This window comes from Rhinolophus hipposideros (assembly GCF_964194185.1).
Source record: "Rhinolophus hipposideros genome assembly, chromosome: 9".
NCBI lineage: Eukaryota > Metazoa > Chordata > Mammalia > Chiroptera > Rhinolophidae > Rhinolophus > Rhinolophus hipposideros.
Window position 1 is genome coordinate 52,937,931 of NC_138055.1, and position 69,518 is coordinate 53,007,448.

A 69,518-nucleotide genomic window follows, 5' to 3' on the forward strand; every position below is an offset into this window, starting at 1 on the left:
AGAAGGCAGTTGGATCTCTGTGAAGCCTGGAAGGCCCCTTTAATCGGTCCAATATCACCTACCTCTGCAAGATGATGGGATAAGTGCCTGGAAGGAGGTAGGAATGAAAAATGACCTTGGATGAAGAAAGCATTTATGGGGTGGAGTTGGGGTTGCAGTAGGAGGGGGAAGAAATGAAGGAGAGTAGAAGAGTGTAGAAATGAAGAGCTCATTTCAAGCTTCTAGAGGGCACAGGAGAGCAGTGCCCATCCTCTCCCACCAGTCTTAGGTAATGATTAGAGTTCCTGGATGTTTACACGCTCCTTCTCTAACCCTGCCTCTTCATATGCTATTCCCCATGTCTAGAACACATCTCTTCCTCCTGGTTAACTCCTTGCTTATATTTATGTTTTGCTGTAAATGTAAGCTTCATGGAGGATAGGCATCTTTGACTATTTTCTTCACTTACATGAGCCCAAGTTTGTATAATAGTATTTGGTACCTATTAGGTGCTTAATAATTATTCGCTTGAATTAATAAACTTCTAGTCTTCCTTTAGGTCTCAGCTTCAATATTACTTTCTGTAGGAGGTAACCAGCTTTCCCTGGTTAATAATCCTCCAACTGTGCTTTTTCTTTCCTCCTAGTACCAAGGCCCAGGACTCTTTGCAGCCACACCTCTCCTTGCTGGAGACATGGCAGAGGAAGTGGGGCTCAGGGACTCAGGACGGGAGGCTCTAACAGATGGAGAGTATGCAATGTCAGTCTTGCCCGGTCCCTTGAACTGATAGGGTGGAAAGAAGGTGCATCAGCTTTAGAGGCATGGGGCCTTCCTGGGCTCCCCCAGGAGGCACCTGGATGACCTCCCAAGCCTGGCAATCCTTAGAGTATCGTCCTTAAGTCTCTGGGAAGGGAGTGTTACAATCTCAAAGCAGGACTCAGTCACTTCCCCAGAAGGTTACAACTGAAAGGCCCTTGCAGAGCCTCTGGTTCAAGTCCCATTTGACAGGTGTTCAGGGCACCCTGAGACAGAGCAGGGGAGGAAGGTGGGGGGCAGTGGGGGGTGCTGAGAGACACTGAGACATCAGTCAGAGCCAAGTATGCAGACCTAGAGTGCTATGTTCAAGACTCCGGAGTTCATCCTGAGGGCAACTAAAACCCACTGGAAGGTCAGACGTGGGTTTCATAAAGATCTCTGGCTGCTATGTACTGCGGATTGGAAGGGGAGAAGAGCAGGACTCCAAAAAAGAGCGTGGTAGCCAGACTGTGGGTGGTAGCAGCAGGGAGAGAAGAAAGAGATGGATTAGAGGGGTACTAGGAGGTGGAACAAGAAAGCACTGAGGATTAATTAGATTTGAGGGAGAGGGTGCAGGCACAGAGAGATCATAGGGTCAGATTTGGGCAGCTGTGCTGATGATCTTGATGGGAGATAGCTGGAGACTCAGGGGGAGCGGGTGGGAAATATTGAGTTCACCTCGAAGGTCTGTTGGATTGGAAGAGTCTCTAGAACTGCCAAGTGGAGATGTCTTGTAGGAACTGGGGTAGGTGAGTCTGAAGCTGAGGAATGAGGTCAGGAATGGAAGCAGGAGAGTCATTAAGACTCTGAAGCACAGTTGGACAATTTTAACCAGAGAGGACACTAACCATGGAGTTAACTGAAGGCAAGAAACAGATATGGCTCAGGGAGCATGTGCAGAGAGGCGAGAGAAGGGCTTGAGGCACTTCTATGTTTGAGGGCAAGGTTTTCTGGGTGAGGGATGTGAACCAGGGAGCAGGACTGCCTGGGAGGAGGCTGGCTTGTCCAACGAGGAAGTGAAAGGCCTGAGACTCTGGGCTCGGGAAGCCAGATGGAGAGAGGGTGACAGGGAGCACAGGGCGCGTGGGTGAGGAGCCACAGGGCCCTAGGGAGTGCAGGAGGGAGTGAGGGAAGGTGGTGGGTCCTCCGAGGACAGCATGGTGACATGAGTAGAAAAGTCGGGGCCTGGAGGGAAGGGCGATCACTGCTGGGGCTGGGGTAGGACTGGGCAAAGGCAGGAAAGAAGAGGGCCAGCAAGAAGGAAATGGGTGCATAGAGAGGGGGCTGGGACCTGAGGAGGGCTGTTCCAGGCCTGGTTCTTCCAGAGTGGGGTTAAGGGCTTCTCTAGTTCTTCCTCCTGGGAGCTCCCAGTCTCTTCCTGAGCAGAGGACAGGAGAGGTCAGGCCATACAGGACACAGAGGAGCCATCTTAGCCTTGGGATTGAAGCTCTGAGGAATCTGGGGATGAGGGCCGTGAGTGGGGCAGTCAAGAAAGCTCATAGATGTTATCCTCTTACGGATTAAATGCTTTTGAGGAGACTGTCCTCAGTGCTGAAGAAGTGTGTGTATGGGGGGAAAGATGGGCAAGGGTGGGTATGAAGGGTCTCATCTCCCCTTGTTTGATGGGCAACAATGGGAATGGAGTGGTGTGGGGTCCAGACTGATACAGGGTGGTCATCTGAGGTGGCTGTTGGCTCTTCTGGAAACTGCTGCTGTGATACATGTGTGTGGTGGTGGTGGGGTGTGCGTGGGCGGGGGGAGAAGGAGGCTAAAGCCACACACACACACACACACACACACACACACACACACACACAGCCTTCCAGCAGATTCCATGGCCTCCTCTGGCTTCTTTCAGAACCAGTTAGAGGAACAGGTCTCAAACTACCCCAGACTGACAGGTATGACTTAGGTGGAAAGTGCTGGGGGCACAGTCAGCACTGCCTGACCAGGGGAGAATGGCACTATTTGGGGATAAATTCTGTGGGTATCCAGGTTGAGGACAGGCCAGAGTGACCCCAGTCCTCAGGTCGTCTCACTGGGCTGGGTTTCTCACCAGTCGGTGGACAATGGGCTCACTTCGAGAAAGCAAGACAGCATAGCACAGAAGGCAGATCCCCCGGTTTATTAGCGAAACAGAGGGCAAGGGACCAGAGAGTCAGGGTAGGCAGTCCAGGAGTGCTCGCTCCAGGGAAGGAGAGTCCCCCTCCCTAGGAGGGGCCAGAGTAGACCATGGAAGGTCCGTTCTAGGCAGCAGGCCCTTGGGGTGGAACAAGATGGGCAGAGGAGTGGCTGATGGGAGTGCCGAGTAGTGGATTCTCAGAACACGTGGGGAAAAGCTACTGAGGTGCCGCTCTTCTTAGCTGGGCGCAGGGCAGAGGCACATCTGGCAGGCAGAAGACGTTTCTCTGGCTCTCTCTAACACCTCCCTAGGCCGCAGGAACCTCCTCCACAGGTGGTGTTGAGCTGGCAGCAGGGGGCACACATTCCCGTGCTCACCGCCAGGTTCCCACTGCAGGGGGCACTGCAGACGCTGCCTATTACCGGCTGAGAGCCTGATGCGCAGAGGTCCCCACAGACGACCCCGCCCCGGGAGCTGCTGACACCTGTGAGAACAAGGGCTGGGTCAGGAGGCCTGGCTGGTGGCCACTCCTCCCAGCCACCTTCCTTTGGCCTCTGCGATCTGTCCAGCCCTCCAGGGAAGGACTTAAAGGACCCTGAGTTCTAGTTCTAAAGGTGTGGAAGGTAACCTTAGTCTGGGAGTCAGGAGCCTTGGGTTCTGGCCCTGGTTCTGTTTTGTGGCCTTGGGAAACTCCCTTCCTCTCCCTGGGCTTCCGCATCTGTACAAGTCGGGGGTCGTATTGAGTGACATCTAAGGACCCTTCCTGCAGTGACATGTTATTATTCTTTCCCCGATTCCCCCAACCCCATTCATGCGGCGAGGTTCTTCCTGCAAGCTAACCTCAGTCTCTCCTGCTGCATGACTAACCCACTCCTATTTACTGGGGGAGTTATTGGAAACATGCTTCCCAGTGTCTCTCTCTATACACTCATATCCAGGAAATTCTTATTTTCCAATCTAAAAATTTCCTTTTCAGGGCTCAAGATACTTACAGACATTCACAGCTCCAACGCCTTCGCACAGCCTGAGTGTGGGGGGGGGGAGGGAAGGTAAGAAACGGGAAGAGAAAAGAGATCAGAATGAGATCCTCAGATTTCCCCCAGGTGCTGGAATGAGTCCTCTCAGGGCTATTTCTGGCCTATATTTATGCCTTTGTGGAACTTTAAAAAGTGCCTTTCTGGCAGATGTACCAATGCCAGGGCACATTATTTGGCAAGCTGAGTATAGGCTGGATTTCAGCTCTCATTTGCCTCTCAGCTGACTATTTTTTGTGCAGTGCACAACCTAAACAACCATACCTAGCATACATATGTGTGGCTTCAGTTTTAGGAAGGGAAAGGTTCTCTTGGGCAGTGACATGAAGCCAGGGTCAAATTTGGCCAGGAACTTCAATCTAGGGCAAGATGACTTCCTAGAAACCAGAGAGGGAGTGGATCTTGGAAGAGTTGAGGATGGAAAAGTAACTTGAGGATGTTCTGAACTGAGAGGTAGGATGCCTAGGTTCTAATTCAAGCAAGGCCTTGTGCTCTTTGGGATTCTAGACAGGGGAACTGGCCTTTGTTTTTCCTCCATATGCTATGTCCAAGCTCCAGTCCTTTTAGATCTAGGATCTAAAGATCCCAGAATGTAGCTTGGGGTGAGTTCTTGGGGCTGAGATGTGGATATGGAGGAAGCAAAGTGGGTGGATCTATGCAAGTGAAATTCTTAGGGCAGCTGAGTTGGACCCTACCTCTGCTCCTCGCCCTCCAGCAGGCGCCTGTAGGTGGCGATCTCAATGTCCAGGCCCAGCTTGGAGTTCATCACCTCCTGGTACTCCTTGAGCAGGCAGGCCATGTCCTGCTTGGCCTTCTGCAGGGCGGCCTCCAGCTCGGCCAGCTTGCAGCGGGCATCGCTGACGGCCGTCTCGCCCTGCTGCTCAGCCTGGGTCACTGCGGTCTCCAGCTTGGTGTTCTGGGGACACAGAAGACAACAAGGTAGGCTGTGATCCCCAGGTCTCTGTCCATTTCCTGAGTGTGTCCAGTCTCTCCACCCAGCTGGAACACCCCAGGAACAGGCCTCTCGCCTTCGTCAGCTGGGTCTCCCCGAGTGACCACAGCCTGCAACTCTAGTCGAGCAAATGGGCTGCAGAATGAGTGGTGCGATCCAGCCTGGCTCAGCCCCCAGCCTGTGTGCTGGGCTAGGGGACAGGTGGCCCGTACCTGGCACTTGGCGTTCTCGACCTCGGCGGTCAGCCTCTGGATCATGCGGTTCAGCTCGTTGATCTCCTCCTTGGTGCGGCGCAGGGTCTCCCCGTGACGAATCACCGTGGCCTTCATCTCCTCGCACTGGGGGGAAGCACACGTGCTCCTGAGGCTCAGGACGGGACACCCCACGGATTGCGGACACCACACAGGGTCGTGCAGGTTGTACAGTGCTCAGCCTGGGCCACCATCCGTGGCAGCCCTGCCCGGACGCCTCTACCCGAGAGCGGTCTGCCCTTCTGTTCCCATCCCTAGGAATCAGGATCCCAGACAGAAGAGGCCTTTTCTAACATGAGGCTCGCATGCCTCCCACAGCCATGGTAGGAGGCAGGTGTCCGGTGCCACTCACCTTGCTGCGGTACCAGGACTCGGCCTCGGCCCGGCTGCGGCTGGCGATGTCGTCGTACTGAGCCTTGATCTCGGCCACGACGCAGTCCATGTTGAGGTCCCGGCTGTTGTCCATCTTGACGATGACCGAGGTGTCTGAGATGTGGGCCTGGAGGACACGGATCTCCTGTGGGGGCACAGGAAGAAAAACCAAGTTATTTGAGATTTTTCTTACCCCCTGAGGCTAATGCCGGTCATCTTTGGCCTATTTGAAGCCAAAGTCTCTTATTGGGAGAGAAAAATCCCTGACGAAATTGCATAACTGTCTGTCCAAATAAGAAATTTCTTTTCAAAGAAAATGCAACTACTTCTCAAATGCTTGCTTCTGGGATTGTTTACACTCATGTGAGCCTAGATGGCGTCCCTCCAGCCAGCAGGCTGCAGATGCCTCCTCAGGGGCCAGATTCTTTGTTGGGACCATGTCACATTCTCCTGGACTGAGCACATAGAGGAAGGGTATTGGCTGCCAGAGAACCTGGGCCAGAGGGCATGGAGTCGAGGCTGTGTGATGCTTCACAGGGCCTTTGCTTTGGGTTCCCAAGGCATGACCATCTGTCCTAGAGACCAGACTCTTGCCACTTACTAATTCTGTCCCTTTTGGTTTTCCATTTCTCTGCCTCCCTTCTTCCCTCTTCCCGCTTCCCTCCAACCCTCCAGCCTTGAGCCTGGCTTCCTCCATTAGCTGGCTTGTGGGGTCTGGGCAGGGGCCGGGGTGCCCGCCATGGCTGAGAGCCCCTCACCTCCTCGTACAGCCGCCGCAGGAAGTCAATCTCCTGGGTCAGGGCCTCCGCATTGGCCTCCAAGTCTGACTTGCGAAGGTAGGCACAGTCCACGTCCTGTGTGGGGTTCAAGGGGTTGTGAGGGCCGCTGTCCTCAGGATGCTGAGTTGCCACATGGCAGAGCAGAGAGCACAGGGTGGCCAGGGGTCAGGGTGGGGCCTGGCTTCTGGCACTCACCTTTTTTAGGGCCACAAACTCGTTCTCTGCTGTGGCCCGAAGTGCAACTTCTTCTTCGTACCTAAGGTGGGTGGGGAGAATAGGACCCCGTCTCAGCAGCTTTCAACTTGGCCATGAAGCAGGCATGTAAACAGCCTGACTACTGGACCATTCTCTGCTTATCCCTCTGCTTCCAAAAGAAACGGGGTAGGACCAGGAAGAAATCAGGGTGCTGGTCCAGGCCTAGTGGGATACGCTGGAGAACTAAGGTACCCGCTGTCACATCATCTCTGAATTTTTCTTTGGAGGTGGGAGGACAGAATCTGGAAAGCGTGTGTGTGTGTGTGTGTGTGTGTGTGTGTGTTTGGGGTATGGGAGGTGGCTGTTTTCTCACTCAGGTCTCTATTTATCTTCCTCTGACCGACCCCCTCCTCTTGCCCCTGGCTTTGCTATAGGTAATGTTCTTCCCTCTCTGTCACTCCCCTCCTGGGCGTGGCCAAGACAGGCCAAGCCGGCCACTTCTTCCCGTTCTGTGGGTAGGCCAGCTCAGAGCCAGAGGCAAGGGGTATGGTAGCTTGGGAAGTCCATGGCAGATAGCCTTACTGAAGGAAGCTGGCCATCCCTCAAACCAGATTCCTTTAGAGTACCTGGTGTACATTCTTTGTATCACGTGTCACACTTGGTAATTGAAGGTCTGTCTGCGACTATGCGCCCCATGCCTGCCTCCCAGCAGGCTGTAAGCCCCACGAGGACAGGGACTGTGTTTACTGGGTGCCCCTGAATCTCAAAAACACAGTCTGGTGTCTGGCTGGCACCTGGTAGGTGCTCAGAAAATGTTAGTTGAGTAAAGGAATGACCTTAAGAAGAATGTCCATGGCTTTGGGAGCTAGATTCAAAGGGCCCGGGAACATTAATATTTTTGGCGTCCTAAGAGAAGGGTCTGGTGGATGGAGAAAGGAAGAGACCATCATTTCCCTGACCTGCTGGTAGGAAGGCAAGGTGCGCTCCATCCCCCAGGGGGCCATGACCCACCCATGAGACCCACGTGTCTTGAGGAAAGACAGAGTACAGGTTCTTCCCTCTCCTCAGACAAAGACCCAGCCACAGACCCGGACACTCCCCTGTGCTGAGAGCTTCTTTCAAGCCCTTTTCTGAGCCGACCCTTCCTGCACTCACTTCTTCTTGTAGCCCTCCATCACCTCCTGCACGTGGTTGAGCTCCGAGGCCAGCCTCCCGCTGTCAGCCTCCGCACACTCGGCCTCCCGCCTCAGCGTCTCGATGTAGCCCTCAAACAGCGGCTCCAGGTTGCTCTCACAGCACTTGCGGTTTTGGTAGAACTGCCACTTGGTCTCCAGCAGCTTGTTCTGCTGCTCCAGGAAGCGCACCTGCCACACAGAGGTAGAGCTTGAGAATCTTTTCTTGCAGGATTAGAGGGCAAGAGGGGGTCCTAGCACCAGGACCTGCGGGACCCCAACTTTCTGACCCAGAGCCATCCCTGGTGGGGGTGTTTCATCTTTATCAAAACCACATTGGGGTTTAACCAGCTCACCATTTGGAAGTCCTTCCTGTGAGCTAACTTTAATCTTTTTAAGGCAATTTACTTAGTGTTCTGGAAAGCACTGAACCATGCTAAGTTCAGACTTTGCTGTCACTTGTTAATAACGTGTCCTTGGGCACAGCACTTAACCCTTGTGCAGAGTGATCACCGCACTCTGAAGGTGTAATGAGTCCTGGTACCTAAAGGTACCCGCACCAAGTCAGCTGTGATCGTCAGCGTTAAATGAACAGGTCGACCTTTTTAGAAAGGCAAACTGTGAAAGTTGAAAGATAAAGTATGTGCCAATTACTGAACCCCTACAACAACAATGCAATTAGAATAATAGTCACCTGGGATATTAGTGCAGGAATGCTCTGTGCTCCAACCCCCTCATTTTATAGACAAGGGATCGAAGGCCCAGGGCAGTTACCTGACAGACTGAGATCTCACAATGGCAGAGGAAGAACTCAAACCCTCATCTGCTGCCCTGTGGTGGGGAGCTTCTCTCATTATAGTAATTTGACTATTGGGCCCAAGGAAAATTTCCCATCCATCTCCTTGGCCCACTACCTCATTCAGATTCTATCGTCTAACTGCCACACCGTTGGTCTTTCCTTATGCCGTCTTTGGTCTCTCTTGCTGTTAGGAGTTCCAGATTTGTTTTTGGTCCTTCCTGGTGGCTGTCTCTCTAGCATAATTTCTCTCAAGGTTGGCTCTGGAGTGCTCTCCTTGGCTCCAGAGCTGCTGCTTCTTTGGAACCTTCTCCCCTGACCCCTTATACCACTGCCACATGGTGGTTGTCTGGATTCAGTGGAGAAGACAGCTGCAGACGTGAGTGGACACCGACATATGCAGATGGTTTCAGCCGCGCCTAGGCCACAAACTGCCTGCCTCCCCATAGGGCTTGGGAGCGTGGGGACTGAGTCTATAGCTCATTCCTGGATCCTGAGCCCCAGGCACAGTGGCTTGGACAAACCACTCTGACCCCACTCAGCGGCTAAGTAACCACTGGTATGGAAACAGCTCTGTGTAATGCATGAGATTCCCTGCACGCAGTCTTCCAGTATTGCACTCACTAGCCCTGCCCGGGACATAGGGAGCATGTCCTTGCCATGTAAGCAGCAATTTGGCTTCAAATGCATTGAGCATCCACATGGCAGCCCTTTGCTCACAGGATATTATCACTCAGCCCTACAGGTTCTGCCCCTAATTCTGCTTATGTTTTCAGTTTGTCTCCCACATTGGACTGGCTGCTCTTGATCTTGTTCTTGTTTTTCTGTCTGTGACCTAGAGGTATAACTGCCTCTCCCTTTGTACTAGGAGCTTCTATGGGTAAATGCCTGCCTCTGAATCCCCCCTCAGCACCGAGCCTGAATCCTGAGCATGGGTGGGGTTCAGGAAGGGTGTGATCAAGGACACCCACCTTGTCGATGAAGGCCGCGAACCTGCTGTTGAGGCACTTGATCTGCTCCTTCTCCTCATGCTTCACGCACTGCGCGTTGGGGTCGATCTCCAGGTTGAGGGGCGTGAGCAGGCTCTCGTTGACAGACACGGTGGTGATGCTGGGCGGGCTGGGTCCGCACACGCCGCCCGAGCGGTATCCGAAGCTGCGGCCACAGGAGCCGGAGCGGAAGGCCCCACAGACACTCTGGCTGCCAAATTCCCCCGTGAGGCCGCGGTAGCAGGAGATGCCACGGTAGGGGGCGGCGGTGACGCAGCAGCGGCCGGGCCGGGGCCCGCAGGCCGAGGCACAGCTGAAGTTCCTGGGGCCAAATCCACAGCCCACGGAGCTGAAGCCACAGGTCATGCTGGAGATGGGGAGGTATCTGAACAGTGGAGAAACTGGCAGAGGATAGAGCCAAAGGCCTGTGCTCCCTGAGCTGTGGCAAGCCTTTTTATGCACCAGGGACAGCTGGCATTAAAAGGGACAGCAAAGAGACAATAGCTGCATTTTATTGGCTTGGCATAACCCTGGCCTCTTAAGAGCCAACCCCGCTTGCCTCTTCAGTGTAGCTGTGTCAACAATCCCTGGCTACAGGCTTATTTTATCTTCAAAGACCTTTACAAGCTTCCTCATGGCCTCTCCCCGCCCATTGCTACTGGAAGTGGACAAGGGAGAGGGGCTCCCAGAAGCATCAATTGGACTCCACGCTCCAGTGCAGGGAATGGGTGCAGTGACCTGGGGTGGAGCCTGCTCTCGGAATCCTTTTCTGGAAGGGGCACCGCTGGGCTATGGGCCTTGGCCCTATGACCTCGCCTTGAGTAGAGTGGCTGGCCTGTCCCAAGAAGGGGCTTTGTCTCAAATGTCCTCTTGTTCTAGGCTTCTTTGCCTCCATCTCTCTCACTAAAAGCATGTCCCTTTCTTCATTGTTAATATGAGCCTCTCCTAACCTGTTCCTACTCAGAGCCCAATCAGGGACGAGGGTGGCAGTAGAAATTTGAGAAGGAGTATGGTTCATGCACTTTGGTTATTTTTAGGAAGACAGAGGCCATGGGACACCAACTGGGAAGTAGGGAAACTGAATCAGAGAATTCAAGAAAGAACCAGGGCCTTTCTTCAGAGCTCTGGGCATTGTTGGTGGGATAGGTTCAGGCGTGGGAGTATGGAATCCCACAGAGCTACAGGGGTTAATCAGTGACGGCTTCTTAGAGGTGGGTTTCAGGGGGTCTGGGGTGGGTGGAGATAGGGTTGGGAGGAGACAAGAAAGGAGTCCAGCACTGATTTGGAGACTATACCATGTAATCATTCATTCTCTCATTCAGTAAATTCTTACCGAGTGCAAATGATGCACTAGACGCTTGCTGCGTCTGGGAATCCAGCAAAGACCTGAGGTGTTTGGAGGTAGGAGGGGGTGCCATGCACATGAAATGCCAACATTTGGCCAGTGCGGAAGGGGAGAAGCCACAGGTGGAGGGAAGGCCCTGTGATGCCCGGGCTGAGTTGGGGTCTGATGTGGGAATGTGGGAGTCCTTTGGGTTCCCAGCAGGGAAGTTGAGCAATGAATACTGGTATGTACACACTCATCAGGAAGGGAGACGGGGGGGTGCAAGTCACCAGGGTCCTAAAATGGCATCACTTACTCCTCTCAGAGGACCCACAGGGTGAGAGGATATGGGGGCTCCCGGGGCTGTCCTTCAGGCAAGCTCCCTTCATTTGCTCCTTTATCACTTTGAGTTAGGACTGGTGCTGGCTTTGATGGGTGGACAGAGGGACCAAGCCAGAATGTTCTCCTGACCTGAGGATCTGAGCCCATAAATCCTTCCAAGCACACGTCTCTTGACCGCCTTTGTACCTGAGGTTGACGCCCCTGATGGACCTGTTTCCTGACCAGCCACGACCAAATGCTGACCCAGTCTGGGCTAAAAATAGCCCTCCACGCATCCTCCCAGGGCTTCACTAGGGCCTCCCTACTCCACGTCAGGGTGGCTGGCCAGTGAAACCTCAGAGTGCGAGAGGGCCTATCTTTTCTGGGAGGGCAGGTGACGGCACTATGGAAATCTGTTAGGGAGCTGGACAGCATCTGCATGGTTCCTAACAAAAGGGTACTCCAACTCCTCCTCTTGGGCCTTGTGGATAGATTTCCACAGACTCTTGTGACTGGGCTGGGAACTGTGGGTGTGGGTGGTGGGACAGTGTGAGAGATACACAAGGAAGCAAAGCCTGGGGGCTGATTTCAGCTGACTAGCTGGTGGGGTTTTTGGAGCACTTCTGTGGGAGGTGTGGCTGGTGGGTACTTTCACGCTAAGCTTTTTCTGGGTCAAACATCTGCCAGACATTTAAGAAAGTACCAGATATTTCTCTCCTCTTGTCTCAATCCACACCGGAACTTGTGAGCACCTGGAAGATTCTCAATCAATGTCCAGTGACCATCTGAGATTTATTTCTTTGTAATGTGCTGAGGGATACAAGGTGGTGAATCCTTCGTAAAACATCTCTCTATCACAGTGCTGGCCATGGCTCCTCCGTCCTCTGACCCTGCTTACTTCTCAACCCAGTGGGTTCAGTTTTGTGTTGGACCCCTCATGGAGGTTCTCTGTGTAGACACACCCACCTCCTTGGTTCCAGGGAGCCATGAGTGTGCTCAGGCCCCTGTCCTCGTTGGAAATGATGAAAGCATGGACTCTGGAGACAAAAAGGCATGGTTTGAAGCCCAGCTCTGCCACTTACTAGCTTTGGGACCTGGGGCAACTGAAGTTTCTCTAATTTGCTTATCTGTGAAATATGAATGGCAACCCATGCCATGCTGGGCTGTTGGGAGGATTGATTGAGTGAGTGCCTAGTGGTGGGAGGTGCCACCTCCACCCCTCCCCCTACAAACAAGGTGACTGGTTTCGGTCACGTGCAGCCAGCAGGGCCTTGCAAAGGGATAGTGTGCACCGGCAGTGAGGTGCCATACTTGCGAGAGCACAAAACAGCCCAACAACTTTTACAAGGCGATCATTGCCACCTCAAAAAGCCGTAATTAAAGTACCTATTTGTAAATGGCCCAGAACAAAGAAAATTACAGACCAGGTAGCCCCTTGAAAACAGACTTAGACAGGAAGCTGACAAAGAGATAGCAGCATTCCAGCCCAACAGGCTGCTTCTTTCCACCTGAGCAACTGGCTGAGATGGGTTCCTGCCCTCATCATGGGCTATAAAGGCTCTGGCCGAGTCCCAGGCTGGTGGGACCTCTCCAACCTTCCCATCTCTAGTTCTGCCTTCCGGTCTTGAACTCACAACACACTGAAGCCTTACATACTGGGGTACTTACAGACAACACAGTGTTGGGTTAAATATGTCAAAGCCACACCATTTATGTAAATAAAACGTACACATCCTGAAAGCACTGCTACTTACTGCACAGGAAGGAGCACACATTTGGGATGATGTCACGTGTTACAGCAGCTGCCTTTGGTGAGGAGAGACAGAGGAATGACAGGAAATGAAGGAAACAGATGAATGAAACAGAGAGGGGGCTTCTGTGGGCTGATGAAGACACTGCCAAGAACTTGAGACTGATGGACTCAGCTTTCTGCTTAGGAGGCCCAAAGGCAAAAGCAAACATAAAACAAAGAAAGTGGGAAGGACTAGGAGATGAGCTAGAGGGCTTCATCGGGGGCCAGCCTGAGGACTGGCTGAGGACCCTTCAGATGTTTTCTGTTGAGCCTCTGGTGCCTGGGTGGATGTGTCTTGGAAGCAGACTTTTAGGGAGATAAACAAAGCTGTCAAGGCATAGGATGGACTGGAGGAGGGAAGCCTGGTACACAGATCTGATAGGAGGTTACGAAGTGGGGCTGGTGGTTGTGGGCCTTCCAGGAAGGGTACACCATGGGTTGCTGAGCACATGGAGGGAAGCTGCTGGGAGAGTGAACAATCCAGGCAGGGAAGAACCAAGAAAGGCACACTTTGTGTTGATCAACCTGGGAAGGCTTCCTGGAGGAAGAGGGCTTTCCCCCAGATAACATTGGGTACTTTCTGCAGCCAGGCTAGGGTGCCCTCTAGTGGGAGCAGCGTGGCAGTCCTGGTAGTCCAGGAGTGTCTCTGCAGAAGAGTGGTGACTCATACAGCCCCATGGACTTCTCTGAGCCACAGAGCTTAAGGTTTCGATCTGTGAAATGGGTTGCACATCATGCAGGTGTGATGCAATGGGTTGAGCTCCTGGAAGAAGACAGGAAATGGGTAATTATAAGTGTTTTGGAGCCAAGTTTTTTTCCTGTCTGTCTTCTGAAATTCCTCCTTCTCTGGCAAGCCTTCTGAGCTATTGGAGGTGGAGAACTCTGGAAGGCACTGTGTCCCACGACACCCTCCAGGCAGCTAGCTGCCTCCCTGTCTCATGGACCAGGTTGGACAGTCCTGGAAGTGCCCCTTAAGTACAGGCCCAAAGCTGAGTCCTCTGTCACCTCAGCCCGCTGGTTGTCATCCATCTCTTTGGACACCCCTGGCATCAGTCCTGTCCTGCAGCAGATGCTTCCTCAGGGGCCAGACTGCTGGAAGTTCAACCCCAAACTTCTGTGTGGATAGAAATATTTCTAAAGTCTACTACCGATGCTCCTACTGCAGTAAAGTGCATCAGGGTCACAGGGACCACAGTGTAGCTCAGAGAGAGGGTAAGTGGCTGTCGTCATGCCCCATGGCCAGCTCAAGGCTGAGATGGGCCCAGAAGCCCACGCTCCTTGCTGCCAGGTCAGCCCTCTCTCCTTGATGTGTCGCCACCTCATTTTTACGTCAGCAGCAGAACAGTGACTGTTGCCTTGGCGCAGCACTTCACTGAGTGTGACATTTCACATCCATGTGTAATGTGACCTGCACGATGGCCTAAGTTTGCGCTGTACACCAAAGAGAATGTGACGAGTGGGGTAATTTGTACCTGCACCGAAGGACCCCATTATCTGTGCTATTTTCTAGTACCCATAGGCTTGAAATGCCTGTGGGCATCTCAAGGAGGAAATAACAGCAAAAGTGACCATTTGTTGCACGTGCAGAATGTGCCACTCACTGTGCTAAGTACATTGCATGACTGTCTCATTTAATTTCCTCAACGAGCTCAGGCAGGGATGTGATCAGTGTGTCTTGATGCAGGGCCAGGTGGTGGCCGTATTGCTCAGGGAAGGGCCGTTAACTTGCTCTTTGCCACTCCGTCATCTGTTTTCCTTATTCCTGATGTAAAACTACATCGTGCATGGCAGGATGGCCTTAAGTTTGACCGGAAGCAGCATTCACTCAGACATCCAGCTGCTGTGTTGGAAAGCTTTTCTCAGAGGTGTTAAGTGCCATCCTCCTCCTTATGACTTAATGGGGGATGTGTTGAGTGCTTGCCGTTAAACAGGGAGCTGAGGACTCCTAATCTCTGCCTGGCTCCCTTGCTCGTACCAGCCTGCCCTGAACAGTGAGCCAGAGTGGCGTGGGGCTTAGGAGGCTGGTCTTGGGTCCAAGGCAGACCTGGCTTGTCTGTGACCTGCTGTTCCACCTTCACCATCCCATTTCGCTGAGCCTCAGTGGCCTCTCGAGTGACAACATTACATTTTCTGGCACTGTCACTAGTGATGGTCACCAGATAGTTCTAGGCTCTCCCATTCTGGGCAGGTGGCAGGATGATAGCCCTCCCGACCTCTCTGTCCCTCTGCTTCAGCAACTGGAGCTGTCCCAGGTAGGGGTTACTCCATCAGTCCTCAGGCTACTGTGGTGGACGTTTAGATGAGTCAGGAGTAAAACGCTGTCATTTTCAGCATGAGATTTTTGGGCTGTTTGTTGCCACCAAAAAGCGTAGCCCATCTTGGCTGACACCTCTCTCTGTGGGGGTGTTGGGAAGGTTAACACAGCTGATACAGAGAAAGCACTGAGCACATTCTGTCCATTGCGAACACTCAATACTAGGTGGTGTTTTCTCTTTTTTCCATCTTATTGTCCCACGGACATATCCACGTGGAGCTCAGGCCCCCACCCACCAAGGCCAAACCTACATTTCCTCCTGCTCCCCCTGCAGTGAGACTGGTACCACCTTGCAGTCTCTCGTATAAGCGCCAACCCGAGAATCATCATCTTGACTCCTTTCCTCTCCGCCCACATCCAATAAATTGACAAATCCTTCCCATACTTCATAGTTCTTTCCATTTCTTCGCCATTTCCTCCAACATCGTCGTAGGTCAGGCCCACGTTACTTTGCATTTCATTTCATGCAGTAGCTCACTCACTGGATTTTCTGCCCTGTTTCATGTTCCCATCATCTGTTCTTCACCCAAATAGGGCAGATATGATCAGATCATTATTTAGTTGATCTGATCAGACATCCAGTCACCTTTCTCCCACGCATTCATCATTCATCACCATCCATCCCACTCCACCCATACCTGTATGTGACTATCAGAGGAAAATTCTCCACAGCTGACAGGACAAAGTCTAAACTCCTGGGAGTAGCACACAGGTCTTCATGTCTCAGCCCTGTCGATGTTTCCGACCTCACTTCTTGGCACTCCACAGGTAACCCCACACTCCAGTCATTGTCAACTAGCTACACGTCCTTGAATAGGCCATCGTTGCTCATGCCTCTCTTCCTCTGTGCACACTATCCCCTGGGTTTGGAAGCTCAAGACTGGGTTCAGGGCGCATTTCCTTTTAACAGAGCCAGGTAGCTCTGCTCATGTGTATTATCACACTGTGCTGTAGATGTTTGATTTTCCATTGTGACCAGTAGGCTGTGAGCCTCCTGAAGGCAGGGACTGCCTCTTGCCCATCTTGGTGTCTCCAGCATCCAGCACAACGCATGACCCCCAGACACTTGCTAAGTCACTGTGGAATGGATGGATGGGTACATGGGGCCAGGCCAAGGACTCACGGACGAGGGAGGGAGGACGGGTACTCAGTGGCCACCATGCTTCCCTAAGACACAGAGCACCAGCTTGCGTGGCCACGATACCGTTCCAGACACACTCAGGTGCTTGGGAAAGGCTTGCTGCCAAAGACAAATGCCTGGCAAGGCTGCCTGGTGGGTATGAACAGGGCTCACTCGCAGCTGTGTTCTCTGTTGACAGGGTCTCCCATACTCCAGCCCTGGTGGTTTTCTGGCTGAAGAATCTGGCCAGGAATCGCCAACTTTCCTTCAGGAGCTGAGCACAGCAGAAGATGCAAGCTGATATCCTCCCTTCTGGGTTTTCATTTTGGGGGGATACCCTCATAATATTGGTGATGTCAGTAAGAAATCCAAGAACTCACTTGGAAAAGCAGAGGCTGTAAGGTGAGAGCTGGAGGTCAAGGCCGTTACAATGAGGCTGTATCTCAACGCTTTGAAGGCCTGGGGTTCAGATAGCGTGCATGCCAGGGGGACTCAAAGACCTTATAGAAATGACAGGGCACCATTGTCAGAAATCTTCGTACTTGGAGAACAAAAGGGGGTTCTGAGGTTGGAGAGATGGTGATCTCCTGATTGTCACAACTGGGAACAGGGCACTTTTGAGAATGACAACATGGCTCTATGGAGCAGGTCAATTATTAGAGCCTGGCCATCCCACCTGGTATCAGGACTGTGTGTAGACAGAAACATGTAACATAAGAGGTAACTAAACAGATTCGACGATTATGGCAAGAAACTGACACCTGGATAATTTATCTGCAGATCAGTGTTGATCCTAATACTTGCTGGCCACTCTCCAGGTCTCCCTGACCCCCTTCCAGGCCCCACCCCCACCCAATTAATTCACTTTCACCAGAGAGCCTTCCAAGAATGATGGTGTTCTTCTGCACAGAAATTTGCACACTGGGCTGCACCAAAACAAAACAAAACTGTTCTTACGCAGTCACACCTTCCCGCCAGGCTTTGCCATGTCTGAGCTGGCAGAGTGACTACACCAAGACTCCTAGAAAAGGAGATTAAAAGAGGTTTTATAGACCCATGTGTGGTGCTGAGAATTGATGAAGTGATATGTGTCTATGTATGTATGTATGTGTCTATTTATGTATCTGCCATCATTTATGTATCTATGCATTTGTCTGTCTAGCTATCCATCCATCCATCCATCCGTCCATCCGTCCGTCCATCCATCCATCCATCCATCCATCCATCCATCCATCCATCCATCCATCCACCCACCCATCCATCCACCTATCTATCAATCATCAATCATCTACTTAGTGTACCTAACGTGGGCCCAGTGGAATGATGGACTCTAAAGGATTCCCAACAAAAAGGAGCCCTCATGGCTTCCCTAGGAAATACTGATGATCATTGGGCCCAACCCTTGCAGGTACCACAGAGAACACTGAGAACGAGCGAGGGTAGGTGCCTTGTACCAGGTTGTAGAGTCAGCAAGTCAGGACAGCGTTTGGGCACAGCATTAATCTCAGCATTTTCCTCACTACACCACGGTTTTACTTTGTTGTGGAGACAAGTTCAACCCATGAGAAAGTGTGGAAGCCTCCTTAACTCCTCTCCTTCTCTCATATCCCAAATCCGATCAGTCAAGAAATCTAGTTGGCCCTTTCTTTTCAATTCCACCCAAAGTTGGATGGCCACTTCTCACACTGTCCAGGGCGGCCTTCCCGGCTGGCATGAGCTTCCGTCATCTCCCTGGGATTACTGCGAGACCCTCCTTGGCCCTTTCCTTTCCTTTCCTTTCACCGTTGCCTTCCTTACAGTCTATTTTCCAGGCAGGCATCACATCACTGATCATGTACCTGGTCAGGTCACGTCTCTCCTCTGCGCACAGCCCCCTGAATCTCCTCACTGCACTCAGCGGAGCCTGCATCCTCATATGGCCCGCTGGCCCTACCTGATCCGCAGTGACCCTGTCCCTCCCTGTATGTTCTGAACTCACTCCTTTGCTCTCACTACTCACACCACAGGGCCTTCCTGGCTCCTGGTGAGAACACACCAGGCCTGGTCCTCTGCTCACATGGCTCGTCCCTTTACTTCCTCGAAATCTTTGCTCACTGTCACCTTCTCAGTGCAACCCACGTGGACCACCCTGTTAAAGTTGGACCTTACCTTTCTTCTAGCTCTCTCGAGTTTCCTTATCCTGTTCCATTTGTTCTTCCCATAATACTTATCACCACCTAACACATAGCCTACTCATTTATTAAGTTTATTTGTTGACATCTCGCAGTGGAATGGAAACCCACAAAAGTATATAGCTTAGTTTTATTCACTGATGTATCCCAAGTTCATAGAAAGATACCTGGCACATAGTAGGTACTCCAGAAATACTTGTGGAATGATGGAAAGAAACAGATAGAGACCCGTGTGAGGCAGGCCCCTTGCAGAGCTTCAGTTTTCAATTCAGTTTCTATTTTGCTTGCCTTACTTTGCATATCCAGCATCGAGGAGCTCTCTCACCTTCCTGCACTCAACTCTCCCCTACCAGTGAGAGCTACTGTAGGAGTTGTGCTTCTGTGGTCAGCCATGAGCACTCCCTATACCTGATCAGTAGTCTTTTCCTCTTTTCTGCCTGTGTCTAGTCTCCCCATGAGACCCAGTTTCCTCAAGGAAAAACTCTGCCCACCCAGCTTGATTTCCTCCAGCATCTAGATTCGTGACTTGCTCTGGTGAAACCTCAGCACTTGCCTGTGAATGAAGGCACCTCCTCCAGGCCAGCTGCTGGGCCTGGCACATGGTGGAGGGTCCACTAATATTTGTGGATTAGATGAAACATCTCTCCAGATATTGGCCATTCCCTTTGTGTCCAGTCTATTCGATTCAAGCAAGGCTTCCTGAGAACCTAATATGTGCTGGTTGTCATGAGGAATATAAAAGTAGATAAGGTATGATTTCTGATTCCAGGGGGAAGTACCAACTGCAATGACTGTACTGTAAGACGCAATGTAGTTCAGACCAATAACGGGGCAAGGCTTGAAGGGGCTCAGTCCACATGCTTACCTAGGAGATGAGCCAGGTATCCTTGCAGCCTTAGACGGGAAACACGGGCTCTGCCTGGAACGACGGGCCAATGAAACCTTGGTAGCACATGGGACCCTTCCAGTCTCAGGAATGTGTGGGCCCAGGCCTCCACTTGCCTATGTGGGATAATAGATATGTCCAGGCTTGTGTGGTTGAACGGGCAGGGGACAGGTTTATTGGGATGCAGGGTCTCCTTGGTATGCTATTAAAGGTGACAAGTCTCAGCTTTCCTTTTCAGTGCTCCCCTGGAGATGATTCCCATGCTCATAAACACATTAATAACTTTCTCCTGCCTTTCATGTGGTGGGGAGCCCATCGTCTGCCCTATAAAAGAACACTAACAGTTCTCTGGGGTGAGAAGTGGCAGTGTCCTTCAGTCTCCTACACTTTCGCTGGCACTGCCCTGCAGAGCAGAGGCATGGCAAGCCCTTCCCACCGCATCAGCTCTGGCTATGGGGTCAGGAATTTCAGCTCATACTCCGCTGTCATGCCCAAGCCAGGGGCTCGCAGCTGTGCCAGTGCCGTGGCCTACCGCGGGGGCAGTCCTGGGGGGCCGGGCTCCAGGCACCTCGGGGGCTTTGGCAGCCGAAGCCTGTGTACAGTTGGGTCCCCACGGATCGCGGTGAGTTGTGCACGGCCGCTACGCAGTGGGGGCAGCTTTGGCTACCGAGCAGGAGGCCTTTGTGGGCCCAGCCCGCCCTGCATCACCACCGTGTCTGTCAACGAGAGCCTGCTCACGCCCCTCAACCTGGAGATCGACCCCAACGCGCAGTGCGTGAAGCATGAGGAGAAGGAGCAGATCAAGTGTCTTAACAACAAGTTTGCCGCCTTCATCGACAAGGTGGGTGTGTCGATTGTCCCCTGGGCTGTGGCTTAGGAATGGACAAGGGACTCAGAACCCAGTGATGGGCTGGGTTCAGATTCTTGGGGTCCCAGCCCTGCTACTGATTAGCATGTGGCCTCGAGAATGTGACTGAAGCAGGGTCTTGGTTTTCAAATGTTGCTGTGAGAGTCAAATGCAAAACGGATGTGAAACCACCATCCAGAACAGGAAGGTTTATTGCTGCTGCATTTCCCTGCCCAGCAAGAAGTGAATGTGTGTGTGAGGTCCCATCCTCTGGATCTCAGCCATCACACAGCTCGTGGGGTGGATGGGGTGGACATCTCGGCTTAGGCTGGGATCTGCACCCCCATCCCCCCCCCGGAGGAGGTGCTGCCATCCCCAGCACGGAGAGGGGAGCCAGGAGAAGTCGGGGCCAGAAGCTCCTTTCCTGCTCCTTCCTGGTGGGGACATCATAGGAAGGCTGTGAATTCCCAGCACTTCTGCCCTGGGTGCTCTCTTCCACCCAACATTTATATAAACGAAAGGAAGTGAGCTGAGAAACTTAAGGGAGGTCCATGGAGGGGCTGTTGAATCACGCTTTTCTGATGTTGCAGTTTCTGAGCCCTCCTTCTGGTTGGATATACAGCTCTGGTTTCCTTTAACCCAGTGATACCCGTTCTGAGAGCCCGCAATCTGATCTTTGGGGGAGAACAGCCACTGTGGTCCAAGGGAGGAAAGGCTCACCTTCCAGGGCCGAGTGGTGTACACATTTACACCCAGAAGGTGCACACTGGGTGATGTGGGTGGGGAGCTTTGTTCTCACACAAACACCTCCATCAGAAATAGGCATATCTGCAAGTGAAGGGGCTCTATGCCCATTCTTAACACGCTGTTTACAAAGACTCCCCTGAGTCTTTTCCCCCCTCCCTGGGCGGCAGGTGCGCTTCCTGGAGCAGCAGAACAAGCTGCTGGAGACCAAGTGGCAGTTCTACCAGAACCAGCGCTGCTGTGAGAGCAACCTGGAGCCGCTGTTCAATGGCTACCTCGAGACGCTGAGGCGGGAGGCCGAGTGTGCGGAGGCTGACAGCGGGAGGCTGGCCTCGGAGCTGAACCACATGCAGGAGGTGATGGAGGGCTACAAGAAGAAGTGAGTGTGGCCAGGAGTGGCGGTGGTTATGGAAGTGGGATAGGTCTTGGCTCAGTCCGTACAACTATCCTGGAGGCAGACATGGCTAAAGGTCAGGGTTACTCCAGGCTACCAATCAGATGAATGGCTTTATCAGTCTGCTCCATCTTGTTTCGGTTCCCAGCTCTTTCAGGCCCATCCTGAGGACTGGGAAAAGATTTGGAGAGAAAGAGAGCTCCCAGATTTAGAGGGGTGGGACACACACCCAGGGCACAGACTGAAATGACCGAGAGATGGAGAGAGAATAAATGAAACAGGAGAACCAAGATCAATAGGGACGAATAGCAGAACTTGAGAGTAGTTGGTGCCAGGATGGGTGGGAAGGAAAGTTCCTGGAAGAGAAAGCTTGAAAATGATCAGGCTGATGCCATTCAAGGTATCTTATGACACCTTTATTTACACTGAAGATAAATCATCAGGCTCTTGTTCTGCAAGGCTCTACAATTCAAAGGTCCATGGAAATCTTTTATTTTCACCTGACCTGTTTAGTTTGGCCATTACCTAGTTTTACTCCCTGGATCACTGTTCACTTGTCCCGCTTTATCTGGTAGATACACACAGAGTGAAGGGTGATTTTGACCTTATCAGTCCTTGTAATTCTAATTGGAAGTAATTAGAATTCTGGTCTTGGAAGATCAGGTTTGACCATCCAGATGGACCCAGCAATGGGTTTTCACTTTCCTTGGGGGGGTGAAAATGCAGACACGATTCTGTCTGCAGGTATAAAGTCTGTCTCCCACTCTGGGGGTGTGAGGGCTGGTAATTACAGAGCTCAGACTTTATAGCAGCCCAAATTACACTGTAATTACAATGTTGTGAAAACGGTGCTCTGTGAACTCTGGTCTCTCTTGTTGGCTGGGGCAGGGCTCCGATCTCACGGCCAAGAGCAAGAGAGCAACCAGGCTGGGGAGGGCTGTGGAAGTGCCCCCTAGCAGTCCAGGCAAAGTGAGTGGCTTCCAGGATTTGAAGGCGTTGGATGTTGGGGCAGGGGGCACAGAATATCATGGGGAGGGCTTCAAGGAATATCATGGGGAGGGCTTTACGTTTTGTACAATTTTAGGGTGGACGGGCCCCTGGAATATCTGTCTTCTAGTCATCCCACAGCCTTACTGAGTGCCTTACTGCACACCAGGCATGTTAACCCAAGATGCAGAGAGAGTCAATGGCTTGCCTGAGGGTTTGCAGGGTCTTCACTTCCAAGCGTGGACAAGAAATCAGGGACTTGGACTCTATGTCCACTGTCCTTTGGTGGGTTCTTTGTGGCTGAGGAGTAGAAGTCCACAGAAGCCAAGCCTCTTCTCCCAAGGCACCGGGAAAGTCAAGGGCAGAACCAGGGAGTCTTGAAACTCTAGGACTCGCTGGCCAGCCCTTGGTCTTCAGCCCATGGGGCCCTTCCACCTGTGTTCTCTCCCCTCAGGTATGAAGAAGAAGTCGTCCTCAGGGCCACAGCTGAGAACGAATTTGTGGTGCTGAAGAAGGTGAGTGACTCTTCCCACACGGCGAACGATTAACTCTTGGCTGCTGGATGCTCTGAGACTGGGCATCTGGCCAAGGCCACAGCAGTCTAGTTGTGGTGGCAGGACACTCCAGTCCCCTGGCAAATGGAGGTGGGTCTGGCTTTGGAAGCCATCGTGGCCCACGTACAGGAACCGAGACTGCTGAGGGAGGCTTCTGATCAAGAGAACCGCATCCGACTACTGTTTGGTTACTTGGAAACTTCCCGATTGGCTGAAATGGTCACTTTGAAATCTGTTTCACTCTCAAGTGGACATTGTCTCCCACATCGGGATGTGTTGATGCTCAGTTTGCTAGTGACTCTGTTAGCTGTGGCCCTCATTCAGTGCACTTGCAGATGAGGCAAAAACTACTAATGATTTCCCTTTGGTTTCAAATTGGTAAGTTGAAGTGTCTACTAATGCTTTTTCACAAATAATGTGCTTACCAGCCAGCTTATTTGTGAGTAATCACGAAATGGAGAGAGGGCTGGTAACAAATCTGCCAATAGAGGTGCGACCTAGGTCTCAGGCAGGAGAGTCAGCTACCTGGGTGTTGGGTGTTACCTGACCTGGGTGCCAAGGACATGAGGAGGAGGTGCACTCGTGGCTCTGTGGCCACATCACGGTCACGCTCCGTGGGCCAGTTTGGCTTAGCAGCAGCCTGATGTTTTGGGCTGTGATATTAGGCTATCTGATTCAGCAAAATCCTCAATTCTGGAGGAACTGGAAAACAGCTTGCAGGGAGCAGACTTCTCTCCACTTCCTACCCCAAGGGGTCCCACTGATGCTTATGTGATGGGAAGTAATATCAGGGACAGATAAAAAGGCCCCACTCCTCCTAGAGGGACCCTGAAGTGAGGACGAGAAGTCCAGGTTAGATTTGTAATTGCAGGTTGGATGGTTGAGGGACAAAGAGAGTAGGCCAGGAGGTGGCAGAGGTCCAAGGGGCACTGAATGTCCCCGTGCCCCCACTCTCTCCTGTCTTCTCCACCAGGATGTAGATGGCGCGTACCTGCGCAAGGCCGACCTCGCGGCCAACGTGGAGGCACTGAAGGAGGAGATGCACTTCTCGCAGGCCCTTTATGAAGAGGTGAGTCTCCCCATCTCTGGAAGGGCAAGTGAGGGAGGAGATGGAGGAAGGTTTTCCTGGGATGTGGACTGTCCTGGTTCCTTGGTTCTAGGGAGAATTGTCCCTTCCTTACTTATCTAGGATCTCAACATCCTTTCCTTTTGTGACTAGGGAGATTTTCTCTTGTTCAGGCCTCCTTTCAAAATGGAAATGAATGACGTCCTTCCTTTAAAATGATTTGAAAGACTATAATTCATTGCCTGTCTGTACAGCACAACAGGAAGTAGAGGTTTGACAATATAGATATAGGCATACAGCTACAATAACAATTATAGTGTAAAAACCCGATCAGAAAAGCCAGGACTCTAAATCTGGCCATTATCTGGTTGGCTGGATTTATACAGACAGCTACAGCAGATCTGGTGAGTTTAGGCTCTAGGCACAGTAATCCAGTTTGTCCCGAACCATAGAAATCTGCATTTGTTGACCCTGATTTGGCATTAATGAAATTCCACCTTACTCTTTGGGTTGAGGCCATGGTCCAAATTCCAGCCCTTTCCTCTTAAAGCTACACGTAAAATTTTCCTGAATTGCCAGTAGTTTCCTATTTACTTCTTAAAGTTTCAGAGTTGGAATTGTTTTTTGGATTACTTGGAGAGATAAGAGTTGGAGGGGATTTGGAGCTGAGGGCACTGGCTGTCATCTTTTACAGGAAATCTATGTCCTTCAGTCACAAATCTCTGACACCTCGGTGGTGGTTAAGATGGACAACAGCCGCGACCTCAACATGGACTCGATTGTGGCCGAGATCAAGGCTCAGTACGACGACGTGGCCAGCCGCAGCCGGGCCGAGGCCGAGTCCTGGTACCAAACCAAGGTGAATTGGAGGGCTGGGCTGCCCCACTGAACAGGGAGGATAGTCATGAACTTGGAGCTTCCCTGGGAAATGCACCTAAGCACTCAGAAGGCTGCATCAGTTCAATGTAGGAGAAGCAAGTGGGGCAATTGCCGAAGAACAGTAGTAGGCTGGCTAATCTGGTGTGGGGTGCGGGGCGGTCAGTGACATCCCAGCACACCCTCCAGCCATATTGTGATCATTGGCTGTTTGTCTGCCAACCCACAGTGCGAAGAGGTGAAGGCCACAGTGACCCAGCAGGGCGAGAACCTCCGCAGAACCAAGGATGAGCTCAGTGATCTGAATCGCACGATCCAGAGGCTGACTGCCGAGGTGGAGAACGCCAAGCAGCAGGTTGGGGAACACTGAGACCCCACTCGGCGCACCTGCTACTTCGGATGTGTTCTCTGCTTCCTTTCTACCTTTAGGGCCGGCTGCCATCTTTGAAGGGGCTTATCTTTTAACCACCTGAATCTGAAGGACCAGCAGTGCACAAAACATTTTAAGGAAAGGATCGGTCTATCCATTTAATAGATGTCCTTATAGTCCCTCTTTCATACATGTATTTACATATATACACATATATACTTTAAAATATATTTATATAAACTTTTTGGTAGTTTAAATTTACATAATGATATTATACCATAAATTTGGTTCTGATTCTTTCCTTTTCCAGTTGGCATGATGTCTTTAAAATCCATGCATGTTGCTCTAAAAGATCTGTTTCATTATTTCTGTTGTATGGAATTCTATAATATTCATAAACCATAATTTCCTCTCCACTGCCCTGTTAATGGATATTTAGTTGGCCTCAAAGTCTTTGCGACAACAACCAGTTGTGTCATGAACATTTTTATACACATCTCTATGTGCATCTACATGAGAGATGTTTTGAAGGTATAAAGCAAGAAATAGAATTGTTGAGTTATAAGATACTCATTTATTTACTTTCCATAAATACCCACGGAGTGCTATGCCAGTGTATTCCCGCTGCCGGTACATGAGGGCTTCTGTTACAGCATGTGCTGTTTCAGACTTTCAAATTCTTGTGACTCTAATAGGTGTAAACCATAATCTAATTGTTATTTACATTTTCATTTCTCTAGTTAACTTCTTACATTGAATGTCTCTCCACACACTTACTACTCATTTGTATTTCCTCTTCTAAGAATTGCCTGTTCCTATCATTTGCCATTGATTCCTGTCTTCTTCATGGTGATTTGCAGCATTTCCTTGTCCATTGTATCTAGACTGTAACCCTTTGTCAATTATACTTGTACATGCTGCAATTAATCTCTCAATCTATCACTTGTCTGTTTGCTTTGCTCTGGCGTCCATTATGGAACAGAAATAGTTAGGCTGGATGTGCCAAATCCACCAATTCCTATCTTAATGGTTTATACTTAAGAAAATTTGAGGTCATAAAGATATCCTCTTAACATTTTATCCTCTACTAATTGTATAGTTTTAGCTCTCACATTTAGGTCTTTAATCCATCTGAACTTAATTTTTTTATATATAGGGAGTAGGGTTTTAATTAAAAATTTCTACATATGTGTAGTAAGAAAATGTATTATGTAATCCATTCTTTACCCACGGGCTTGTGACATGACCTCTACCATAATGCTGAGTTTTCACATATACCTGGTTTAATTCCTGTCCTCTCTCTTCTATTAGCTGTTCTCACCCACTGTGTAAGATGTAATTTGTTACTATTAATAGCTGAGGTAAGGAAATACGGGAATGGTTTACTTTCTAGAAGTGAAATTAGAGAAGATTAGAAGTTATCCTCACTTGCATTCTGATATGCTTTTAAAAATAATTCTTTTATTTGATAAGAACACTTAACATAAGATCTAACCTCTGAACAAATTTGTAAGTATTTGTAAGTATAACAAACTTGTTGACTACGGGTACAGTGCTGAACAGTGGTGGATCTCTGGAGCTTATTCATCTTGCATAACTGAAACTTTATGTCCATTGATTAGTAACCTCCCATTGCCCCTCCCCCAGCCCCTGGCAACCATCATTCCACTCTGATTCTATGAATTTGACATTTTATATACCTCATATAAGTGAAATCATGTAGTGTTTACCTTTCTGTGTCTGGCTTATTTACTCAGCATAATGTCCTCAAGGTTCATGCATGTTGTCACATATTGCAGAATTTCCTTCTTTTTAATGCTGAATAGTATTCCATTGTATATCTACACCACATTTTCTTGATCCATTCATCTCTCCAGAGACATGTAGGTTGTTCCCACATCTTGGCTATTGTGAATAATGCTCGTATAAACATGAGAGTGCTAATGTCTCTTAGAGATCCTGATTTTAATTCTTTTGAGTAAATACCCCGAAGTGGGATTGCTGGGTCATATGGTAGTTTTATTTTAAATTTTTTGAGAAACCTCCATATTATCTTCCATAGTGACTGCACCACTTTGCATTCCCATCAACAGTGTACAAGGGGTTCCGATTTCTCCACATCCTCACTAACACTTGTTGTCTTGGGTTTTTGATAATAGCCATCCTGAGAGGTGTGCGATGATATCCCATGGTGGTTTTGATTTGCATTTCCATGATGATCAGTGGTACTGAACATTTTTTAATATAACCTGTTGACCGTTTATGTCTTCTTTGGAGAAATGTCTGTTCGAGTCCTTAGCCCATTTTTAAAACTGGAGTTATTAGTAAATTTTGCTACTGAGTTGTAGGAGTTCCGTATGCTTTCTTAGGTGGGGTTAAGGGAAGAGCTGTAGGCAGCATGCTGGGTATTGTAAATGGGAACTTTTTGGCATGCTGATCTCAGTCGGCCAAACATAAGACCCCGTACAGTAGCCTCTGAAAACCTGGGCGTGGCACTAATTGGGTAGCTTAGGTCAAGTCACAGCCTCTTTGAATCTCAGTTTCTTCATCTGCCTCAGGGGAATAACAAGGCCTATTCTGAAAAATTGACAGAGTAACTTGAAGATCAAATAAGATAACTGTGAAAGTGCCTTGTAAACTAACAACAGTGAACACATGCAAGACAGTATCACTAAATATTATTAACCTTATTCCAGTGCTTAATTTTCTCCCTCTAATGGCTCACCATGGACTAGAGTTTTACCATAAAGCATACAACAATGAAGGAAGAAATCTCCAAATGGCTATTATTTCTCTGCGGAGTTAATTTAAACGTTGACCATTTTGAATGGAGGCAAAAGAGGATGACCAAGGCTGTGGGAGACACCAGGGCTCCCACAGACTGCGCCTTTCTCAAACTCCTTCCCTTCTCTCCTTCCCCCAGCGCTGCAAACTGGAGGTTGCCCTGGCGCAGGCTGAGCAGCAGGGTGAGACGGCCGTCAGCGATGCCCGCTGCAAGCTGGCCGAGCTGGAGGCCGCCCTGCAGAAGGCCAAGCAGGACATGGCCTGCCTGCTCAAGGAGTACCAGGAGGTGATGAACTCCAAGCTGGGCCTGGACGTGGAGATCGCCACTTATCGCAAACTGCTGGAGGGCGAGGAGAGCCGGTGAGGAGGGGGTTGGGGTCACTTCTAATTCCCACTCAGGGCTATAACCTCACTGGACTAGAACCCCCCAGGCAGAGAGATTCAAATTGAGGAAGACCAGAGATCATGGGGTCCAGCCATTTCCCCATTTTCAGAAAGAGAAACTGAGGCCCAGGAGGGGAAGGGGAGGGTCCGAGACCACAGCTAGTTAGTGGCTAAGCTAAAATTACACCTGTCTCCTGGCTAGCACTTCATGATCTTTTCCCCTTTTACGCTGCCCCTCCAGTTGTACCAAAAGCTCACTCCAAGGCCATGATTTTACCCTGTCGGCTGAGAGATGTTTCTGGAATCACATTTCAGTGGGTTGTGAAAGCTGCAGTCATTCAGAAGATTTGTTAAAGGCCATTTGATTTGGGAGGCACAGACAGGAGACCAATCAACCTAGATAGTCTGGTATTCGGGACCAGTAAATAGAAATGAGTAGCACAGGGTCCTTGCTTAGCAGGGGAAGAAAGGGGCAGGCAGAAATTAATCCTTCAGATGACTGGGTTAGTATCGCAGGGAGGCTTTTCAGAAAAGGAGGTAGAAGAGCTCAGGGGGTGGGAAACCTTAAAGATACCTCAGGCTGTGTTGACAGTTTGAGCCAAGAACTACACACTTGATCTTAGCCAAAAGGCCGAGAAGCGATTGAGCCAAGAACTGAGGGTAGGTGAAGTCAGCATGTGAAGGAACAATGTGGCTTTATACGTGGGATGGTGCATGGGCCTCTAGCCTTAAAGCGGCCACATTATTATTGCCTCCTAGCTGAGGCCCATCAGGGGAAAGCAGGCTACACAGGGGAGTAGAGTTTAGAAGTGAAGATCACGGGCTGTGAGCCAGACCATCTGCGTTTAAATCCCAGCTGTACCACTTACTAGCTTCAAACCTCTATGCCTCAGTGTCCCCGTTTGTAAAACAGGTAGTCAGAAAACCCACTGCTTAAGGCTGTTGCAAGGATCAAACGGGTTAACAGCACATGGTAAGCCTGAGTAGGAGTAGGTTATTATCAGAATAAGAATATCTCTATCCAGGGTCTCCAGGCAGGCCCGCCCCCAGGCAGAGGCAGAAACTCCTTATTCACGTGGTTGTTTTTAGAAAAATGACATGAGTGGCACCCAGGGCTGCTGGCCATGCTGCTGGATTCACATACTGACCGAAGCAGGTAAACTTTTTTGTCCATTTCCTCGAGCTGTTGGGTGAAACTACCAGAGCTCTCTCCTGCTTTGCACCGCTAAGCACCTAACCTACTCCCCAGCTTCCTGTGAGGCACTCAGCATTCATACCATTTTTTTTTTTTAATTGGAGAATGTTGGGAACGGTGTGTTTTTCCAGGGCCCATCAGCTCCAAGTCATTGTCCTTCAATCTAGTTGTGGAGGGCGCAGCTCAGCTCCAAGTCCAATCACCGTTTTCAATCTTAGTTCCAGGGGGCGCAACCCACCCTCCCATGTAGGAATTGAATCGACAACCTTGTTGTTAAGAGCTCGTGCTCTAACCACCTGAGCCATTCGGCCGCCCCTGTGGCCACTGACCTTTTAATAGACCTTCCCCTCTTGGCATTTAACATGTTTACTTGGATTACACAAGTAATGCTTATTTTAGAAAATATAGGAAATAAGAATATAAAAGCAGCCATAATCACTCAACCTGGAGATAGCTGGTGCCAGCATTGAAGCTCAACAGGCACCACCATAGGCATTAGCTAGAATTGTCTGAAAGGGCACAATTCCAAGGCTGTGGCAAAGTCAGAGTCACATGGCAGGAAAGTGAGCTGGAATCAATATCCTAATTGAAAAGCTTTGAAGTATTGGAGGGCTCCGAGTTGGGCAGAAGGAATCAGACTAGAGCTTTCCTAGGAGGAAAAGGTTTGTAGCTGGGCTTAGAAAAAAGGGGAGACATAGAAACAGAAAGTGCATGTCTCTCTGAGGGACGAGGGAGCATTTATGAAGAGCTCATTGTGGAGGTAGAAATGTCTCATCGTTAATGAGACACTTATAATGTTAATAGCAAACTATTAATTGGATTTATTATGTGCCGGCTTCTGTCTGTAGACACTTTACATATAGAGCTTACAACAACCCTAGGAGGTGGATATTATCATCCCCATTTCATGACTGGGGAAATTGAGGCATAGAAAGTTTAGGTGACTTCTCACGGTCACCTAGCTAGAAGGGGCTCAGCCAGATTTGAGCCCTGCTGACCTGGATCCAGAATCCAGGCTCTTAACTACCACACCTTCCAGGCTTCCTCTGCATTTATCAAGTCAGGTTGATAACTGGGACAGCATTTAAAATTGTAGGATAAAAATGGATCAATTTGGACGATAGGCAAGCTTTTTCCTACCCAGAGGTGACCAGTTCGGCAGTAACTGATCCCATCGCCTGTTCTGTAGCTTGGCTGGAATTTCCCTCCAAGGGACAAGGAGGCTGACCCCCACTGCACCCCCTCTCCACCTTTCCAGTCCATCAAGTATCCATGGCCGAGAAGCAAACGAGTCATAAGATGGTGTTTTGGATCCTGCAACCTAACACTCCTCTGTTCTTGTGGGAACCCAGGGCGCAGAGCCAGGACTGACGCTGCGTGTAGTAGGTGGGCAGCACGCCCTCAGCCCTGCATCGTCTCTCCCCTCCTTTAGGAGGAACAACAGACCTGCTGCAAGGGCAGGGGAACTTGATTCTAATGCTCACTCTCTCCTCTCCCCTGCAGGCTGTGTGAAGGCGTGGGCTCTGTCAACGTGTGTAAGTTGGGAGTGTATGGGGGCAGGGTTCTCTGGGTGTCAATAGTCTTAATAATAGGTTGCTTCTTACCGGTGGCTGAACTTCTCTGTCCATGGATGAGGGAGGTAGTAAGTGAGGTCTCTGAGATCTGGACAAACGGGTGGTCAAAATATTTGGTCCCTACATGGAGCCATCTGGAACACCCATGAATCCTAAGCTAATGAATGTGACAAGTTCTGCATCTCCCCCGCCCCCTTATTGTCTCTGAAAATAACCTGTCTTTCAATAACACACAGAATAGTCCTCAAGTGGTACAATGTTTTAATAAGAAGGAACACTAGATATCTATTCTGATCATTTGAGGCCACCGCAGGCAACCCTTAAAATTTTTATCTTTAATAGTCTAATATGTACACTGCCCCTAGGCTAAGTGTCTGTCTATTCCTGTCATCTTTCCAACAACCATATTTGTAGAGGATTCCTCCCTCAGATTTCGCTCATAGAGTGTATATACACATTTCAACATCGGTTCAGGCAGAGTTAGGTGTCCACTTTGCTAACCACATTCCTTCCGAAAGCAGATGACAATGGGTTTAGATTTGCCTGCAGTTCAAAAGATTCATGCTGCGGGTCCCTTGGAGTGTGAAGAGAGTGAATTATGAGTTTTAAAACATTCTGGGCCACAGTATGTGTAAGATGGAAGAGAATTCTGACCTGGTGTCTCCATCTGCAGGTGTGAGTCGTTCCCAGGGCGGCGTGGTCTGCGGGGACCTCAGTTCCACCATCCCTGGTGGCCTGGGGGGTGTGGTCATCAGCAGTGGGGCCCTCCGCTCCGCCTCTGCAGTGGGGGCCTGCTCCAGTGCGAGATCTGTGCGGTTTGCCTAGCCGGAAGTGGGACTCTGGATGGATGAGGTCTGATGAGGTGAGGGTGGCGAGCAGGAGGGGAAAATCTCCCTCAGACCCAAACGTTAGTTTAGTAATTTCCCCTTCCTCAGATCCCAGACTAACTCTCCACCTTCCTCCTTACTGGAGTTGTGATTTACACTTTGAGCGCAAACCCTGGGTTTGGCATTACTGCCACTTCCATTTATTCTTCCCTCCCTGTGGTGCAGGAAAGGGATGAAAAACCTTTTTGATATAAACTGCGTAGTCACTTTCTTCCCCAAGTAACTTCAGCCTGGCAAACACTTACTAAGTACTGACCGACCCTGTGCCAGGCCCTCTGGGAAGGGAGCCAGGTAGAGAGATGGAAGTGCATGGGTGCCTCTCTGTGCTTTGCCCTTGATGACGCGCTTCTCAGCACCGAGGGGCAATGGGGGACATGGAGCTGGGACTCCAGGAGGCCCCTCACTTGCTGTGAGAGATTGTGTGTTCCTAGAGCATCCCCCAATCTTCATATGTTAGGATGGAAAGACTGACGAAGGCTAACTGGCTGAGATTTTTATTGGTGGTTTAGAATCTGATTGCATCGGGGTGATTCCTGTCATGGCTCCTTCTATAGTTTGGTGTGTATGATTAAATGGAAGTGGTTAAAGGTTTTCTCCTAGTAACCAAGTTACTGTCTGTCTCCTTCATTGTTTTTCCAGCCCCTTCTGCCCACTCTCTGATTGTTTCAGTGCTTCTCCAAGTGTGGTCCCCAGACCACAACCTACATCAGGGCGGGGGGACACCCAGGGATGAGCCCAGGAACCTGAATTAAACAAGCTCCCAGGTGATTCTTATAGGAAGTAAATTTGAGAACCACTGGTTTACATGGACAGAGGGAAAAGGAGTCAGATAATTCTGACCGTGGAGGTGACTTTCCCTCTGACAGGATCAGATCATGTGTTTGCATGTCTCTTCTGAATGCTGTAAGGTCAGAGCCAGTCTGCCACCCAGGCTGGGCGTGGTGGGGACCAATGTAGAAAAGGGGAAGAAAAGAGCTTTTATTCACAAGCAGCTACTAAATGTCTGGCACATCATGTATGTATTTCATTGTCATAGCAACAGTGCTATTGTCTTCATTTTACAGGTAAGAAAATGAAGGTCCAAAGAAGTTAAATAATTTCACTAAGGTCACATAGCTAGTCCAGGATCCAAACGGAGGTCTAGGGAATGCCAAATTTCATAAGCTTTCCACTGCCTTATCCCAATTTTCCCTTCAGGCTAAACATCCTGACCCATCAAAATGTTCCTGGATGAGGGGTTCTAATAGATCCTACTTTACTAGTCTGACTCTCCAGAGACAGGAGATGGAAGGTGACATAAAGGAACTTCCTGGAAGTATTTGTAAAAAATCGTCCCATAGCCTCTGCTCTCCAAGAACCTTGGACAGATCTTATAACAGGGTGGGAACCCAGAATGAAAACTCAGACCACCGGTTGGAGGGAATTTTCCCCGATGGCTTGGCTGAGGGCAATTGATTGGGGAACTCTGTTTTTGGCCTCTACCTGAACTGACAGTTCCCAAGAAGTTCTGCCTAGGGAAGTCTCCTTAGAGCCCCCTCTGATGCAAAGATGTCCCCCCAGATGTGATGAGTTAGAGAGAGGGGCTTCTGATGAGCAACTTTCTTTCACTTGTTTTACGGGAAGATGTCTACTTCTCCCACCTTATAATATTTGGGATTAAAAAAAAAGATTAAAAAAAAAGACCTGAACGGGTGAAGATATTTTGCTATAAGAATATATATTTGATCTTAGGACACAGAAAAACTTTCGGGTAGTTCTCCGTGGCAATGCAGTCCTTCTGATGCCTCCAGAATGTGTCCCTAGGGGACACACTGGTCTTCCGGGACCTGGGGAAGACCAAGGTTTTTTTTAGGATAGTGGTCCCTTGTCTCTGCTTCCTGGACTTAGAGGGTCTGCATTCTGGGCACATCACGGCCTAGATCCCACCATGTTTGACCAGGAGTAAAATCAAGTTCAAAGGGTCACCAGGTCTTCTCTGAGGAGGGAAAGGAGTCCCACTAAGTACATACTGCCCTGGGGAGGGGGTGTAGGGAGAAGGATCTTTTTGATGGTGGTGGTGGAGGGTGTGTATATCCATATGTGAGCCTACAGTGTTTTCTTCAATTTGAATGCAAAAGCTCATCCACTGAGTGCAGCTTCCACTCCACGCCGTGCCCTGGCACCTCACCTCACCCCGTCACTGTCCAATAGCTCCAAGGGAATAACAGCCTGCATGTTGGGGGACCTTTTGGTTTTTAATGAAGCAGAAATGGGCAGGGGTTTCTGGGGGCACAAAAGGGTTTGGGGAGAGGTGGGGACATTAAAGTGGTGGGAGGTAGTGGTGAACTATGCCTCTGTCACTGCAGGTTCGCCCACCCAAAGATAGTAGAACTTAGTGCAAGTGTCCTCGTTATGCTACTTTTCAATAAATAAAACACTCAATTACAGTTGCTTCTTAATGTCCACATTCTGAGTGGCAGTGACGTGAATATGCACACAGGGTAATTCCCAGATGGTCATTTCCCGTGTCCATGTTCATTGCAAAGGGGAATATGATTTGTGATTTCTTTGAGCTTGTGGTTTATCCGCATTTCTAACTATGCTTGGCTCAGTGGGTCGTGTCACTAATCTGTTTCCTGAGATCCCAAAGACTGAAGCAGGGGACAATTGGAGACACTGGGGCAGCCGGGAGCAGGAGCTGGCCCTAGAGTGGGTGTTGGTGACGATGGTATAAAGTGGAGGGGACTTGAGACTTGGCAAGGAACGCTTGTGGCCTCAGGGAGGAAAGAAGACACCAAAGCCCAAGCTTACCTGAGTTTTTAAAAGAACTGTACTCCATACTTCCTCATCCTTCAAAGACCCTGTGTGCTTTTGAGGGTACACTGAATATTTGAATAAGAGTGGAATATGGACAGAAAGTCTGATTTTCACTGACAGAAGTCCTAGCAAGGTTTGTGGAGTTTCAGAGGAAAGCAGAGCCCAGGAAAGAGTGCTAGAATCACCCACATGGGCCAACTTTATTGTTTGAGCCACCTGCTGGTCTGACTTTTCCCCGATCTCTCGATTTCAGACCACTTGACTTCTTCTTTAAATTTCTTTTTCTAATAGAACTTTAATTCTAGTTATCCTTGGATTGCACCCTTTGCTTTCCATGAGAAATAGCTCTTTTATCAGGAGAGGGCTGCGGAAGCCCCCAAAGCCTTTGAACCAGAAAAGCTTGCTCTGCATTTTGCTTTGACCGCAAGGAGGGCTGGAGAGAGATTTCATCCTCATAAGCCAATGGCACCTCTGACTGACTGCGTCAGTTGACTGGTCTTTGCACACAAAGCATGGAAACTTATTAAAAATCTTATTACTATTTCTAAGCTCCTGGCTGTTTGGCTTTTCAATGCATGGTGTGGTATTTTGGGGGAGGAGTGTCAGATTTGGCATTTTAGTTATGCTTGGCCCCTACTCATGGTAATATCAAGGTGATTTCCCCACACACAGACTCACTCCAGCAAACCAGAACCACAAGAGGTGGCAGGGCTGGAAAGGGCTCGTCTCACAGGTCCCTAGGCTGATGTGCAGAGCATGGAGACTGCTTCTTGCCCAGGGTCTCACTAAGGCATGGCAGAGTTGATGTTCAAATTTTGATCTTTTGACTTTTCAGTCCCCTAGATTTACTCTTTCCTGTGGATGAATAAAGTGCCCTAAATTAAATGTTGGCCTATTGTGACTATGACCTTGTCCTCAAGGCCCAGAGAGGTGGGAGAAAGGAGGGGAGCAGGCAAGAAACTTGGAGGAGACGGCCTGGTGTCAGCCACCAAACCTGAAAAAGCAGCAGCCTGAGCCCTCAGAAGAGACCACAACCTCCAGTAGAATTGCAACCCTTTGGGCCTGACCTAAGGATTCATCAGAATGCACCGGGCCTTAACTTTTCTTCCCAGGGGAAGCCCAGGGGATGAGCAGCAGAGGGGGCTGGCAGGGGGATATTTGCATGGAATAGTGACAGTCAATCTGTTCTCCTAATGGAGAAATGGAGGTAAGTCCAAGAGGACTGATGTTTACACCTTCTTCTCTACGAGCTGCTTGAGTTCATCCAACCATCCCAGACCTGACATGTCTTGGAGCCCCATCCTGGGACTTATTTGGGGCTTAGAACCAGGAGGAGATACTTCCAGCTTGATCCAGGTTCCAGACACACCCAGTGACATCCCTGGTTCCGAGCCACAAAGACAGAATCAGAGATGCTTAGGGTTCTGGACACTGTGGGGCAGGGGGAGGGGGACAGGTGCCTGTGGGAAGAAGGGTGGGGAAGAAGCAAAGTCAGATGGGAGGAGGGCCATGGGATGGCCTATGTGTCCATGTGAGATGGTCCCTGGTTGCCTCAAAGGTTAGACTTGTGTCCATGGATGGAGCCTGCATCCCAGGAAGATGAGCACTGGGTGGAGGGGTTGCACAGGGCTGAGGAGCAGGTGGGAGTAGAGAAGACAGAGGGAGCCTGCATGTGGCATAAGGAGCACATGCATAGTCTGGGAACTGGTGTGGACCAGGCGGGAGGGGGTGAGAGTGACGAGTTTGAGATGGGATTCTGGCTGCTGGGCGATGGTGGGGTGGGGTTAAGGAGAAAGAGGCCATGGGGGAGCTGGAGCTCTGGTCCAGGCCCGAGTTGACGGAGCTGGAATCAGGCTATGGAAGAGGACAGGAAGAGGCAGAATCCCTGAGGAAACACTGCATGGGACAGGGGCTGGAAAGCATTGGCCAGCTGGAGAGAGGCACGAGGGAGCCGGGGTCAGAATGTTGGAGGAAGCACGCATTGTGCTCACAAGATCACATATCCTTGCATCGCAGCAGCATTTATTGAAACACCAATTGAGACAACCCAGAAGGCAAGCCACCACAGACAGTCGTAACAAGCGGGAGACCCGGGAAGTGGCCTAACCTTCTCCATCCCACCCGCTCTGCGTTGGATAGACCCCTCCCCTGCACCTGCAGGGGGAGATCTGTAGCAATGGAGTTTTCTTTGAAATGTATAAGGTGCATTGACTAGCAAGACCTGTCCAAAGTCAAAAGGATTCCCCCCATCCCCCCACCCCAATGGGCCTCTCAACCAGGTCACATGAGGAGACTGGCTGGAACAGGTTAAACCAGAGGGAGGCAGTCAATCAGAGAGACAAGCACAACACAAAAACCAGAGGAGGGCTTCCTGCAGAGACCTTCCCAGCCAGGAGAGGGAGCTGCTGGGGTGGGGGGAAATTCCTTTCTGATTCTCAGGCTGTGGGAGACCTGGATGGAAGGCTAGGCTCATTCCTTGTCCCAGGGGAAGGCCATGCCTTCATGATGTCCTGCCACTCCGGCTGACTGGTAATGTCCGGGAGAGCTTGGTGAACAATACAAATTGGCCACAGGTATTTTTGAGTCAAATTGGAGTTAAGTGAAGGGCTGGGAATGACTCTCTAACTGAAGCCAAGAGAACCAGGAAACAACTCCCTAAGAGAAGGTGGCAGAGCGCCCCGGGGTCTGTTGTTCCTTTGTGGGAACACGTGTAAGATTCGAGAAGCAAGCACACATTTTCCATTCACACCCCATCTGTGCTCAAGCGGACGCAGGTGGACTCCAAGGCTACGCAAAGCGGACGCACCGGCTGCTCCCGCAGCTAAAGCTGGAGGAGCGGGGCTGACATGGGGCGCAGGAGTCAGGCGCCATCACCGTCATGCTGCCCCCGGTGGCCATGGGGCCAGAGACAATCTGGCGCCCAGGGGTGGTGCTACACGTGAGGCCCCCACAGGTGACTCCACCGCGGGAGCTGCTGACGCCTGTGGGAAGAGAGGTAACAGGGAGGGGTGAGTAGTCTGCTGTGATGTCGCCGACCTCGGGACAGGCCCTAAATGGCTTCTGCGTGGCAGGAGCTCCCTCCGCCTCAAAGGATTTTAATGGTTAATAACTTAGGCCCAATTCCTCCCAGCATCTCAGCTCTTCTAGGGCACTGGGCAAGAAGGAGGAGAGGACCCCCGAACCCAGAGGGGCAAAGCTGCCTGGCCCTATTTCCATGGCCTGCAGTTTACATCACCACCAGGGGAGGGCGCTCAACTCCGCCTTGGCTAACCCTCTTAATTCTCCCCTGTGGGAGCCAGGGGAGGATGACGGGATGCTTCCCAGTCGGGAAACATGCCAGGTTCAGTGGGTTAGGCGGTCGGGGCCCACTTTGCCCATCAACAAAGCCACTTTCTAGGGAGTTTCAAGCAGATACTTACAGACATTCACAGCGCCCACGCCTTCGCACAGCCTAAGGATCAAGAAAACTCTGTTAGCTTTGGACACTGAGCTGGATTCCTTGAGGCTGATGGTTGCTTGGGGACAGAGAGGTCTGTCCTGTGTATGGTCCCACCCCCAAAGGCAGGAAGGGCTCCTCCAAAGTCAGTCTTAAAGGCTCACTTTCTTTCTTTAGCCGTTTCTCTGGCCATGGAGACAAGGCCTGATTTTCAGCAGAGGTGGGTGAGATTATGAACTCTACCCATTGCCCCAATCTGAGTGACCTGGCCCACCCTGGGTAGTGCGATCAGACTCACAGAAAGCAGTGGAATCACATGCACCAGTGTGTGTGTAAAAGGGCTCTGTGGTCAATGAAGAGCTCCTGCATGCATACAGAGGGCATTGTCCCTATAATACACAGCCTGTCTGCAGGCCAAGCTACAGCCTCGTGTAGGAAGCTACTGGAAGAGGATGGGTGTCAGAGGCACATGACTTGGGTGCAGGTCCTGGCTCTTGCACTTATTAACTGTGTGGCCGCGAGAAAGTCTCTGAACGCTAAGCCTCATTTCCTTATCTTTGGATGGGGAAAATGAAACCTATACCTCACTGGATTGTGAGGATTACGGTGAGCACTTGGCACAGGCCAAGCATATAATAAGCGTTTAATAATTGTTATTGAAGTTTGACCTGTACTAGCAGTGGGCAGAGATGTAGCTCACAATTGGGCTTAAGGAAATTCACTCCCAGAGGACCAGGGCCTTCACCTCCTGTGCCCCACGAGGTCCTCTTTAGCCTCACCTGTGCTCCTCGCCCTCCAGCAGGCGCCTGTAGGTGGCGATCTCAATGTCCAGGCCCAGCTTGGAGTTCATCACCTCCTGGTACTCCTTGAGCAGGCAGGCCATGTCCTGCTTGGCCTTCTGCAGGGCGGCCTCCAGCTCGGCCAGCTTGCAGCGGGCATCGCTGATGGCCGCCTCGCCCTGCTGCTCAGCCTCGGCCACAGCAGCCTCCAGCTTGGCCCGCTATGGGGAAGATGTCCGGACAAGGATGAGAAAAAGCACAGCTTGGCTCACTCCAGCTGACAGAGCTGGGGCAGGGAGAGGAGGGTCCCAGAGAGAAGGTAGGTTAACTGCCTATGATCAGGTACTTAATGGGATGTAAACAACACAAGGGAGGAGATAGGTAGGATTTTCACCATCTCTCCCTGATGGTAGTTGCAGGGTGGCCAAGGAGGGGGTCGTCAGCAACACGGCTCATCCCAGCTCACGTGCTGTGTGATGTGGGAGAGCTCCTGCTGTCTCTCTGGGTCCCTGCTTCCTTATGTTTACACTTTGAGGCCTGATTGGGGTCAGGCCTTTGCCATTCCGGGGATCAAAGGGCCTGGTGCTGCAGACTACCTGTGCTGGGTATTTGAGCCCTCCCTGTACTCTACCTGGCACTTGGCATTCTCAATCTCAGCAGTCAGCCTCTGGATCATGCGGTTCAGCTCGTTGATCTCCTCCTTGGTGCGGCGCAGGGTCTCCCCATGACGGATCACCGTGGCCTTCATCTCCTCGCACTGGGGGGAAGCACACGTGCTCCTGAGCCTCAGGATAGGACACCCCACGAATTGCGGACACCACGCAGGGTCGTGCAGGTTGTACAGTGCTCAGCCTGGGCCACCATCCATGCAGCCCTGCCCGGATGCCTCTACCTGAGAGCGGTCTGCCCTTCTGTTCCCATCCCTAGGAATCAGAATCCCAGACAGAAGAGGCCTTTTCTAACATGAGGCTCGCATGCCTCCCACAGCCATGGTAGGAGGCAGGTGTCCGGTGCCACTCACCTTGCTGCGGTACCAGGACTCGGCCTCGGCCCGGCTGCGGCTGGCGATGTCGTCGTACTGGGCCTTGATCTCGGCCACGACGCAGTCCATGTTGAGGTCGCGGCTGTTGTCCATCTTGACGATGACCGAGGTGTCTGAGATGTGAGCGTGGAGAACCTGAAGCTCCTGGGGGTCCAACAGCCAATACATTTGGTTCTGGCGCCTGATAGGGGCCCTGTGCTCCACCCCGGGGGTCAGTGCACACTCTGGAGGGGACACTGGGAGCATTCACATACAGGCACATCCTAGAATAATAAACCTGGAAGTGGCCCTAGAGTTCAGCTGGGGACAGCCCCTGACTTAACAAATGGGAAAACTGAGGCCCCGCGTGTGAAAAAGACCTGACTTAGAGTCACCCAGCAGGGGAGCCGGGGTTTGAATGCCAGGACTAGTGATCTGTCCATTAAGACCCTTCTCTAATTAGAAACCCACCCTGACCCCCACCCCCACATCTCCACTTTCATGTCCGTGTGTGGACTGACTCGCACCCAGATCAGCACACAGGCACACACACTGCAACACGCAGGGTCCTCCCAGACAGACGGGCCCCAGCACACACATCCTCCAACACTGCCAGGCGCTCACTCGGCACATACACACATGTCTGTGACAAGCACCCAACACACTCCTTTTGCGTATGTACATGTTCTTTTCACACTTACATCACACATGGGGCAAACACATGCACGCAATGCACCCTCGCCCCTCTCCCCCAGGTCTCCACACCTTCCTTCCCCCTGCCTGGCTGGTTGGAAAGGGCCCCTCACCTCATCATAGAGGCGCTTCAGGAAGCTGGATTCCTCCACCAGGGCCTCCACGTTGGCCTCCAGGTCTGATTTCCGCAGGTACGCGCAGTCCACGTCCTGGCGGTGGAGAGACGAGGAGGGGCGCATGTGTGGGGGGAGGCCCAGGGAAGGAGGGTGACTCCGTGCTCAGTGTGGTGACCGTACCCCCCACCCGAGGTTGTGCAGATGGGTTCCCCTCCCTCCCAGCCCCCTCACCTTCTTTAGAACCACGAACTCGTTCTCTGCTGTGGCTCTCAGAGCCACCTCCTCTTCATACCTGAGTGTAGGGAAGATGGGGGCCAGAGCTGAGGGGTCAGGCCTTGGATACCATCCCCATTCCCAGGCAAGCTCTTCCAAGGGTCAAAAGGGATTAACTCCCTGCAGATGTTATCTTGTCTTCTCCATGGTCTATTCTGTGCATTATTCATGAGCTAGCCCTTATTCCAACTTGGCTTATGCCACCCCAGTTCTTCTGCCCGTGGGATGACATCAGGGAAATACACTCCATCCCTTACGTCTAAAATCATCTGTGCATTCTAGATCCACAGAGAGTTAGTGACCTGGGCCGGAAGAGCACAGAGCCTGCAACCTAAAGGTGAGCCAGGAGGGGCAGTGACAAAGAGAGCTGCAACACTCCATCAGGATTCCTTTCCTCACTCCCCTGAAACCAGCTTTAAGACCCACGGGGCCTCCAAGGGTGGAGGTGAAGCCAGAGACTCTGAAGAAACCTCTGTCCCTACTGGACATTCCCTGGGGTGCCAGGCAGTCCCTGGTGACAGGCAGGAATCTTAGAGAAGCTGCTTCAAGAGGGTTGTGGGGGGAGCCTTCCCCCTGCCCCTTGCGGTCTCCCTGGTCATGTGCACTCACTTCTTCTTGTAGCCCTCCATCACCTCCTGCACGTGGTTGAGCTCCGAGGCCAGCCTCCCGCTGTCAGCCTCCGCACACTCGGCCTCCCGCCTCAGCGTCTCGAGGTAGCCATTGAACAGCGGCTCCAGGTTGCTCTCACAGCAGCGCTGGTTCTGGTAGAACTGCCACTTGGTCTCCAGCAGCTTGTTCTGCTGCTCCAGGAAGCGCACCTGCCACCCAGGGTGTGGGAGAATCAATGGGGCGTCTTGGGAAGTGCCTGGTTCCCAGAACTCTCTCTGCCCTGATGCTTCCAGAGCCAGCCAAGGGCTAAGCCATGGGGTTGAGTGTCTGCATCTCCAGCGGCCTGTCACCCAGCTCCCAGGGAGGCAGTATGGGCATGAGGGAAAACACCCAGGCTTGAAACCAAAGGTCTGGTTTAAGCCCTAGCTCTGCCACTTTAAGTGGGTAAGTTGTCTAACCTCTGGGTACTTGGTTTTCTCATTTCTAAAACAGACATAACAGCACCTTCCTTAGAGTTGTGAGAATTGAACAAGTTAGTGCACGTAAAGTGCTTAGAACAGTCCCTGACACATAGTAAGTGCTCCACTAATTTAACTATTACTATAATTACCGGTTATTTATTTATTTATGCAACATTTATTGAATATTTACTGTGTGGTGCCAGGACCTATGTTAAGATACATACACAGTCAAACACACATACTCGTATCTATCTATCTATCTATCTATCTATCTATCTATCTATCTATCTATCATCTATCTCATTCAATTCTCACAACACTTTGGATGGGGGAAAAGATTTCCTCCATAGTACAGATGGGGAAACTGAGACCCCAAGGTGTGAAATGACTAGCTCCCTGTCACACAATTAGTAAGGGATGGAGTTGGGGTCTGCAGCCCCTTGAGTCTCCTTTGCCTGCTCACCACAGTATGTCTGAGCAGCTCATCTAAACTCTCTCAGCTTCCATTTGGTATTCAAAAAACATAGACAATATCTACCCCAATGGGTCATTTTGAGGATTAACGAAGATCACTAAAGAGAAAGTGATAACAGGAAGGTCACCCCTGTTACCCTCCGAGCCCCTGATCCGACTCCAGAGGCTAGTCCTGTCTACTCTGCCGGAGCGAGGTCTTGTGGCCACAGGAGGAGCCAACATGAAGGGAGGTGCAGAGGCAGGCCTTTGGGGAGGCAGCCTCCCAGCAGTGCTGTGCTTATCACACTGCATTGCTCGGCCTCCTCCCACCAGCCTGACCCCCTCCCCTTCCACATTCTGTGCCCTCCACGTATGAAGGAAGCTGCCAAGCCTGGTTGGTTAATGGTCAGATTTCCTTTTCCACTACTGTCCTTGGAAAATAATACTAACAGCTAACATTTATTGAGCACTTACTACATGCCAACGCTTTCTATGCATGAACACATTAATCCTTACAACCAGCCTATGAGGCTGCTTCTCTTATCCAGACACATAACATGCCCGAGGTCTCATACTGCTGAGGGGCAAGGATGGGGGAGGCAGCGTGGCTCCGAGCCATGCCCCAGCCCTTTCCCATACTGCCCAAGCCATAAGCCACATGCCCTTTGTTCTCTGCATTAGCTCCCACTCTTCCAGCACACAGTGCCTAGTACAGTTTGTCAGGGGCAAGTCTGATATTCCTATGTTGTCTCTGGAAACACACACACACTTTAGACCACAGACTTGATTTCTGGACCACTCCGGGTCCTCAGCACACTTGGCTGGAATTAAACGATGAAAACTGATCCTTCTGCCTATAATGGTTGCATTTCTCTCCCTCTGCTGTCTCAAACCTGGCTGCCATGCTGTCTCCTCAACAGATTGGGACCTTCCCAAGAGAGGGCAGGGCTGGGGTCTTCTCTGGACTGTGCTGGGCCTCACTGACCTTGTCGATGAAGGCCGCGAACCTGTTGTTAAGACACTTGATCTGCTCCTTCTCCTCATGCTTCACGCACTGCGCGTTGGGGTCGATCTCCAGGTTGAGGGGCGTGAGCAGGCTCTCGTTGACAGACACGGTGGTGATGCAGGGCGGGCTGGGCCCGCACACGCCGCCCGAGCGGTATCCGAAGCTGCGGCCATAGGAACCTGTGTGGAAGCCGCCCACAGCCATGCGGGGCCCACAGGCGCCCAGGTGAGAGAGGCTGCGGCTGCCGAAGCCCGTCAGCCCCCGGTAGCAGGACACCCCCCGATAAGGGGCAGCGGTGATGCAGCAACGGTTGCCAGTTTTGGGGGCCACAGCTGAACAGGAGCTGAAGGTTCTGGGGACCCCACATCCCGAGTTGATCCGGTAGGAGCGGCACGACATCCTGTGGGTCTGAGCAGAGGCTGAGCGCTGTGGGAGTCCTTGGTGGTGAGGGCTGTGGGTGTGCTGCTTAGATTCCTTATGGCCTCTCTGATCTTCCCTGGTCCTTTTATTAGTGGGGAAAGCTGGGGTTGGCTGCATAAAAGGAGTGAAAAGGCATTTAATGTTGTTTATTGGCTTGGGGAGTTTGCCAGCAACTCCCCAAGGACTCATCTTAAAGGTGAGCTCAGTGGCGACTCTGGGACTCTGTAAAAGTATTGAAGATGTTATTAGGAACACGGTGCGTTTGCACTTTTCATCTTCAAAGCTGTTTACATGTATTAAGTAATTAATTTTCCTTCTCCCTGTGAGATGGCCTCAACCCACACCTGGAGACAGATTTGAACTTCACAACAGTCTGAGGTGGATGGGTTTGGGGCCGAGGCTGGGGCTTCTGTCTCAAGGAGAAGTTCTAGGGTCCCAGGTTGGGTGAGATCACGAGAGGTTGATACCTCTCTCCTGGCTCCTCCCAGGACTCATTCTCAAGTAAATCATTGTGTTTCGGGGCTGATAGATCAGGCAAGTCCAAACCCATGCAGCATTGCCTGGAAGGTGGTTCAGAGGGGCCATTTTGTGGTTCAGAATGGCCATTTTGACCATGCTCCCTGTAAGACAGAGGGTTGGGGCACATGCTCTCTTAGAACCTTCTGGATTCCAGTCCAGAAGACACTGCTTCAGAACCTTCATTTCTCATTCAGCAAACTGCAAACCACTCAATTTTCAGTGGCCACAATAACAGCCGTTTGTGGGTAATGGGGAGCCTCCCCTTTACTTTCTCTTGCTTGGCCAAAGGTTGGAGAACCTTATCCTGGGATAACCTGGCTGCTATGAACTTGCTCCGGGCACCTTCCCTTGGCTCTTTAAGAAGAAACAGGTCCTGTGAGCCTCTCTTTCTTCCAAGACCACCCGCCAGAAGAGGTGCTCATCCTGTCCATCAGCTCCAGAACTGTCACCCTTAGAGGAACATTCGGAGACTGCGGGGTGGGAAGGTGCTTTTCTCATCCAAGGACTGTGTGATTTCTGACTCGTGGGGGCTGTGGGATCCTGGCTCCTTCTAACTTCCCTGCCTCCCTGTGTGTCTTGGGGCCACTTATTGGGATAATGATGTCTATTCTTTCAACGTTCAGTGAGCACAGACCGAGAGATGTAGTCCCTGCCCCCAGGGAGGCTAGCCTCCCACCCGAGATATTAGGAGCCTCATGAAGAAAAGCTGATGAAATTCCTCCAAGGGTGACAACTCCTCCAGGGAGCCTCCCAGAACCAGACACTGCCACCATGCCACCAATCCCTGAATCTTCCCTCAGATGACCGATGTTGTATCCTGGAATTGCCCTCATCTCCACCTGTCTCCAACCTGGCTGCCATGCTGTCTCCCCAATAGATAGGGACCTTCCCAAGGGAGGGCAGGGCTGGAGTCTTTCTGGACTATGGGGGCCGAGTCCACTCCAGGTCTTTACCCGGGATCAGTCTGATTGGTATCTATCTCCCCATTCCACACCTGTTCATCAGAGTAGGGCAGAGAAACCTTGGGAGGAGCAGGTAGCCTCACTGTCTGGCCCCAGATGCTCTTCAGAGCATAGTTACCCCTGAGGAAGCTGCTGGGATTTAGCAACCTGGACAATGGAATCAAACTTGGAAGGCCTGGTTCAAGGGTCAGCTTGGACCCTTTCTAGCTATGTGGCTTTGGGGACGTTCTTAACCTCTCTGAGCTTCCATTTCCTTAACTGGAATGTGAGATTCATTCTTACCTTCCAGGTTTGTTGGAAGAATTAAGCGGATAACACACAAGAATGAGCCTTGGGGACCAGGAAACTCTGTATAAAGGAAAGGGACTCCTGCTTCCAATCAGAAACACCCCACTCCCACCCCCTGCATCCTTCACACGGCAGAGACTGGGCTTGTTCGTTGCCCCACTCACGGTCTTCGCCTCCTCTGCACATTTATGACTTCTTTACCCTTTCAAGGCTGCCTTTAATGTTTTCTCTAACCTGATTTTACTAGTATAAAACTTTGGGGTGGAGTCTGGGGGTGGAGAGAGGAAGCTATGTTGGGGAGCGCAGGGATGGTTTCCCAGCGCCCAGTTCTCATCAGGGGCTCTGCTGGCCTGGGTCCAGGGGTGTATTCTGGTGCCTTGGACAGTGAGCTCACTGACTGATGGTTGTGTAGTCCTGGAGCTGATATGTGGGCCAAGAGGAAGTCAGCCCTTTGGAAGTGAGGAGGAGGGTGAGAGCCCAGGTGTGGGAGGTGGAAGACGGGTAGGCCCTCTGCTCAGCCAGTCTCAAGAACCCATAAAACCTCCCCCTCTTCTCAGATCCTATGAGCCTCTGCTCTCTTTCAGCTTATTGAAAAGGATGGAAGCAGACCTATTTCTGCTTCCTTGGAGCAGGAGGGAGCTTTTTCCTATAGGGTGGCTCCTGTGTCAGCTGCTCCCCCATTCCCCCCGTGCCCCCTAAACCTCCTCGAATTGGGCTTGGGTATTGAAGATAGGGAGAGAGAGTCAGGGGACTCAGGAGACCTTGGGAAACCCCACTGCTTTCAGAAATAGAATGCCCATCCAGGACCAGTAGAACTATCCAGAACAATGATGTGGGCATGTGGGTGGGTGTGTCAGTACGGAGGGCAGGCACAACCTGACACAGGGATGGGCTCATGGGCAAGGGGTGAATTTTGCATCACTGAAGATGGCAGCTGAGCCCAAGGCTGCTCAGGAGAGCTGTATGGATAGCATTTTAGAGTGGAGGGGCTGGGCTGGAAAGAGAGGCTAAATCCTCATGGGGCTATTCCCAAGTCACCCAGGGCAAGTGAGAAACTCAAAGACCAGGCCGGCTGGCACAGCTGCCCTGGACCTATGGGATCTGGGCATTTGCCATATGGTTCTACCCAAGGGAGGGACATAGCCCCATGCCCATTTCTGCCCATCATCTACCACCTCTGCTCAGTGGGACCAGATCCTTGTCCAGTGCTGGGGGGGAGCCAACCTCCCTTCACTGGCCTTCTTTTCATTTACTACCCACCTGTGCTCTATTTGTACCCCCCACCCTTCTCCATACTCTAAGCATTCTCCTTGGTTACACCTTTCCCTGGAATGTCCCACAATGGCCAGCCACCTCTTCCAGGAAGCCTTTGTGAAATACTCAAAGGGAGGTGGTGATTTTTCTTCCTCCCTGTCTTAGTAGAAAGCTCATAAAATGTTCTTTCCGGGGCTTCCCAGGGAACTCCAATTATCCTCTTCCACACCCTCTTTTTCTGAATGCTGTCATTCATCACCACCTTGGTCCCCTCCTGCCCCTATACCTTTTGAAGGTCACACCCAGTGCTGCTTATTTCCACTCAAGGACCCATATCCTTCCCATAATTTAAAATGCTCCCAAGAAGTCACCTCTTTCAGGAAGCCTTCAAGAGCTAATTGGGTGAGGGAGGCTCTTTACCCCACCCTGGAGCCCCAGGCAACTTCCCCAACTCCCTCTGAATCCACTCCACTCCTGGGTTTCCCCAGAGGCCTTATCACTCCCACTCTCACCCACCTTGGGTGGTTTATCCTCATGCACGTTACCTAAGCTGTGATGCTTGTTGGGGCCATGCTTGCTCTTCCTCACACCAGGGGCTTACTAAGGCCCTTCCCTTTTGCTGTCTCTACTGTGCTTAAAATCCCTCTGCTGCTAGAAATGCTTTCAGGATTTGTCCAAAGATAGGAGAGCACAGGTAGCTTCCTGTCCTGCCCTGTCGACACTTTCAGTTCTGGATTTGTATCTACCTGGGCTCTCTCATGGACCATCTCACTATCCTTCCTGGCTGGCTTCTCCAGAATCAGTCCTGATGGGTTCCCCATGGGCAAGGCCTGTCCTGAGCAGGGCCTTGGTGGCTGCCCACATGGCTCATCCAAGTTGGGCATCACCCATCATCTGTCCTGGTCTCCACATTTTTATTATGTATGTGAATCTATACCACCTCCTGGTGCTTGGGACACAGCTCTTGAAGGGTCTTCTAGCCCTGTGACACTTTCTTTGGCTTTTATAAACCTTGGGCAGGACTCAGAGCCCCCATGTGAGAGGAATGAGTTCAGAGCAACAGGAAGGAACTGAATGAACCACCTGCTCATCCCCAGCACATTGGAAGCTGGGCCCCTCATTCAGTTGGAAGAGCTGCTCTCTGGGCTGCCCCAGCTCTCCTTTTCCAGGCTTTCCCACCAGGAACTCTTAAGAAACTCTAGCTATCCATACACCATCCTGCAAGCAGCTTTCCCTGGTGGCTTTGCTGTTTCCCATAGCTACTGTGGGTCAGAGCAGATGCTAAGTAAAAACAGAACCTCTAATTTCAGAAATGGACATATTAGTGGTTTGAGAATTTTTCTTCTTTTCTTTTTAGCACTAGAACCATTTCCCTAAGTCTTAGGAGAATAACAGCTATGTAAAACTGACAGCTGATGCTATCAGCTACTTGATGGGGAGCCAGACTCCTTATGGCCCTGTGCTGGAAAGATACTCAGGGCCTCTGTGGGAGTCAGGTTGCCCAAATGAGATCTTGCTTCTGGCGTACTGAACTACAGTCATGCATCACATAACATTTCGGTCAACAATGGACCACAAATATGGCGGCGGTCCCATAACATTTTAATGGAGCTAAAAAATTCCTATCGCCAAGTGACATCATAACTACCATAATGTCATAGTGCAAAGATTGCAAAAACCAACCTTTGTTGAGATGGAAAACAATTTTAACCTGCGTGGATGAGGACGACATTGAGTAAGTCCTAGAGGTGGTTCCTGAAGAATCAACTAATGAGGAGTTACTGGAACTGGAACAGGAACCCCTAGCTGAAGAAGAGGCAAGAGAAAAAGCAACAGCAGGAGAAGAAAAATAGGAACCTGCAAGAATATTCACAGTGAAGGCTTTAGCAAAAACTTTTGCAGACCTTTTAGCAAAAACTTCTTGCAGAGTTTAGCAAAAACTCAACAAGCTCCTTAAAACTTTGGAAACATGGACCCCAACTCAAAAGGTTTTCATTAGTAGAGGGGAATGTTCATGGAGCATTATTTGATTACAAGCAAATCTGTGATGAAAAAAAGAAACAAACCAAGCAAACCATCATGGACATACTTCTGAAAAGAATAATACCTCCTTAAGAAGAGCCTGAGGCAGGTCCTTCTGGAGGCATTCCAGAAAAGGCATTCTTATCATAGTAAATGACAGCTCCATGCAGTGTTATTTCCCCTGAAGACCTTCCATGGGACAAGATCTGGAGGCAAAAGACAGAGATATTGATAATCCTGACCTTGTGTAGGCCTAGGCTGATCTCTGTGATTGTGTCTTTGTTTTAACAAAAAGATAAAGGGTAAAATTAAAAAAAAAAATTTAAAAATTAAAAAATAGGTAAAAGCTTATAGAATAAGGATATAAAGAAAAAAATATTTCTGTACAGCTATGCAATGTGTGTGTGTGTTAAGATACCATATTTTGCCATGTATAATGCACACTTTTTTGCCCAAATTTGTGAGGGAAAAATGAGGGTGTGCATTATACATGGGCAGTACTAATGCCGTATCTATATAAATGTTTTTAGTTCTTTTAGTTTTGCTTATGATTTAAAAGTGTAACTCTAGAAATCAATAATGACATCCATATGCAAAATAATACCCTGGAATACGATAATCGGTTTTGTTGAACTTACAACAAACTTGCAGCGACGAAGAGTTCTTGGCCTGTGATGCATGAATACCAGTACATAAAATTTCTTGTACCTTGTATCTGTTCTTGTGTTTTGTAATTATTTGTTACATAAAATTTCTTGTACCATAATATGTTAAAAAATACATGCTAAAATTCCTTTATCATACAAAAAGCAAGTACCTAAATGTAAACAAATAAAAATTTGAATTAAAAAATTAAAATGAAAGGTTGTTTCCTCTGAAAGTTTGGACCTAAAACGTGGGTGCACATTATACATGGCAAAATATGGTAAGTATTATTAGGAAAGAGTTGAAAGTTAAAAAAATAAAAAGTTCAGACAGTAAAGCAAAAAACGTCGCAGAAAGCTAAGGTTAATTTCTAATTGAAGAAAGAAAACTATTTAAAAAATAAATTTAGTGCAGCCTACGTGTGCAGTGTTTACAAAATCTACAGTCATGTCTTAGGCCTTCACATTCATTCACCACTCACTCATTGACTCACTCGGAGAAACTTCCAGTCCTGCAATTTCCATCCATGGTAAGTAAGTGCCTTATATGGGTGTACTATTTTTATCTTTTATATCATATTTTTACTGTACCTTTTCTACATTTAGATACATTTAGATACACGAACACTTACCATTGTGTTATAATTGCCTATGGTATTCAGTCCAATAATGTGTCGTACAGTGTTATAATTGCCTATGGTATTCAGTCCAATAATGTGTCGTACAGGCTTGTAGCCCAGGAGCAACAGGCTGTACCATGTAGCCTAGGGGTGTAGTAGGCTCTACACCGACGTAGGTTTGCACACGACGAACTCACCTAACGATGCATTTCTCAAAACATATCCCTGTCCATAATGTATATTCATAAAAATGGATCAGATTGACACGCTGGTCACCCTGCTTGCCCTGGCCCCCTCCATTCCATTGTCAAAACAGTAGAGTGATCCTTTAAAAATTAGTTGGATCGTATCACTCCTGACACGGGTGCTTAAACACCCTGATGAGACCCCATTTCACTCGTAGTAAAAGACAAAGTCTTAAGGATGGCCAGCAAGGCCTTGCACTGCCTGGCCCTGTGTTACTTCTCTTGCCTCAGCTCCTTGCTCTCAGGAACCACACCGGTCTCCTGCTGCTCCTCAGACACACCGGGCACATTTCTGACTCAGGGTCTTTGCACTGGCTGTCCCTTCTCTCCAGAATGGACTTCCCTCAGCCACAGGGCTTGCTCCATTGCCACCTGGGGGTCTTTGCTCAGATATCACCTCTCATAGAGGTGTCCTAACCCTTATTTTTAAAATGGCAACCTGCCCTCCCCTTCCCAGGCATTCTCCATCAGGCTTATCTTGCTCTGATCTTTTTCTTTATTCCATAGCACTTACCACCCTCTAACACGCTCCATAATTGACTCAGTTATTCTATTTATTGATTATTGTCAATCTTTCCTCTCATCTCAAAATAAACTCTGTGGGAGCAGGGATTTTGTCTGTTTTGTTCACTGATGGTTCCCAAGCACATTAGAACAATTTTGGGAATACAGCAAGTGCTCAGTAAATTGTTGTTGACTGATTGGATGTATAAATGAATGGACATCTTGGATACTTTAGCTATTGGGTATTTGGCCGAAAATGCCACCTTGTGAGAAGTTCTGGCCCTCGGGCCCCAAGGAGCACATCCAATGAAAACCATGGGACTCAGAGCCCTCCATGGCTTTTTCCTGCTTGGAGGCTGTGGTTTTTTGAGCACCTGTGGGAACAAAGACACACAGAAACACAGAACGGTGAAAACAGTGTTGTGTGGGGCTGCTGAGAGAGAGGATGGATTTCTTTTTTTAAGTTGCTATTCATTGTTGTAATGTTTGCATCCTAAACACGTTTTTGGAGGAAAAAGATTGTTTTAAAAGACTCTAAGCTCCTCTCTCCTTCAACAATGTCATACGGCCAAAAAACTACTTTGAAAATCCCCTGTGCAGTGGCCCCCTAAGAAGTTTTGCCGCCAGCAGAGGGCAGCAAACCCCCACAGCTGGCAGGGCAGAGGTCCAGCCCTGGTTGCCAGAGCAGGGAAAGGCGGGGAGCTAGCTGCTTGCCTGACTCACAGCTCTGGCAAACGCTGACGCTTCATCACCCACCTGGGTTTGGTACTTGCATGGCTGAGCTGCTGAACACATGTATTCTTAATTAGTAATAAAACTAGAACCACCACCACCATGATCATCAAAACAATAGCAATCATTTACTGTGCACCCGCTGTGTGCTAGGCAGTGTGCTAAGCGCTTTAGTTATGCCACTGAGTGTAAGCTCCACAACAACTATTTGAAGTAGGAAATATCTTCCCATTTTACAGATAAGGTGAAAGGCTTACTGTTTTCCTCCAGTTATTTCCTTTCATTCTGAAGAATTTTTGCCTTACTTTTAGATCTGCAGGTGACAAATGCTCTTAGTTTTCCTTCATCTGAGAATGGCTTTTAAACATTTTATTAATTAATTAATTAATTTATTTATTTATTTATTACTGTTTTGATTTCACTTCTGAAGGATATTTTTGCCAGATATAGAAAAAATGTTCCACTCTTTTCTGTCTTTCATACTTTCTCATGAGAAATCTATGGTACTTTGACTTGTTTTTCCCCATATGTAATGTATCATTTTTCTGTAGCTTAAGGATTTTTTTCCCCAATTTCCTTTTCTCTTTATGCTTCAGACTGGGTACTTTCTATTAATTTATCTTCAAGGTATTGACTCTTTTCTCTTTTTTAAGTTGGGGAATATTGGGGAACAGCATGTTTTTCCAGGACCCATCAGCTTCAAGTCCAGTCACCGTTTTCAATCTAGTTGCGGGGGCCACAGCCCACCATCCCATGTGAGAATTGAACCAGCAACCTTGTTGTTAAGAGCTCACACTCTTACCAACTGAGCCATCCAGCTTCCCCACCGGCAGCTCAGCGGCAGCCCGTTGTCTTCAATCTAGTTGTGGAGGGTGCAGCTCCCTGGCCCATGTGGGAATCGAACCGGTGAGCTGGGTGTTAGGAGCACTGCGCTCTAACCAACTGAGCAAATCGGCCGCTCTGACTCTTTCTTTGGTACTTCCCTTTTTGCTATAGAGCCCATCAATGAGTTTTTTATTTCAAATGTAGCATTTTTCAGTTCTAAAATTTCCATTTGGTTCTGTTTTTATAGTTTCTATTTTTTTTTGCTAAGAACTTCTACCTTGCATCACCTCAAATGTGTTTACCTTTATCTCATGGAACATAGTTTTAATAGTGTTTTCAAGCTTTTGTGTGATAATTCTAACATCTGTATCATCTTGGGATTGGCATCTGTGTATTTTCTTTCCTTTTGAGAATTGGTCACATTTCCCAGTTCCTTGAACGTCAAAATAATTTTAGATAGTATCTCAGACATTTTAAATATTATGATGTTTCGACTCTTGGTCTTGCTAAAATCCCCTGGAGAATTTTCAGTTGTGTTTTGTTTTAGTAGAGAATCAGCCTAGTTAGGTTCAGACTGCAAGTTCTCTCTCTCCTTCTGTGGGCAGTGGTTCCTGCTTTGTGTCCTGTCTATGTGGCACTTAGGGGTTTGTCTGAAACTTGGACAGTGGTGTAAATCTTATCTCAGTTCTCAAAGCCTTTGGTCTACTGCTTTGGGTCTCTCATGCATGCGCAGCTCAAGGGAGAGACCAGGATTTGTGTGGATTTATACACAGAGGAATCTCTTTCTCCTCACCTCCATTCCCCATTTATAGGAGTCTTCTTTCTGGTTCCCCCAGCCAGAAACAGCACGTTTCTTTTGGAGCTTTCTGCCCATGCCATAGCTGCTGCAGAGCTCCATTACGGGGATCTGTTCTCAGGGCAAAGCCACAAGAGGAAAACATGAGGACTCCCTTCCATATTTTCCACCCCACAGGGTCCCCTTTTCTGGCTTCCCCTGGTTAGAAAGATGGGATTTCTATTAGAATTTTAGCTGGTCATACTGATGGTTCACAGCCCCGCAACTGGGGCCCACCCTCAGCTCAAAACCATGTGAGCAGAGGGCGAAAGGGACATGAGTCACTAAACTTTGTCTTCCTTCCATGATCTACCTGCTTTCATTTACTTTTCAGAGTCCTCCAACAGTTGTGTGTGTGTGTGTTTGTGTGTGTGTGTTTTAAAAACTTTATCCAGAGTATTTAGTTGTAATCAGTGGGAAAGACGGGCTATAATAGGCTTACTTCATCATGGATAGAACTTTAGGTCAACTTAGTTTTAACAGAATCACTTGGCTGTTCTTTTTAAAGAACAGACTGAAGGAGGAAAGAAGGGAAGCAGAGGGCCCTGCGGTAGTTCAGGCAAGAGTCATGGCAGCTTGGGCCTCACTGGTGGTCATGGAGGTGGTGAGAAGGAGTTGGATTTTGGATATTATTTGAAGGGTAAGCTGAAAGATTTGCTAATGGATTAAATATGAGGATGTGAGAGAAAGAGAGGGGTTAAATGTGATTCCAAGGTGTTTTTTTGTTTTGTTTTGTTTTGTTTGTTTAAGCAACTGAATGAAATACCCATTAACATGGGAGGAGCAGCATGGAGGGAGAAGAAGGAAGATGACTTTGTTTTTGGACATGTTTAGTTTGAGATACCTATTAGATACACAAATGGAGATGTCAGTGAGCAATCTGTATATACCAGCCTATAGTTAATGGAAGGTCTGAGCTGGAGATATAAACTCGGGAGTCAATGGCATATGGATGGCATTTAAAACCAAAGACTGAGTGAGCTCACCTATGGGGTGGGATAGAGAGAGAAGAGAAGACAATTGATGGCAAGCCTGAGGAGTCTCGGGCTTGTTCCCTGGCAAGAGAGGTTGGAAGCAATGCTGTCCAGGTGGCATGTGTCAGTCAGGGACCAATCATGGACAGTACCACACAGTAACTAAACGGGAAATTTAATATAGACAGCATTGGAGATTAGATAGACAGCATTGGAGTCATGAGGAATTGGCTAGTCAGAAGTAAAACGAACTCTAAAAGAGTATAGAAATGACAGATGTAAGGAACAGCCACTACCCCTACAGGCTATGATAGAAACCCCAAGGAAAAGCCATGGCTGAAATCCAGACCTCATTGCAGAGGGTACAGCCATTGCTCACTGGGTTCTAGAGAAGTTCCTCTGGTGCCACACCAATGGAACTTGCTGGAAACCTTACATTCAACACTTCCAAGAAATCCACACTGTAGGGTGCTGAGGAAAGCTTTTCACAAGGCGGTGTCTTGCTAGAGGCATTTTGCTATGAAATTGCCCAAGAGGGTTGCTAGGGGAAGCTCCTGGCTGTTGGACGCTGCAGCCGCTGTGCACGGCAGGGGCTGATAGTCCAGAAGCCGGCTGCACTGCAGGAATCGGCCCTGGAGAGACTGCAGAGAGAGCACAACGGAAGTAAAGGCCCCTATTCCCTAACGTCTCTCCAGTGTCTATGGAAATGACGACTGACAAGGCTTAACTTTGTGCCAGCTGGCAAAAGAAAATATTTCAATTGACCCAATCCATTTGCACAGAGTAAGCAATAAGGGTGAATTTGGAGCTGAGGCAATAGATTGATAACTGCCACAGGGTCTATGTGAGTCTGGCTGAGGAGAGGTACCGAGGCCACATGGGGACAGCCTTGATGCTGCTGTCATCGGAGGAGCATGTGTGACTTTGCACCTGGGACATGAGGTGGGAAGTCAGGAGCCCCCGGAAGCAGGAGGGGAGGTGGCTGGTGAGTTCAGTTCAGGCAGGCCTTTGGCTGTGAGCAGAGCAACGTGTAAGTTGCAAGCACTTACCAAGATCTGGCCAAGGCAGCATATATGTATTTGCATAGAAGTGGGAGAGGTGCTTCCTGTTCTCTAAGGAGGACTCTCGAGGTGAAGCAGAGTGGCACACGGGCCCTGCTGTGAGAGATGTGCTCTAATGGGGCTCTGCCCAGGGTGCTGGTCCTGACTGCACCTTGGCTGATTCCTGTCTCCACTTGTGCTACTTCTGCACTCTATGCTACCGTCATACTCAGCCCTAGGCAGATCCCGAAACTGGGCATGCTCCCTCCAGCCTCTTGGTTTTTGCACACGCTATTGCCTCTGCTTAGAACACGTCCTCCTTTTTAGTGTAGCTAGCTCATCATTCTTCACATCTCTGCCGGGACACCACATCCTCCAGGAAGCTTTTAATGATGCTCCAAGTCTGGGTTGGGCCTCTCCTTTGTGCACTGTAGCATTGATTCCACTCTTAACCCAGCCCTTAGCGCATTGAGTCACAATTGCTTGTTTGCCTGTCCATCTCTCAGGCAGTTCTGTGAGGACAGGGCCAAGTCTTGTTCCCTGCTATTTCCCCAGCGTCAGGCCTTCCACGTAGTAAGCACTTATCAAGTGTTTGTTTAATGAACGAATAAAGGATGAGAGGCTGAAAGTGTGATACATGGGGAATGGCAAAGGGTGTATGAGCAGATCGCTCAGGGTTTATATACCACGTTAAGAAGTTTGAGCTATTTTTGGAAAGCAGTGGGGAGCCACTGAGGGCTGTAAGCATGATCAGTTTTCTATGTGAGAAAGACCTCTAAAGCAGCATCATAGGGAAGGAGCTGGATGAGGACAAGAGTGGGGACAGAAAGATCAGAAGGCCCCCTGCAATGATACCAGAGGAACTGGGGGAGGGTGGGACCCGGCGAGAAGATGGGAGTGTTTGCGTTGCTCAAGAGAAGGGTACCTATGGGGTGTCGGATGCTTGGAGAGAAGGGGGCTGCTTGGCACTTGTTTTCAGAGACTTTGCTATGTGTCTTCTCTCCCTTGCTGAACTGTGAGCCCTTCAGGGAAGAGCCTGAGCCCTCTTCCTCAGAGCCTCCCCTGTGCCCAGGACACCAGCCTCTGCCCTTGGGAAGTCCTCAGGGTGGGGGGGCTGGTGGAGTCTAGAAGGCAGTCTCCCCCAACCCCAGTCTGAGTCAGAAGGAGAGGCCAGAGTCCTAATGATGTTAGCTTGGCTTGTTTATTGAAAGCCCAGGAACACAAAGAGCAGTACACACAGGCCCCCCACCCCACCCCAAGCCTCCCTGGAGCTTGCAGGTATAGACCCTCCTGCAGCAGACGGCTGGGCCTCCCTCACACCACCAACAGGGGTGTGAGTGTGCAAAGCCCACCTCTCCGTGAGCACCCAACCCACCTCATGAACGCATGTGTTGGAGGTGAACCAACAACCCAGGAAGAGAAGAAGCCAGGACATAATGCTCCTCGGAGAAGAACCATCTCGGGGGATCAAGGGATCCCCTGGGACTCCAAGGACTGTGGATCCTTCTGGGTCAGGAATAGAAGAAAAGAACCTTCTCCTACCATGGAAAAGAAGAGGAAGGAAGCAAAGTATGGCAGGCTAAGGACACCTGCAGTGTGGATAGTCATTCCATTCTCCAAATTAATCCCAAACTAGGATGGGGTGGTGCCCAGACAGATTCTTTTTTGGCTTTGAACTGTTCCTTTCCTCCCAAGCACTGATTTTTGTAATTCTGTTGAATATGCAATAGAATATTCTAAAAAGAATACAAGTATTCTTTTTAGCTGATAGTGAGGAGTGATTCAAAAGAAGGAAATTGGGAGTCAGGGAGAAGCCAGTCTGGCTGGGGCTGTGGATGGAGCTGCTAGGGGGTGAAAAAGTCCCCCAGGGACACAGGCCAGGCAGGACAGCCCCCTTGGGAGAGCTGTGTCACTTCATGGCAGGAGGAGTAGCTGGAGCCCCTTCCGTTCCAGAGTCCAGGTGTCTGCCTCGGGGCCACAAGCAGGAGACACTGAGATGGTTCTTCCCTTGGTAGTGGTTGGCTGGTGCTCGGCTCTCAATACTTGGTCCGGCGAGAGGTAGTGGTAGACACGAAGCGGACGCTGGAACCACGGTTGCTGCGGCCGCCGCTGCAGCTGCTGAAGCCACCCTCAGTGGGCATGGGGCAGGGGACGCTGGGGGAGCAGGCCTCGCCCACAAGCACAGAGCTTCCCCGAGAACCTCCGCTCAGCAGATCCCCATTGCCCACGACAATCCGGGCGCTGCCCAGGTTGGGGCTGCAGGTGCTGCCAGAACGGTTGCTGCTGCTGGTGGAGAAGGTAACTCCACCACGGGAGAGGGTGGAGCTGGCGACCAGGGATTCAGGCCCACACACCAGGCCGCCGCCCCGGGAGCTGCTCACGGCTGCAGCAGAAAGAAACCATCAGTGAGACTGCCATGCCCTCCATGTAGGGTGGGAGGACAGGGCTGGTGGCATCAGGGAAGTGGCCTGGGTTGGAATGGTTCCTGTTGTTTATACAGTCAATATCCACTTTCCCTTCTCTTATTTGGATGACTCAAGGACTGTGACTCCACTCCACACACACACGCACTCACATTACATATGTATATATAAAATGGACATTATAGATATGGCCAAAATTGGGCTGGGTTGTGTAAGCTGCATTATCCAGACAGTTGGAGTAATAACCTCCATAAAGCTACAGGGCTTATCTCTTCCAATTATGTCCTGCCCCTTGGTGGTCCCCACATTGCCCCTCCAACAAGAGTCCCTTGTCAGTTCTCTTCGGACTCACTGATGGCCCTGCTCTAGTCCTCTGGTCTCCACGGGGCACACCTCCATGGTCCAGGACCCTAATCCAACTAAAGCTTGCTTAGATCAGCACCCATGTGTGGAGGCCTCCCGCTATTTGCTTTTACTCTTACCAGAATCCTTCCTGCCCTCTGTGACCTCCACTCAAGGCTGACCTCCTGCAGAAAGCTATTTCTTGCTGCCTCTGCCACTAGGCAGGCACTGTTATCTGAGCACTTGGAGCTCTGAGAGAGCAAAGGAGGGGTGCTTGTTCCTTCCCCCAGGGTTCTTTTGAGGAGTAGGCTGACAGTGGATAGGACTCATCTTCTCAAAAAGATTATAATTCTAGAGAGCAAGGGCTGGGACTCACCTTCTTTGTGCCCCACCCTGCAGTGCCCAGCTTGGTACCCGGCATGCTTTGCGCATGACCAGTACTTTGTCTGGCAGCTGCAGGGGGACTACCATTCAGACTGTCCCATCCCATGTCATGGAGAGGGAACTCCATGGCACAGGCCTTTCCATTCCTTCCCTGGCCTTTGCCCTTGAAAAACAAGGACACTCAAAGCATGAAACCCGACTCTCTTCCAGAACCCTCTCCCATCTAGGAGGCCCTGCAACTCTTGGCGCTTGCTTACGTTGGGGAAGGCAGGCTCTGGGGAGATCTCAGACCTCCGCTCCCAGTCCAGGGGCTGGATGGTACCTGCTCCCCTGACTGTTCTAGCCAGCGTGGCCAAGAAAATTTGAAGGGCCACAGAAGAGAAATGTGAAGAGGAAAAGATTTAAGTTTCTTACATATGTTTACTGGTCCAACACCTTCGCAGATCCTGGAGATAGAAAGAAATAAGTCAGTTCACAGGTAGTGTTGTTTCCTGAAAACCTGCTTGCTCTCAGAAGGACTTTCTTGGCTGAGTGGACCACTGGACCAGTGGTTCTCACCTTTGGCCAGAGAGCTTTGAAAAACTCCATGTTCTTAGACCTTACTCCAAAACTACTGAATCAAACTATTTGAGGAAATGTGTTATTATTATTATTATTTTTAACAAGCTAATCAATCAAGCAAAACTCCCCGTGATTCTGGTGCAGCATGTCTGCAAACTTGGATGAAGGCTGCCCAGATTTAGAGCCATCTTTTAATCCCCGGCCAGGGGCAACCTGACAAACGTCTGCAAAAAAGTCCTTGTTGTTTCTAGAGATTGCTTATTTCAGCAGTTCTTCACCTGGTCCCCTCCTCCTACTTAGTGCAGATGCCAAAGCCTGACCTCCTATCATCTCGGCGCTTTGAGAGCACTCACCGGATTTCCTCGCCCTCCAGCAGGCGCCTGTAGGTGGCGATCTCGATATCCAGGCCCAGCTTGACGTTCATGAGCTCCTGGTACTCGCGCAGCTGCCGCGCCATGTCCTGCTTGGCCTGCTGCAGGGCGCCCTCCAAATCGGCCAGCTTGCATTTGGCGTCGTTGAGGGCTGCCTCACCCTGCTGCTCTGCTTCAGCCACCGCGGCCTCCAGCTTGGCCCGCTGCAGGGAGGACAGTTTGCAGGTGGGCTTTGGCAAGGACTAGGGGTATCCCTAAGTGAAGTTGGAAACACTGCCTCCTGTTGGTGGGGACACAGCCTGGTGCCAAGCCAGGAAGGGAGCCCATGGTGGCTGCCTTCTTAGGGATTGTGATCCTGCAGTTAGATGTTACCAGCGGGTGAAGCATTGCTTTTCTTCAGTTTCCATTCCCACTGATTCTGCACTTGCTGATTTTTGCTCCTTCAAGAGCCACAGCAACCAGAGAGTAAAGCTCTTCTTTCTGTCTCACCTGCCCCTGCAAGTTGGTCTCACATCTTTTCTTCTATATGAGACTCTTTCCCTTCCACATTTTCCTGCTCCAGGAAACCTTCCTGGACTAATCCCTCCTTTCCCCGGTTTCTGGGTCTTGGTGGCCTCCCCCATGCCATCAGATGTGGGCCTCCCCAAAGCTTGGGGCCCTGCCTCTCCTCCCTTTGCGCATTTCTCTCCTTTCATTTGCCCACCTGAGCCTTGGCATGCTCGATCTCTGCCTTCAGCCTCTGGATCAGGCGGGTCAGCTCGTTGATCTCATTCCGTGTGTTGCGTAGGTTATCACAGTGTTGGCCAGCTGTCACCCGCATCTCCTCATACTGGTGGGAGGACAGGAGGATGTTCCGAGGGCTCAAAGGTCGAGCCAAGACCATAGCCCCAAATGAGTTGAGGGCCCCAGGTCTCCATGGATCCACTTCGTTGTACATGAGTCTCACCCCACGGCTGCCTACACCTCTTCCCCAGCCCATCCTGCCTACCTTGGTCTGGTACCAGGCCTCCGCATCAGCCCGACTACGCCTGGCAACCTCTTCATACTGGGCCTTAATTTCGCAGATGATCCCATCAAAGTCCAGGTCCCGGCTGTTGTCCATTTTCACGATGACCGATGTCTCTGAGATGTGCGACTGCAGTAACTGAATTTCCTGTGTTGGAGGATTAGCAAGAGAGATGGGTTCAGAATTCCACCGGTGGCTGGCACCCTGCCACAGGGACCCCAGGAAATGGTGTCAGGAGCAGACAGCATTGCTCATTTGTTCATAGCAAAGCAATGGAGCAGGCCATCCAGACCAGGGGCAAAGAAAAAGACGTGATCGAGAACCATTTCAGTTTGAATTTAAACCCTTGTTATATACTCGGACACATCCCCTTAACACCCTAACTTACTTAGGTGAATATTAAAACCATAGGGGTCTAGAAACTTGGAGGAGAGGAGTGAGAGACACTCTAGGGCTTAAGCTTTTCTTTGGCTTACCCACAAAGTAGCTGTGCTCGTCACGGATCATTGAGAGCTGACAATATTTTAGAACATGGTGGTCTGGGAATTTCTATATTCCATGTCCTTAATAGAACCGGGGAGCTCGGAATTGGCCTGCAGGTGAAGGCTCCAGAGGGGGCTTTCTTTAGCATTTCCACTCAGAGCCAGACATTCAGCTCTGGCTGGGTCTAGACCAGACTAGACAGACCACTTCAGAAGCAAAAGAGACCTAGTAGTTCATTTGGCTAAGTTAAACACAATTTTTCTTATATTTCCTAGCAAATCAGTTTTCCAGAGTTGTCTGATCAATATCTAGGAAGTAACGTTCCTAGAATCTAATCTTTGGATTGGCCAACAAGGAGTTGGATCATAGATCCAAGGAGTTTATTCAGAGATCTGAGTCAGACTGATGAGAAGTCTGTTTACCTTACCTTCTCCACTTGTAGATACATCAACATATAGAGGATATAGATTTGAGTGGGAAGATGTATAACATAAAACGTTAGAAAATATGCCAGTTGAGATGAAGCCCCCAGGGAGTCCAGGTCAAGCACTGATCTCATATGGCTCATAGGGGCTGAGCCCTTACCGCCATGTATAGGGTTTTCAGGAAGTCAATCTCCTGAGCTAAGGCATCCACGTTGGTCATTAGATCAGATTTGTTTAAGAAAGCTGCATCCACATCCTGCATAAAAGAGAGAAGGATATGACGCTCATTACGTGTGTACCGTTTAACCTCCCCATCTTGGCAGAGTCTGGAGATGGGTGGGAAGATCAGATCAATTCCCACAGGCCAGGCCAGGCTTTGGGATGGGTGGTAAAGTCACAGGGTGGACATGCAGCTTAGTGACTATGCTTCTCCCTGCTGCAACATAAAAACTCCCCCTGGGCTGCTGCTGGACCTTTCCTGATGCTTATTTAGAGGCAAGGGGACTCTGGATAATCCAAGACTCTTAAAAGGCCATCTAAATAATCTAACCAATCCTAAATCATCTAAGGTCAAATCAGAACTTTGAAGGAAACCTGTTGTGACCTTAGGGATTCTGCTCGGTGTGTGTGTTTCCAGATTCCACAGGGCTGCCTGGGCATTTTCCTGGGGGAGAACATCTGCCTTTCTGGAGGAGAAGTTTGCCTGGACCTGTTGCTCTCCCTTACCTTCTTCAGGGCCACAAATTCATTCTCGGCGTTGGCCCGGGATCCCACCTCCTCTTCATACCTGCATGATAAGAATTAAGAGGGTGGGTTCTCATTCTGAACTGAGAACCAATGACATCCAGCTCCCAGCGAGCCTCTTAAGACCTCCCTGCTCCATCCAGAAGCATGGTTCCCCTTGCCACCTACATATTCTCAGACATTCTGCCCCTTCTTTAAGACCTTATATGAACCAGTGGCTCTTAGTTTCTCCAAATCCCTTTTGCTTTCTCAAATTGGACATAGGTCTGAAAATCTGGCCTATTTCTATGCTCCTCTGCTGGAAAAAGTTTAGGGTCATTGCACTTGACCATAGAGGAAGTAGGACTCAACTTGTTGCTGGACGTGGGCACTGTTCTCAAAACCAGAGGGCTCCTTTCTCTGGGGCTAAGTCACCCATTCCCACAGGCAGGACCAAGGGAAAACCATCCCAAATTCAAAATTTCCTTTTCCTCAGGACCCACGGAGGGCCTCCTCCTGCTCCCTTACATGTCACTACGCCTCACCTCTGTCTCCAGGCTGGGTTTTGAAACCAGCATTTGATCCCGGTCCTTCCAGGTGCTCTCATCCAAGCTTGGGGGACCTACCCATGCCCATCCTTGATCAGTGCAGTCCATATGCTACTCACTTATTCTTGAAACCCTCAAGGACATCCTGCATGTGGTTCCTCTCAGCCTCAAGCCGGGCCCGGTCGTTGTTTGCCATATCCTGCTGCCTCAGCAGGTTGGTGATGTGGTTCTCAAAGAGGGGCTCCAGGTTGCTCCTGACACATTTCTGTTCTTGAAGGAAGTTCCACTTGGTCTCTAGGAGCTTATTCTGCTGTTCCAGGAACCGCACCTAAATCCACAGGGGCACGGAAATGGCAATTGAAGTACTTGATAGAGTCACCTGTATGTTGACCAGTTCTTCAGATGGCCAGAGATGACTTTCAATTCTGTGGTGACATCATTCTCTCCTCTGTTGACTTTCTTTTCCCCTCTAATTCGGTAGAACCCAGAAGAGCAGGTCTGTGACCTCCTCCTCATGCTCAGTTAGGTTCAGCTATAAACAGAGAATCGGAACCAAAGCACTTCATTTTCATTTCTCCTTCTACCTTTAGAAATGTGTAAGCTGGTTCACTAGGAAGTTGGAATGATTCACTCTGCTTGAGCTGGAGTTCGTCTATATCTAAATACTGATGTCAGCCATTCCTGGCAGGAAATGAGGAGCAGAGTAAAATATGATTTGGGGTGGGATATGGCATGAGGAGGTGGGAATTCTCAGGTTATAGGTCATGCCCATCATCCCAGATATTCTGTCAGCTGAGACCGAAATGATGCGTAAGAGAATTTAGACATCATTTGCTTCAAACCCTCATTTTAGATGAGAAAACTGAAGCTCACAGAAGTGAGTTTCCTGTCTCAGAGACAATCAGAGCATTCTTGTTCCATGGACACATGGTTGGTGGGATGTTGGTTCCACACCACTATTCCTCTCATCAGCCACCAGTGGTGGTTCCCCACTATTTCTCTCAATCTAGAAAACTAGGCTGAATCTGGATACCCCACGTCAGGGGTAGAAATTCTTTGCTTGTTTTGTTCAAAAATTACTCAACTCCATTCTCCCCATTCTTACGCCTGAACAGATGTGGCCACTCAGCCTCAAGAACTATGGAAACCTCAAAGAGAGCATGAGGATCTCAAAGGATAAAACCTTTTAGACCTATACCAGCCAACACCTGGCCTAAGTCCTAATGTTTCTAGTCCATTTGGGAGATATTTCTAAGTGACGAGGTGGTAGTTCTTAGTTTGTCCAGATGCCCTCAGATTTGGCTGGATTTCCCTCTTTCCTCCAGAAGACACAACCACTGTGTTAATCTGTCCCACAATGCAGTGCTCCTCAGGCTTGTCCTTGCTCTGCAGCAGAGTGACAGTGAAATCATACCTCAAAGCCTTTGGTTGACACCTGAAGGATCTGGGGGTCAAGGTCGATGCTCTAGGCCTGGGCCATTTCTTCTTAAGAGAAAGAATACCCCAATGCATGTTAGCTCTCATCATCCCAGACCCAGAAATTTAGTTGTCATAGATACCTTGTCAATGAAGGAGGCAAATTTGTTGTTGAGGGTCTTGATCTGCTCCTTCTCATCCTTCTTCACCCTCTGGGCATTGGGGTCAATTTCCAGGTTGAGGGGGGTCAGCAGGCTCTGGTTAACAGTCACTGCTGTGATAGATGGGGCTGCTGGGACTCCAACTCCTCCAACTCTGTAGCCAAAGCCAGGGCCACTGAAGCAGTAGCCACGACCACTGCTGGCTCCAAACCCCATACCAATACCACTGCCGGCCCCAAACCCTAGACCAGCACCACTCCCATTACCAAAACCAAAGGCCAGGCCACTGCCAGCACCAAAGCCAACTCCACAGCGGGTGGGCCGAGGGCATACAGCTCCCATTCTGGGTGAGCACGAGCCACAGGTGATGACGCTTCGACTACCGAAGCCACCAAGGCCCCGGAAGCTGGGCCCATTCCTGCAGGAGACAGAGCTGGCCTGGAAGCGGTTCAGGGTCTGCGGGGGCAGTACTGAGCAAGAGCTGAAGTTGCCCATCTGGCGATCAGAGCTGACTCTGTAGGAGCGGCAAGACATGGTGGCTTCCTGGGTGAGAGTAAAGCGGCAATTGCAGAGTGGGGTGAACTAGAGCTGGGAGTCCTTCTGAGGCTAGTGGATCCCTCTAACCCCTTTTATGTGTGTGGGCATCTGAGGATTGGCCCCATAAAAGTGGGAAAAGCCATTTGGAGGCATTTATGAGCTTGGGTAGTTAGCAGAAACCCTTCATGCCTATAACCTCCTTAATAATGAGCTAATCTCAGACACACCTGTTCTCCTTAGGATCAGGGCTATAACACGAACTATAAACATTAAAAATGCATAAACACATAAACATTATGGTCCTATTTTTCCCCACAAGTCCACTACAATTCCCATTATGGAGACATTAATTTGCTTTGATCATAAATCCAATAGACTTTTTCAATGCAAGTGTGGCTAACCACCAGAAAGTTAGAATGCTGACAGCTCCAGCAAGAGGTGCATGAGGAGTGTATCTATATAGACATAGCCCCTTAAAGAGATGGGGGTGTTTAGAGGAGAGACAGGCTCTACAGAGCTCCCAGTAAGAAATGATATAGCGAGAATACAGTTTATTGCATCTCTGTAGATGGATTAATTAGTCCAAAAACCTTCGGCAGTGTTTTCTCTATCTTCCATGATCTGGTTTGACTGTTTAGATAAGAATTCCATCTTTAATAAAGCTCATTTGGGTTAGTGTGGTTGCATGTCTGGTTTGAGTTGCTCAAAGGAAATTCATTAATTCATTCACTCACTCACTCAATGATAATCAGATGCCTACTCTGTCCCAGTCAGTGAGCTTGGTACTGAGGATACAGGTATAAAAAAGACAGTCTCTATCCTTAACCTTGAGGGCTTCCACCAGTCAACACTTTTGTGGCATAATTTGAGGCCAAAGCATGCCAATAATTAGGCCATATATCTGTGTGGAAAGTTATCACATGAGTTTGAGTCCATCCCCCCCACCCCGCCCCAGATATATATTAGGGCTCTTCTATGGCTCTGTTTGTGCAGGTTCCTTAAATTATTGGCGAAACTTTGGTTAGGATAGAGACACAAAGCAATAAGCATCAAGACATAAAATGAAAAGTTCTAAGCCACTGGATATTATCATTGTTATCAAAACTGAAGCTATTTCAGGACCAGAGACAGGTGTTCACCTTTTCTATTCTAATGAGTGACATAGTTCATCTTACCTGTGCTGTGCTTGGGGAAACTTGTACTTAACTGGATACTGGGATTTTGGGGAATGTTTGGGATTCTACTTGGAAGGGAATGTGTGCTTTTGACTGGAGCTAGGCAGCTCAGGTCTTTTTCACTACTTCTTTTCTTCCCAATAGCCATACCTTTTGTTTCCTTTTCTTGTCATATTACATTAGTTACAACTTCCAGGATAGTGTTGAAAAGCAGTGATGAGAGGGGACATCTTTGCCTTATCCCTGATTTTAGTGGGAAAGCTTCAAAGTTTCTCATCATTAAGTATGTTAGCTGTAGGGTTTTGGGTAGATAGTCTTTATTAAGTTGAGGAAGTGCCCCTCTATTCCTAGTTAACTACTATTTTCCATGGACCCACCCATCGGGTATATGTCTAATGGGAAAAGAAGCAGAAAAATAACAAGAGAATACTTCTTGTGAATATTACCAGTAACCTCCATGTTGATAAATTCAGTACTCTGTTCTCAGCCCTCATTTAACTTGACTTACCAGAAAGAAAAAAAATCAGGACAGTGTGATGTCTGGAAACCAAAAGAAGAAAGTGTTTTCAGGAAAAGGGAACAATCGACGACGTAAAATACTGCTAAGACATCACAGCATCTTCAGACTCATTCCTTGTATCTTTTCTCATCTTTACCTATACTCATTCCCTCGTTGACATCATTCAGCCTCATGCCTTTAAATATTATCTATCCACTGATGACTTCCAAGGCATATCTCAATCCTGACTTCCCCTCTGTACTCCACATGTATGTTTGATCAGTGTCTTTATTTGGATATCAAATAGGCATCTCAAACTTAATATATCCAAAACTGTTCTTCCAAATGTCCCTACTAAATACGAGTCATATGTTCCACTTGCTAAGCTCATTATCCCAACAGTAGCTCAGGCCCAAAACCTGGGAGTCGTCCTTTATTCCTCTGTTTTTTTCCATATCCCACATTCAATCCACTGGCAAATCCTACTTTCATAATGTATCTGAACTCCTACTACTTCTCACCACCATGTTGGCCCAAGCCTATCATTTCTCACAGGGTCTATTGACATATCCTACCAGCTAATCTTTCTGAGTCCTCCTTTGCACCTTCAGTCTTTTCTGAACACAGTGATCCTTTTAAAACATGTTAGACCATGTCATTTCTATGGTCAAACCCCTCTAATGGTTTCCCATCCTACTCAGAGTAAACACCATACAGGACTCTACACAATCTGCCCTCCTCTTTCATTGACCTCATCACGCTTTATCTGTTTTACTGTTCTCCTTTCTCCAGCCACCCTGGACTGCATCAAACAGGCAGAAAAATTCCTGCCTCACACACTTTCCCACTTGCTGTTTTCTCTGCTGGGAACTCTTTTCATCAAATACCTACATAGCCGGGTCCCTCAACTCTTCTAGGTCTTTGATCATAGGTCAATCCCTATTTAACCCCACCCAGGTACTCCCTGGCCCCCTTCCTGCTTCCTCCTTTCTTTAGCAGTCCTCACCATCTGAGGACCATCTGAGGTCCTTTCCTGCATGTTCGTTGACTGTCATCCCTGGCTGGAATAAAGCTCTAGGAGGCAGGCGTGTTTTTACTCTTCTCTGTATCCCCAATGCTAAGTAAAGTACATGGTAAGCACGTTATATAGTTTTGTGGAATGATGGATACACCACAAAGATTAAAAGCAAGAGGAAAAGGGGGAGAAAGAGCAGGGTGGGAAAGGAAAAGAAATTTAGGTATTTGGTTTTGTAGATATTTCAGGAGGAGACTCCAGGCTCCAAAATGGACAACAATGGCCCTGGAGATGACAGTGGTGCAGAAACTCCAGCGCTCACAGGGGAACCAACCCAGTTTGCCCACCAGATCTGGCCTCTTGGGGTGTGAGTCTGGCGCTTGGAGGATAGGGCATCTCCCTCCTCCAAGGGCAGGCAAGGGTATCCAGGGGACTGGGAAGGAGACCAGTGGACCCCTGTGGAGTTGAAAGCGGGAGGAGAGCAGGAAGAATGGCATAGAGAACACAAGCAAGTATGGCAGGCCCAGGACAGAATACTTGACATAGCCTTTGGAGTTAGATGGACTAGATTCAGTCCCAGTGTTGCCACCTGCCAGCAGTGTTACCTAGGACAATGTGCACCTAGGGCAGGGTGGTGGCAGGGTTCTGCTCCGGGGGGCAGGCGATAAGGAGTGCTTGTCCGCAGAGAACTTAAAAGCGCTAATACAACCAACTAAAAGTTGGTCAGCTTTTTATTGTCACTGTGAACTGCTAGTCAGCGACCACTCCCCTTCCATAGTATACAAGTGACCTGGGGGAAGTTGTTTAACTTCTCTAAGCCTCAGTTTTCTCATCTATAAAATGGAATGATCCCTACTTCCCAGTACTGTGAGGATTAAATGTGAAAGTGAATGGGGTGTACACAGTGCGGTGATGGTCACCCATTTTCCCCCTGTTGACTTTCCTCCTTCGCTCCCTCCCTCTTTTACTTCTGCCCCTTTCCCTCTCTCTTGCACAATCCTCCCTTCACTTCTAAGCAGTCATCTCTGTTCCTGTCCAGCACCCCACCCCCTTCCCGCTCCAGCAAGCATTCATTATCCCTGGGGCTGTCCCCTGTCTGGGCTCAGCTTCCTTCAACCCTGACCAGCCGGGCAGGGTGGGGGTAATTGGGACCAGTCAAGCGTGACCCCTGTTCTGGGATGAGCTGACACCAGCAGCAATTTATAGTTTGAGGCATTATTTCACCAGATGACGCACAACACAACCCTCAGTCATTTTTAGTGGGCGGCAGGTGGGGAGAGGGGGAGGAGTCGTGCTGGAAACTCTGAGCTGGAGGTTTTGCTGTTAGGACAGTTTCTTCTTCCTGCTGTTAGTAGGCCTGGATGTGGTCCTGAGACCTGCTGGCTGAGCTCAGCCACAGCACCTCACTGTGCTGCTGACGGGTGATTGCTGGCTCCTCACGATGCCATCTGTGCAGTGGGGAGGGGGAAGAACTGCCGACGGGGTGGGGAGGGGCCCGTCCTGGTTGGCTAAGCAGGGTCTGGGAACCCCGGGCACACCGTGGCTGTGTGTGTGTGTGTGTGTGTGTCTGTGTGTATCTGTGTACTAGAGCACAAGTGGGAGGGAAGGAGATGACAGGGAAATCCCAGATGCTAAGAAGGCTTTGCTAAAAGCCTCCTTCTTCAGAGTGTTTCCGTTTTGCCTGGGGACAAGTTTGTGCTGGAAAGAGGACCTCACTGGGAGCTGCTCATGCTGAGACCTGCCCAGTGGGAAGGGAAGCTCAGGAGTCCCCCAGGAGAAGGAGGGGGACGGTGGGAGAGGCTGAGTCCACCCCTGCCTAGGCTCCCGCCCCTCTCCCCTCTCAGACTGATGGCAAGATGGAATCTAAACACCCCTCAGGAGAGATAAAGCACCCCT

General features: G+C 49.8%; 4 protein-coding genes across 4 annotated transcripts; 1 reads left to right on the forward strand and 3 right to left on the reverse strand.

The window, feature by feature from the left end:
• Positions 1 to 3,192: 3,192 nt before the first annotated feature.
• Positions 3,193 to 9,802, reverse strand: LOC308502489 (keratin, type II microfibrillar, component 7C; the record flags this gene model as incomplete). Its single annotated transcript, XM_081060341.1, has 9 exons — positions 3,193 to 3,380; positions 3,889 to 3,920; positions 4,626 to 4,846; positions 5,095 to 5,220; positions 5,486 to 5,650; positions 6,264 to 6,359; positions 6,480 to 6,540; positions 7,635 to 7,843; positions 9,419 to 9,802. 9 exons carry the CDS (start codon positions 9,800 to 9,802, stop codon positions 3,193 to 3,195), a joined length of 1,482 nt encoding a protein of 493 aa, XP_080916467.1.
• A 9,980-nt stretch (positions 9,803 to 19,782) lies between these two features.
• On the forward strand, positions 19,783 to 31,964 carry LOC308502488 (keratin, type II cuticular Hb5-like; the record flags this gene model as incomplete). The annotated part of the gene is made up of 9 exons (XM_081060340.1): positions 19,783 to 20,205; positions 21,126 to 21,334; positions 22,791 to 22,851; positions 23,864 to 23,959; positions 24,651 to 24,815; positions 25,062 to 25,187; positions 28,126 to 28,346; positions 31,069 to 31,100; positions 31,813 to 31,964. The coding sequence occupies 9 exons, from the start codon at positions 19,783 to 19,785 to the stop codon at positions 31,962 to 31,964; spliced, it is 1,485 nt and encodes a 494-aa protein (XP_080916466.1).
• Positions 31,965 to 37,609: 5,645 nt separating this feature from the next.
• LOC308502487 (keratin, type II cuticular Hb5) lies at positions 37,610 to 44,068 on the reverse strand (the record flags this gene model as incomplete). The annotated part of the gene is made up of 9 exons (XM_081060339.1): positions 37,610 to 37,803; positions 38,242 to 38,273; positions 39,038 to 39,258; positions 39,669 to 39,794; positions 40,059 to 40,223; positions 40,865 to 40,960; positions 41,099 to 41,159; positions 41,750 to 41,958; positions 43,649 to 44,068. The coding sequence occupies 9 exons, from the start codon at positions 44,066 to 44,068 to the stop codon at positions 37,610 to 37,612; spliced, it is 1,524 nt and encodes a 507-aa protein (XP_080916465.1).
• Positions 44,069 to 57,589: 13,521 nt separating this feature from the next.
• KRT84 (keratin 84) lies at positions 57,590 to 64,930 on the reverse strand (the record flags this gene model as incomplete). The annotated part of the gene is made up of 9 exons (XM_081060325.1): positions 57,590 to 57,936; positions 59,117 to 59,148; positions 59,617 to 59,837; positions 60,338 to 60,463; positions 60,623 to 60,787; positions 61,709 to 61,804; positions 62,275 to 62,335; positions 62,939 to 63,147; positions 64,379 to 64,930. The coding sequence occupies 9 exons, from the start codon at positions 64,928 to 64,930 to the stop codon at positions 57,590 to 57,592; spliced, it is 1,809 nt and encodes a 602-aa protein (XP_080916451.1).
• Between the last annotated feature and the right edge of the window lie 4,588 nt (positions 64,931 to 69,518).